This window comes from Brienomyrus brachyistius, chromosome 5 (assembly GCF_023856365.1).
Source record: "Brienomyrus brachyistius isolate T26 chromosome 5, BBRACH_0.4, whole genome shotgun sequence".
NCBI classification, from domain to species: domain Eukaryota; kingdom Metazoa; phylum Chordata; class Actinopteri; order Osteoglossiformes; family Mormyridae; genus Brienomyrus; species Brienomyrus brachyistius.
Window position 1 is genome coordinate 7,654,273 of NC_064537.1, and position 69,804 is coordinate 7,724,076.

The following is a 69,804-nucleotide window of genomic DNA, read 5'->3' on the forward strand; positions in this document are numbered from 1 at the left end:
TTTCCTTTATAACATGGACAGAGTGTGTAACAGTGCACATCTGACATCCTAGTAACTGGTTGTGTGATGATGGCAGAGTCGAATTCTAGGCTGTCCTTTAACTTTAAATGCACTAGTTAACTGTTTCATCCCATGAAACAGAGCAGTATTTAATGTCCCTTGTAGAAAAGAATGTCTCGAGTTATAACTGCTAGAGGAGGCTTCGATGAATCAAAGATATGACATTTTCTTGCTAATAAAGTTACTCAGATGGTGATCATACTGTAAATTTATTTCTGAGCAAAGAATACTGAGTGTATTTTTAGTAAATCATAAGTGAGTAACATGCAAATGTAGAAACTCAGTGAATGCAGAAACATTTGACTGGTGGTGTAGGTGAAAAATAGTTGTCTTATATAGCATAAACCACTGTCGCGTTTCCCAATCGGGTCCTCGGTGACCCCCCAGCCAGTCCGCGTTTTTGCTCCCTCCAACCTCCCTGCCAGATTCGAGGAAAAGGAAATACAAAACAACAAAAAAGCACGTTAAAAAAATCAATCAAACATTCTTTTTCTTAGTGTTTATCAGAAGTGTTACTATCGGGAGGCAGCAGGAATGCACACCACAGCTTGAGTGTATGTTAGAAAACACTGAGAAAGACAAATCTCTGCAGCTTACATCAGTTATATTTGAAACTTTTACCTAAAGGTAAATATTTCCTACATCAATGACTTATGAAGACGGGCGTAAAGATGAAAGGCTCCCTGTGCAAATCCCAGCAGCCTTTGTTTTACATCTTTTTCTGTGTTTGATTACCTTGAGCTGTTTTTTTGTCCATGGAGAGCTGACTAAAGTTTTGAATATTATTCTAGTCATGCGTCGTACTGCAGCCAGGACGCAACTTTTACTTCAGGCACCCTGAAAGAGGAAAATAAGCGTCAGCACTTCGTTATTTTTCGCTCTTTGCTCTCTGCATTTGCTGATTCTCTATGCAAGAATTTCTGCCTGACAAAAAAGAAAAACAGCCCTGATAAATGTGAAGAGGAATACAAAAAATGTTTTTTTTGGGACTAAAGATGGAGTAATGAGGCAGAGAAAGCGATACTTATAATCACATCTCACAGCTTATTTTATTCCTTGATTCCCAGATGTTTATTTTGAATAGAAAAAAAAGATTTAAGAAGGCCTTTACATGCGTTTTTACATACAGTACAAGTAGCAGCTGCATTGTGAACTGAACCCAGATTCATTCAACTGTGGGCTCTTGGCGCCCTCTAGTGTGAGCAAAAGGTAATTCATTCAATCGTATTTGATAAACGCTTATGAGTCACCGTGTTTCCCGATGACACCGTTCGCGAACTTGAAATCACAGCTGGACAGGTTTTGCTTACTGACACACAACAAAAACATGACTAACCCAACATTTAATAATACAACCAATACATGATACAACCAGTACACATACCAAATGGGCTTTCATATTCCTATAAATCCACGCTAAAATACTGCCAAGTTACAGCCACATACAGTATGGAAATCTGATATGTAGGACATGCTAACCCATACTAGCAGCAAGATGTCTTAAGATCAATGCAATGTTGCGCGTAGGTGAATTAAACACACCATCGACAATTTTAGAACACTTCACACCATTTCCCATCTCTGTCCTCAGGGACCCCCCGATAGTCCACATTCATGCAACTTCCAGGGTCTCTACCTCCCAAAGTTTCTTCCTTCTAGGGAGTTTTTCCTTGCCACTGCTGCCTCTGGCTTGCTCAGTGGGGGCTTTGAAACGATGTGGTGTTGTAAAAATTCAGTTTACAAGTAAAATTCATAGAAAAGATTAATATACACAGCAGGGATCGTTATTGTCCCCTACAATGAATATCTACATATCTGTTCTATTCAATAGCACTGTTCTGTCGTATGGATGTCAGTGCGAGTTCCATTCATCCTGAATTATAAAATGGTTTTGGAATCCTGAGAGTACAAAATACACTGTAGTTTATCAGTGTCAGCGAAACATCCGGCAGTCGACTCTGCTTTCAGTAGCTCCTGAGCTGTAGTCTTTTCCATTAATCATGGACACTGAACAAATGTTAAATACTGACTGCTGTGATGGAGAGGACGTCACATACGGACACACAATGGACGAGTTCGGAGACATGCCTGAAGTGTGAGGCCAAGGCATTAACAATCCATTCCTCAAATGGGGACATTCGACTTAATCTTACCGCTAAATGAGACAGAGCTTCAACTTGAGGATAAAGTCAAAAACTATGTATTACAAAAAGCAAGTAATAAGCAAATTACTTGAAAATTTGATAAATTTGACTTCGAGTTTATTATATTGCAGGGTAAAACAAACAAAATACAGTTTGCACAACAGAACAGAGAAAATGTTATTGGACAACTGCATCCGTGTCCCCTTTTCCTGTTCCTGACACCCAACTTCCTTCCTCCTTCCCCAGTCCACCGATCGGGAGGCCGGTAGGTCGTCACTCCATCATGTTCCCTACATGCAAGTCCAGCACATCAGCTTCTGGAGACCCTCTGCGGGTTCGGCCATCAGTTACCATGGAGGCGACATTGGCTGAGGGTTCTGAAGATATGACATCACCACTGCAGAGATAGATAACCTGGGAGGGGGGGCAGTCGAGCATACAGGGGGTTACCGGGACAGGCAGCCACGGGGCATAAGTGCTCATGAAGGGTCATCTTATAGGAGCACAGAGTCGCGTCAAAAACTGAAAGAAAACGGGGGGGGCAGAAGAGATCTAATAATAATCGACACTTTCGACATCCCAACCCGTTATCTAGGTGACCATGGAGAATTTTCTCAGGAATCACTGGGCACAAGGTAGGGGAACACAAAGGACAGGATACCACTACGTCACAAGGCACACATAGTCACAAAAAAAAAGCTTAACTGTAGATCAACACAGTGGAGTAGTGGGTAATGATGTTAAACTTAATCCTAGGGATTGACAATCTGTCAGCAAGAAACAAATGTGTCTGAGGCAAAATGTTGTGATTGAGGAAAACAAAAAAAAACTGACATAATGATGTACACTACATTTTAAATATCATGTGAAGGGCAAAAATCTTATTTTGATCATAATGTCGACACCATAGCAAACGGGCGCCTGCTTAAACAATTATGAGGAGAATCCAACAGATGTGAAAAAGCTAATCTGTCATGCATCTGTCTTTATCAAGTTCTCATAACACTTACTTGTACATTACGGACACTATAGTGGAGCATAAGGAACGCAACGTGCTTAAACGGCAGACAGTGCGTCAGCGGAGTCAGACTCACATGAAACTACTCATCATTTGTTTGGTGTCCTCGGAGCTGCGGGAGTTAGCGAAGCTGATGAAGGAGCAGTAGACCGCGATCCACGCACACCACTTCAGCTGGAGGAAGACAAATACACGTTAGCGGCGGACAGCGCTTACGATCAGAAAACGACATAAGCGGCCGAAGCAGCGTGGAGCCACCTTCAGCATCAGGCCGCACATGCTGAAGATCATGCCGAGCAGGTTCATGTAGTCCGGGGTGGGGTCCTCCATGGCGGGGTTAGAGTCTGAACTCGGAGGCTTGTACCTGAAGTCAGAGGACGGTGGAGATCAAATCAGGCAAAGGGGGGTGGATGGTGGAGAAGCAAAGGCGAGATAGTGAATACACGGAGAAACTCCGCATTGAAGAATTAACAGCCTAACACACTGTCGCTCATTTAGTTAAGATCAGTGAAATATATAAATGCATTTTTAAAAACAACATTAACAATCAAATGAACACTTTTAAATAGGGCGTCTATATCGTATAGGTTTTACACAGCGGCGAGCTACCTAAGGCGTAACGTAATCGTCTTATTTCGCCTTGATCTCCTTATGGTAAACCTCAGCACCTGCCTTGAAAGATTCTGTCAATGTAATATAACTTCACGCTACGCACCGGAGGATTTTGTTTTGTCTCCGTGGGTCCGACATACTGTTCGAAGACATCTTCCAGCCTCCGGTTGAGAACGACTGCGAAGAAAGTCGGACTAGAGTGGCTGTTCCGGTTCGCCACTTCCGGTGACCAGAACGTCGAATCCAACATTTCAAAATAAAAGCTCTGAGAACGTTTGCTAGTAAAATAAAGTATCAAAAAATGAAAAAAGTCTATCATGCATCTTTATAGTAATCCATGTTTTCTCTCATTAGAATTAGTAAAAAAAAATCGTGATCAAATGTCTTAATTGTGTCATTAAAGATGATAGCGATTGTTATTTGGCTTTATTAATTAAAACATTTATTTTGAAAAAGGTTTCGACATCGATCCCGGAATGCACGATTGGCCCTGAATACATTTCCGGTTTGCCTTACGTTTGGTGCTACATGCACCAATGTTTAACCGATTCATATTACTCGTAATTTATATCTCATGTTACTCGTAATAAAGTGTTTCTATTGCAGTTTCGCGGGTACCTTAGACAATAATAAACAGTCTGCTTTCCAATGTATCGTACAAGGTAACTAACTAGCAATGCACAGTTATAGACTTATACAAACAGCCTGCAAGCCAGCTATTAGATGAAGTTGCAGAGGTAACACATTGTAATAGTCGTACAGCTGTCCTCACTCAGTTGATCGGCGTTGTCCGTCATTGCTGGAATTTCGGGATCATGGCGTTCCCTCTACCCCGGCCACAGGCGCCACAGCTTCCCCATCACTTGCTCCGCACGGTGGACTGTCAGCAGGGAGCAATCAGAGCGGTTCGTTTCAACGGTGAGAAGCTTTTGTACCATTGCCTATGTTCATCTGGTGAATATTAATGGCTAGGAACTGGTTTTTGATGCCTTTGTCTCGCTTGCACTCAGCTGATGGCAACTACATTTTGTCTTGTGGCGGCGACAAGACCCTTCGGCTCTGGAGTGTGAACCGAGGAACTTTGCTGAAGACCTACAGCGGGCATGGATACGAGGTGCTGGATGCTGACGGGTGAGTGCTGACTTTCACCACGCACAGATTCCTGATCCAGAGCTCAGTAAACGAAGACTCTCACTGAAATGGGCACATGGTATCTTTACATCACAGTCTGCTTTCTTTCCCTGTTATTCAGTTCTTTCGACAACAGCCACATCTGCTCCTGTAGCTCAGACAAGACGGTGATCCTATGGGACGTGGCATCGGGACAGGTTTCCCGAAAACTGAGAGGGCATGCTGGGGTGAGAGTCTTTGGGTTACACCTGAACCGTAATCCGTTTTGAATGAATCCGGTATCTCTGCCTGTAACACTAAACGCACTGTGTGCTGCTTTTCTTGTGTAGAAAGTGAACTGCGTGCGGTTCAACGAGGAGGCGACGGTCATTGTGTCCGGTAAGTTGACCTCGTCCACATCCTGCCACGCATGCTGACCGTACGCTGGAATCGACCGCCCCATTCTCTACTCTTTCAAGGCTCTATAGATGGCTCATTGAGGTGCTGGGACACGCGATCCAGGAGGCCCGAGCCGATCCAGGTTCTGGATGAGGCCCGAGACGGCGTGAGCAGTGTTACAGTGTCGGAGTATGAGCTGCTGTCTGGGTTGGTACCAAGGCTGTCTGAGCTCCTGCCATTGGAGATACAAAAAGCCACAACTTCATTCACCATCTACATTCATAGTCATCGGCTTATTTCTGTTTCGTAATAATATCTACTATGCTGAGCCTAAACCGTAGTACTTACAAGTGCAAAATTTATAATGATGTCAGAGGGAGTTGAGAACCACAACGTGTGTACATTTAATTCCTGTTTCATTTGGCACTTTTTTACGTAGAAAAATACAGAGCAGTGATAATGTCTTGACCATATTTCAGCTCAGTGGATGGCCGAGTGAGACGCTATGACCTTCGGATGGGGCAGCTGCACGTGGACTTCATCAACAGTCAGTGCATGATTCCCGTGCTCCGTTGTCTATCCTAGCCTGAGTGTCTGTGACCTTCAGTAACCTCGTGACGGGTCGCCCCGGGGCCTTACCTGCAGTGTCTCTCACTCTCCTTCTAACAGGCCCCATCACCTGCGTGTGCTTCAGCCAAGACGGTCAGTGTACCCTCAGCTCCAGCCTGGACTCCACAGTCAGGCTGCTGGACAAGTCCACGGGGGAGATGCTGAGAGAGTGAGTAGCCATTCACAGGATGTTTTGCTGGGTGCATTGCTTACAAACATTACCTTCTCTTCCTCGCTAGACTGGGGCATTACTTATCTTAAATATGGTCCATATTCAGCCTCTTTCAGATCATAAATTTTTATTACCGTATTTCCTCAAATAGCCTTTATTTACCTAAGCCGCAGAAGTAATAGCCCTTAATTTGAGGCAGGTTTGTATTAGAGGCAGGCCTCTATTTGAGGCTGGCTTTTGTTGGAAGCAGGCCTTTATTTCTGATTTACTCTCTTACTGCATTACCTAGCTAATACAAATTGTACATATGAATGAGTCAAATGCCACTACTGTGTCAGTTTGAACCCCGTTAAACACACTGGGTACATATATTGGAAATATTCTCTTTAAACAAACTATATAATAGTAGATTATAGTATTGCAAGGCCATTAAAATTTTAAGAGCTGGTTAACAATACTAGTAATTGGCTTCTGAAATTGTATTCGTAAAAGTTAACTTTTCATCACAGTCATGTAAATCGCTCAGTCAGTTTAACTTTTGTGTAACATGACCAGTCACATGCTGGAATTTACTGTAAATACGCCCAGGTGTCAACATAAAAAGAAAATAATTTTGGAGTTACATTCTTTTTTTAACAGCACAGTCAAGTATCTAATAATGATCAGACTTAGCTGCAAGCAAGATCTGAACTGATAAACAGCTCACCTTGATAAAAACAACTGCTGAATGGTAGTCATCTATCAGATAAAATTATGATGTTTCTGTATTTATTAACGTGCATTTCACCAAGAACCACAACTGATTAGATGAGATGGACATTTCTATCTGAACTGTGGATGTCGTTCACACGACTGCTGTGGACCATTTGTAATGTTTTATTTATGTCGTTTCTTTATACACTCCAAAATCTTCGTATGAATGTGCGTACAGATGTTTCCCATCTATGCCATTCATACAATACCTTTAAATGAGCCCCCAGGAGTTTACCCCACCCTCCTATTTTCCCCCGGCCTGTATTTGGGGATCGGCCTTTAACTTTTCATGTCGACCACACCCCTTGGCCAGTCTCTGAGATCCAGCTTTTAATTGAATTCTGGTTTGTATTTGAGAAAGTACAATATGTACATGTATAAATACACTTGGGTGAGTGTCTTTCTCTGTTTTATATTATATATTAATCTCTTCTTGTAATTGCATGATTTGTCTTTACTTTCACTGTTGGATATTGGATGTTGTTGCTGTTTACACCGTAATTTCCCCTTGGGGATTAAGAAAGATCCATCCATCCATCCATTTGTCCATCGGTGTCTGTGCAGATACACTGGCCATAAGAATACTTCATACAAGCTGGACTGCTGTCTGTCCCACAAGGACACTCATGTGTTAAGCTGCTCCGAGGACGGCTATGTCTACTTCTGGGACTTGGTGGAGGTGAGAGAGGAAACAGTGGAGGCATTGCGGGTGGATGGGGGGTGGGGGGGCACGAGGGACACCGGGGAATAAGAGTTACAGCTCCTTAGAGCATTTGACTAGCAGGTACCATCACAGTTTACAGGAATTTCCATTGCCTCTAACAAAGCATTCACTTTGTATTCTGTATAAAGCAAGAGCGGATTTTTTTTCCCTGCAATATGTGACCAATCACCTCGAAATGAGTCTTAAGTCCCACTGGTAGAAATACACACATAGGACTCATTTCGTGGTGATGGGTCACATATATATTCATTCTCCATTTTTGTTTCAAATATCAAATATCAAACTTTGTTGTCATGTGGATCGTTCAGACTTGTGCCAATTAATACTGCTATTTATTGTGGTTATTATTGTAGCATCTTATTAGACTGACGTGTGCATATGTATGGGGAAAAGATACTTTAAAGGTAGATTGTCGCTGCATTTAGTGAATAATTAGCGTTTGTTGTGGAGATGAATGGTCTCCAGTTCAGAACTGTGCCTGAACCTTCTGATCTGGGCGTTTATTGGAACGTGGCTGCAGGGTGACACTTCTGGTGCCTTTCTACAGCCTTAGTATGTCCTGCTGGACTTTGGCGTGTTTGTATTCTGTCTGCCTGCTCTGACGTTGAGTCTTTTGGTCCCTTTCAGGGCTCTGTGTCGTTGAAGTTGCCCGTAGGGAAAGCGGCTGTGCAGTCACTCTCTTTCCACCCTTCAGAGCCCCGCCTACTCACTGCCATGGAGGGCAGGGTTATGGTGTGGGGGGCGGAGCCTGAGGACACGGCAGAGGATGAGGGGCAACAGTGACGCTCTGAGACTTGGCATAGAATTGACTATCTGTAAGCTGTGAGAAAACATTGTCTATATAGTTTTTGTAATATTTTAGCATTTTCACTCTGAAGAAGAAACATTGTGTTCACAATTTTCACATGGATTGTGGCTATATTTCTATAAGATTCAGTTGAAATAAACTATTTTGTTACACCAGCTGTTCAAATTATTGAGGAATTATGGTAATGACCGTAACAGGGTCAAGGATACATCATTTGCCATTCATTTTGGATCAATTATTATTGTGCTTGTTGAGATTCTGGGGCTTATTCCATCGTTCCAATATTTAGAATTTTAAATGTTTTATTTAAAGTGACCTGTAAGTATTTATAATGTTTCTGAACTTTAAGGCCAAAATGTCTTATCCAGGTAACAAGCTACGTCAGAGATTTCTGACCACAAGACACGTCCCATAATGCCTTGCGACACGTTAATATGGCGATGCCCGTGTGCAGGGGTAGCTTGTAAGCATCGGAATGAAAGATAAGCGCGTGTAATTTAACTGACATATCTAGAGTACTGATAAAACCATTATGTGGCAAATATGAGGGCGCTGTTTACAGTTTGTAAACGACTGAGTGAAAAGGCGTTTGTGGGTCCATCTCCGATCCCGAGTTGGGTGCCTCGGCGCCCGCGGTCCGCCGGGGGAGTCCCCGCCTGCAACCCAGCCGCCAGACGCCTGGTGTTCAGTCCGTTATCCGAGGTGCTGGAGAAGCTGCGAGGGCAAGTGGAGGTGAGGGAGAACTTCATTAGCGAAGAGGAGGAGAGGGCTTTGCTCAGGGAGCTGGAGCCAGGGCTCAAGAAGAAGCGATACGAGTTTGACCACTGGGACGACGTAGGTATCGGCCACTCACTTTAGTAAGCAAGGTCATTTTTGTTGGTTGTCTGAGCAATAACTTTATAATGAATAATAATGTATCTTATTACTTAGTTTTAATAATGTATCTTATTACTTAGTTTTCCGGTTAAATGTAACAACGCTTTTGGGGGGGTTTATGCCACTGGTTGTATTGACCTTGCTTTAGAGTATGCATGGCAGAACTGACATTTTAAGGATTTCATTCTGATCCTTCGTCCCCCCTGTCAAGTAAAGATGACTGGCTTTTCGCCTGAACAATTTAGGCGATCCACGGCTACCGGGAAACCGAGCGACTGCGATGGGGCCCCGAGTGTGAGGCAGTACTGGAGCGTATCAGGAGTGCAGCTTTCCCGCAGGGCAGTCAGCTGCTCGGCCCCGTGCACGTCCTAGATCTTGACCAGAAAGGATATATAAAGGCGCACATTGACAGCGTTAAGGTACGGGCCCTTTCACTGTGGATGGAAGGGGGGAAACCATAATAAATGCATGTCTTATGAATTTTGCCGGTTTAAATTTAAAATGAAACATTCGCACTTTCCTCTCCCCGCTTCAGTTCTGCGGCAGCACTATAGCTGGAGTGAGTTTGCTGTCAGACAGCGTGATGCGACTAGTCAGCGAGGATAAGGTGGAACACTGGGCGGACTTACTTCTGCTAAGGCGATCTCTGTACATCATCAGGTAGTCAGCCGATGGCAGCACATCATAGCCAGTGTGTATCTAGCATGCATGAACACCATCAGGGCTTTTCATTCGAATTGGTGTGAGGTTCTTTTCCTGCAACCCATCGGGTATAAAATTAACGACGTTTTAAAATACCTATTCAAATCTGCAAAGCTCCTCTTTTTTTCTTCTCTCAAGTCATATAAAGACTACTTATCATTCTAGGTATTTCACTGGAACTAGTTTGTCGCTCAACCTGCTAATCTCTGCAATGTTTATGGCCGTTTTAACCTACCGGTAGTGTGAAGCAAAGAGCCGATGCTTTAATTCTGTCAACTCAGTAATGACAAGTACTCCAAGCAAAGTATCAGGGTGTGTAGGAGCATCAAAGAACAACCAAGCAGGTATACTTTAATAGCTCCTAATTATTGAAAGCTCCTAATCATTGCCAGAAGTCGAGAAGAAAGGCATCTGCGAACATGAAGTATCGCAACGAAGCGCGAGAGATTAGTAACGTTCAGTTATTTCGTTGAGTGTTATCTGTTTAAAACTTCCGTGATCATTTTATTTCAGGGACCGGGCAAGATACAAGTTCACACACGAGGTGCTTAAAGACGAGGATTCGTTCTTCTTAGGGGAGAGAATACCCCGCGAACGCCGCATTTCAGTCATTTGCCGGAACCTTCCTACCTGACGCGAGAGAGATGGGGACATATTTCACTGCAGCACAGCTTTTATTGATTCGTAATGGCTATTTAAAGAACAAGAAGAAGTTGGATATGTTTGAATTAGTGATTATTTCTATTTAAATTATATTGTATCTGATGTTTATTTTTTTATTTGAATTAAATAAAAATGGTTTTTGTAGACAATGGAGTGAGACACGGAAGTTCTTTTAAAAGTCAGATGACTCCTTTCTTAAAAAAAAAGAATTATGTTTTACTCATAATAATCACTCAAATGTGAAATGTGCACCAGCTTTACTAAAAAAATACATTACACAGGACCATGTATAACAGAAAAAATACAATAAATTAAGTAGCATTTAACAGAGTTTAAAAATAAATAATTTACTACATAGACATCACCCTCGTTGACAGTGCCGATCCTAGCCTATGTGGCACTTTGGTCAAACTAAATCACTGCTGCCCCCCGCCCCCGCCCACCGGTCTGAGTGAAATTGGCTGGCAAGTCTGTTCCCCTTCAGATGTTGGTGTCCTAGGCGGTCGCCTATATTGCCTAGTGGGTTGACCAGCTCTGCTCATTTGCTCTTGAGAGCCAAGCCAGAGTGCTGTAATCAGAAGGTTGCCGTTGTCACACATGGAGGGCGTTAGCCTTCCTATTCAGGATGCGGAAGGATGCATCACAGATCAGAAAAGGGCAAGATTTCGCAAACATCAATGGGACAACATATAATAGTACGTTGCAATGGGAAATGCCTGACCAATTGAAAACAAGAAAATAATTTATATACATTTATACAGGCTTGTACAATGACCTCCCTACCCCCCAATTGCTCTGTTTTATAGCATCTCACTGTCTAAAGTCACCATTGATGTGTCTTTGGCCCCTCCCTCATTTTTTTCTGTCAGCCATCGGAAAAGCTTTTGCAGTTTCCCCTTCCCACTGTCCCCTGCCCCCCCCCCCCCCCCCCCCCCCATACCCCGTGCCCCGTCTCTAGCTCAACCCACGCAGGTGCAGGCCGCAGCAGATAGCTGTTCCACCTTGTGCCAGCGGTGGGCGTTATCCAGGAAAGCGAGGTCCTCGTGGTGGGTGGGTCGGCAGCAGGGGGTGCTGTGCCAGCTGTCGCCGGGAAGGGGGGGTGGTAGTGCTCCCCGCAGCAGGAGGTTGGTGAGGGTCAGGTCGTGGTTGGACCGCACAAAGGGGCAGGTGCCGCTGCAGTACTTGAAGAGAACCGTCTCGTCCGAGTCGTAGCCAAGGCCCAGCTCTCGCACCCGGAGCAGCAGCGTGCGCAGGCCGCAGGGCGACTCGGCATCTCGACGGGCGCGTGCCGCCCCCTGCCTCCCCGTCTCCTGCTCTTCACCATCGCTGTCCTCGAGCAGAGCCCCCGACTCTGGGGAATCAGGGGGGAATGCCTTCCCCTGCAAGCCTGAAGTGTAGAGGAGAGGGGTCACATGATCAGGAAGTGTGGGTTTGATCCCAGGCATTTCATATGTCTTACGGATGCAGGGAGAAACAGGGAGAACGTGTGAATGTGCAAATGCGAAGTGCACATTGTCCACTATCCGTGTTGCCATTCTATTCAATGCACAGATATTCAAACATCATAATTTACGCATAATTATACTGGCATTGTGTCGTGAAGCAGCACCGTGCCTTTGTGCAATATAAAAACATCTCTTTGTTAATTCCAGAGATAATCATACTAGTGTGTTGCTATATTACTGAATCCTGACCACACTTTCATCATTACATTCTTCAAAACAAGTTCATGGCTGAGCCTGCAGTGCACCGAAATTATTTAATTTGATTAAAGTTTGTACATAATGACTTCCTGATTATTATGTGCAAACACTATATTTAATTGCCTCAAACTATTCAATGCCTTAAACTTTATTTATTTATGTGTTAAACCATTTCAGCTAAAGTAGTCAGTTACGCTTGTCCTTTGATTCTTTTCTGAACGATAACTAGCATCCCTGAGGGACATAAACGTCTGTCTAAGGCTGCCACCCAGGTGCACAGTCTCCAGGTGCACAGTGCAGGTTTGTGTGGTGGTGCGCGACCTGGAGGTACGTTATCTTACCCATCAGTGAATGCAGCAGGTGTCCATCATCCCTGTGGATGCAGCAGAGCAGCGCGGCTACGTTCAGCAGGAGCTTCATCTCTTCGGCTTTCTCTTCGTGGACAGGATGAGCACGTTGGACAGGGGTAGGTGCGTGAGTGATGCTGAGAGATGCCGGAGTCACTCCTGCTCAATTTATATCCTTCTGAGTTGGAGTGAAAGTGAATTGGGGGGGGGGGAGTGATAACCCTTCGTGTGCTGGAGTGTTCCCCTCACCTGTGAGGAAGATGCCTGCTTGTTCATTATGTTATTGGAGTCAATCAACCCAGAATTTCTTTCATTATTACAATCTAATAGTTAATTATGATGAGCCTCAATATTCAAAGGGCATTTAGCACGAGGCCAGAGAAAGAAAATCCTCTTGGCCATGATATTATTGAAGGTGCTCCGATGTAAATCGAATGAGGGAGGAGTTCAAAGACCTGAGGTTAATTCTAGAAGGTACAAGGGATGTAGAGTGGCCAGTGGGTGAACGACTTATAAGAATAAGAATAAGATTAAGACCCCAAGTTTAAATGCAGGGGGAGTGGGACTGATCAGGGAGAGATGTATTGACTCAGAAAGAGATGGATGCAAGCAGAATAGTCAAAGAAAGGGTTAACCGAATGAGGGATGAAAGTGTCATAATTAAAAAAGAGAAAAAAAGATGACAGAAGGTATTTTAATGGAAATTCCTAGACGGAACGCCATCTTTAGTAGCCTGTACATAAATTGTGGGATTTTATCAGAAATGCATGTTTTTTTTTTTTTTCCTCTTCTGCCCTTATGTAACATCGAAGAAGGACAACAAGCAGAAGCGGGTAAGAAAGGAAGAAGGAGAGGGGAGCAGGTGATGCTTCACGCTCGGATATGGATGACGCACTTTTTTTTCCAGTTTGTGCACATGTTTGGTTATAACTCTGTGTGTTGAGGTGTGTAAATTCTGTTATTGATATTAATTAACTGTGTGACCGTCCATCCAGTTTCTGAAACCGCTAATCCTGTTCCGGATCGCAGGAGGGTCCAAAGCCTACCCCGGAGGCTACGGGCGCAATGCAGGGAACAGCCCAGGATTTTAACGGTGCAGGAAAATATCTAGGATGTCGCAAAATGGAGCCATGTGACACTAGGAACTGGGGATCTTATTTAAGTATGGGTGTAGAGGTTTAACAAAAGTGGGGGAGCAAAGGGCCGCTGAATCTGTGCGAGCAGAAAGCTAAACATACACAAGGAAAAATAATGGGTCTTAAGTCGTAAAAAGGCTACAAACTGTGGGGCTGATTATTAGATTCCGAGCGTGTTTCCTGGGGTGACTCAATCTTACATGATCTTATCTTACAGGGCTGATGACCTACTTTAGTGAGCTCCTCACCTGACTTAGCCCTCCTCTGGGACGTCCAAATTACCCCTTTCCTATAATCATGGACTTTCTCATCGATTAATTTAATTATGACTGTCACAATATTACTCAGCGGCATCAAGTCTTAGCCTGGCTTTCAGAAGGACCCACCCAACCTGATCAGGGTTTGCTAATCTGTGCTCTTATTGGCTATTCCCATGGCAGTGTGTGACCATCACGCATGGCATAGGCTGGTCTACTGAGCATGGGGTCCCTTCAGGCTGGAGATGCCACGGCAGCCGCTCTCTTTCGGCAATATGACCCTCAAAGCCTGGCTTTTCTCTCGTTGTCATGCATCCATACCGTCCTCTGCCAGAGCCCTCATCGCGATTCACACCCTTTCCCGAAGCATGGCTCTTCAACGTTCTCCAGAGTAGACAATAACTGAAAGCCAGTAGCTAAAGTAAAAACAACAGAAGGCCATCAAACTGCCATGGAAGAACTGAAAAACGACCAGGCACACTAGCCTCCAAGCACTCCCTCGTAGCAATTATTCAAATCATGAGGAATTTGAAACAAATGTGTATCTTTCACTGATCCTGTTGGCCTGCACTTGTTTTCTGAAGCTTACAGGAACTGGGAGCTGCCATACGATGTTTGTCAATGAGCATTTCATACGATTGTAGCAATGCCGGCTGGAGTGGATTTACTTCCCCATAGATTGGGCGTGTGATTCCACGATGGCCCTTATGTCTCCACCTTTGCATCACCCAATATCCAGTCCTGTGATTGGATGGCTGGGGGGGGGGGTGATTTTAAATGGCAGAGCCTTGGTTACATTCCTTCTGATGTTCAGGGCCGGAGAGAGCAGCTGGGAAGGAGAAGGTTTAAAAGTACCATCAAGGTGAAGCAATCCCTTCGGAATTTCCTATTGCTGACACACGTTAACATGGAACTCCTACTGTCAGAGAGAAACGGAAAGAATTTGGCATCATTCTTAATCAGACAGTTATACACTGACATGGGGAAAATTGTACATCAAATCATACACTTTTCCCGCTACTGTAGTACCAGCAGTTTTCCTCAGAAGAGAACAGTTTGAGCAACAGGTTATGGAGTCTAAAGTCTCTGCCAATGGTCTCTGTAAGAGACGCATAGAGCAGCAAGATGAGAAATTCCACTCAATGTTGATCAGGTTGTATGTGTCTAGTAGCTTTTATTGCAGTTGGATGTGCTTACGTTTAGATTCAGTACAGTATGCCTTTAAATAAAGAGTGACACAGGGTTTGTTGTGGCTAAATTGGCTACCTCTGATTGGCTGTTTGCTGTCTGATGGCCAGAGTGAATGAATCCTTTGCAGCCATTGGGTAACACTGCAATAGACTCAAGGTCAAGACGCAGCTCCATAATAAGGCTATGAGAATTCCCCTTGACTCTTGACTGTCCTTATAAATGAGGTGCACCTAGATCAGAGGTAGGGAACCTGATCCATGGAGAGCCGGTATGGGTGTGGGTTTTTGGGATGACCTCTCAGTCAGCCAATAATAAAGCAGTGATTTTCAACTCCAGTCCTTGGAATCCACTGTTATTGGCTGATTGAGAGGCCATCCCAAAAACCCACACCGGCTCTCCATGGATCAGGTTCCCTACCCCTGACCTAGATCTTTATTCTCCTTAATATTTGCCAGAAAAGAACAATGTTTCATATTCAATAGTTTATGTCTGTACTAAAGTCTAGTGCATATTGATGTAAAGTCTCTTAGTAGTAAATGGTGAAATTAACCATCCTTCCGTTTTCCATAAAATGGCAGTGTCACAGAGATCCTGGAGCCTCAGCAAGGGAATTAAAGGACAGGAGACACCCGGAATGCCACTGCAGAGGTTGAGATGGGCCTGAAGCCTATCCCAGAATGCTGAGGGCATGTGGCAGGGGACACAGTAGATGGGATAGTTTAATAACATAATGTCAGTAATTCGTTTTACTTATGTTCCCTACTGGTTTAAATTATTTATTTTTGGTTGCAATGGTAAGAAAACATTTTATTTTAACAAACATAACTGTGCAAAATAAAACTATACAGACACCAAACCCATGTTTATAACTGGCAAGGCAGAAATGTTCTCAATGGAAAGTAAGTATGAATAGAAACACATTCTTCACTCAGGAAGGTTTGGGGGGGTCATGATCGATATGCTCCGTGACCATTCTGCTTGCATCCATCTTTTTCTGAGTCAATACATCTTTCCCTGTTCAGTCCCACTCCCCCTGCATTTACCCTTGGGGTCTTAATCTTATTCTTGTGGCCTGTCCCTGTCTGGATGTTCATGCTGAAAGGTGCATTCCAGTAGAAATCGCCCCCATGACATGTTAACATCTTTCACGGGGAAAAGAGAATATTTTTAGTGCATACTTATGACAGGAGTTATTCTTAAACCATCCATGGGCTGTTTTTGTCTCTCTTCAAAGCCCAGTGTTTGGAAGCTTTCCAGCAAGAGGAAGATCCTGTCTGTCTGCCAAGACTAAATACCTCACCTTGCTGCCAGGAGACAGTGGAAGCCCATGTGGTCAGTACATGCAACATACAAACCCCCAAGTGTACATGGGCATAGCACATGTGGCACTCAGTGAATTGTAGCAGCATTAAGCGCCCATTGGAATCAGTCAGTGCAGACAAACACACATGCAAAATATTCCTCATTCAACTGACAGGCTTTCATCGTATTAAGTTCACAAATAAACACACACACACACAGAACATTTTAGCTCAGAAAATATGATATACCTAGCACACACACACAGAACATTTTAGCTCAGAAAATATGATATACCTAGCACACACACGGAACACTTTAGTTTAGAAAATATGATATACCTAGCACACACACAGAACATTTTAGCTCAGAAAATATGATATACCTAGCACACACACAGAACATTTTAGCTCAGAAAATATGATATAGCTAGCACACACACAGGCAACACTTTAGCTCAGAAAATATGATATACCTAGCACACACACAGAATATTTTAGCTCAGAAAATATGATATACCTAGCACACACACAGGCAACACTTTAGCTCAGAAAATATGATATACCTAGCACACACACAGAACATTTTAGCTCAGAAAATATGATATACCTAGCACACACACAGACAACACTTTAGCTCAGAAAATATGATATACCTAGCACACACACAGACAACACTTTAGCTCAGAAAATATGATATACCTAGCACAACCACAGACATTTGGAACAATGAACACATACACTTAAGAATGGGAATAAAAACATGCAAATCTATACAGTAAATGATGTTTCCTACCCCGGTCCTCAGGGACCCCCAGACTGTCCACGTTTTGCTCCCTCCCAGTTCCTTGCCAGACATTTTACATATAGATAGATGAGAGGGAGCAAAACATAGACTGTCTATGGGTCCCCAATGACACTGCTATAAAAGATGCACCAGCAGACATCTTTTCTGTATTTATGCAATGGAATGAGCTTCATCTGGGTGAATAATCCTTCAGGAAGGGGCTGGTACAAACAGTAAGTGGAAATGATGGCATGTCTTGTTGGACTTTCGACAGGGAATCAGCTTCTGAGATGTCTGACTGTTCTGCTCCCTGACCGCAGTGTGCGTGTCACCAGGCTGGACCGCAAAGTATTTATATCTTCAGTGGCAGAGTTCAGTCAGTCAGTGATAAGAGTGCCCACAAAGATGTGGATTTTTTTTTTTTTATTTCAAGGAGACGCTCTCACCCGTAGGTTGCAGTTTACAAATTCCACTGTAAACCAGAAGTGTGCTTTTTACAGTGAATGATTTTTTTGGTGAAAAATTTCTGATTATTCTGATTAAGCACCCATTAATTTTTTATGTATTCATCTCTAACTCACGTGTGTCTCTGACTGATGAAGGTATTTAATATTTAGAAGGTTCATAGATGTGTATGCACGTTGCTTCCTGATGAGGTATCAGGGGATGTGTACAATAGTGACAATGGGAGGCAATGTGTGGCTTAGTGTGTTAGGCCTCTGAGCCTGTGATTGGAAGATTGGAAGAATGGTCACATGTCATTTGGGTCCACGAGCAAGGCCCTTAACCCCCCAAAATGCTCCAGGTACAGTGAAGGAAATAATTATTTGACGCCCTGCTGAATTCTTAAGTTAGTCCATTAATAAACAAATGAGAAGTCTGTAATTTCACTGGAATGTTTATTTAAACAGCAAAAGATAGATTATTAACAAAACAAGCAAGAAAAAAATCATTATGTAACAGTTACAAACCAATTTGTCATTTATCTAGGGAAATAACTATTTGATCCCCTACAAGCCAGCAAGAAATTAAGTCAAGTACAGGTGCACTAACACAACACAAGTAGTACTTAATTAAGTATTAACAGATACCAAGCCATCATTGTCATTTAATGGCATTACTTTGTTAAACAGTATTCTTGGGTCACTAACCTGTCTACATCTTCAACCTTATCACCACTGGAAATACCATAGAAACGTCTAAGGACACCGGAGAAAAGGTTGTTGACCTTCATAAAGGTGGAATCGGCTACATGACCATCAGCAAGCAGCCTGGTGAGAAAGTGACAACTGTTGGTGGAAATATTCGCAAGTGGAAGACAGATAACATAACTGTCAATCTCCCTCGGTCTGGGGCCCCAAGGAAGATTTTATCATGCAGCATCACTGATCTTAAGAGTGGTGAGGGCTAACCCCAGATATACATAGGAGGAGCTCGCTAATGATCCCAAACAGCAGGGACCACAGTCACCAAGAACACCATCGGTAACACATCCTGCCGTTACGGTTTGAAATCCTGCAGTGCTCGCAAAGTACCCCTGCTCAAGAGGGTTCATGTTCAGGCCCGTCTGAAGCATGCCAGTGGACACCTGAAAAATTCCACGAGGCTTGTAAGAATGTGATGTGGTCAGATGAGACCAAAATCGAGCTGTTTGGCATCAACTCTACTCGCCGTGTTTGGAGGGAAAAGGATGCAGATTATAACCCCAGGAACAGCATCCCTACTGTCAAACACGAAGGTGGGAGTATTATGCTTTGGGGGTGTTTTTCTGCCAGGGGTACAGGACAGCTGCACTGCATCGAAGGAAAGATGGACGGGGCCATGTACCATAAAATCTTGGATGAGAACCTCCTTCCTTTAGCCAGGGCATGGAAAATGGATTGCGGGTGGGTCTTCCAGCAAGACTACGACCCTAAGCATACGGCCAAGGCAACAAAGGAGTGATTGAAGAAGAATCACATTTAGGTCCTGGGGGGCCCTAGCTAGTCTATGGACCTTAATCCCATAGAAAACCTATGGAGGGAACTCAAGCTTCTTCTACCCAAGTGACAGCCTAAAAACCTTAAAGATTTGGAGGAGGTCTGCAAAGAGGGGTGGATGAAAATTCCTGATCATCTGCATGCAAACCTGGTGACCAACTACAAGACACGTCAGACAGCTGTCCTTGCAAACAATGGTTATTCCACCAAGTACTAAAGCATGTGTTTTAAGGGATCAAATACTTATTTCCCTAGATAAATGACAAATTGGTTTGTAACCTTTATATAATGATATTACCATTAAAATTGGGTCAAATTATTTCCCTCACTGTATATGTTCTGGATATAAGATTCACCCTATGCTTGGACCCAAAAGTTTGTTCTCTCTCCTCTATGTATGTGTGGGTGTGTATGTGTCAAAGGAGAGAAAGATAAGTAGTGAGAGGCCTATGAACTTATGCAAATTGACAATTAAGCACCATTTATTTTTTTTCTCCATTTTTAATGCCACGAGAACAATAATATACTGCATCATACCATTCAAACGTCAAAGCGAAACCCCAAAGATTACGGAAATCATGATGGGGAACCCATTGTTATCAGAGAAACATGTCAGAGGCCTGCATAGACACTGATCTCAGGCCAAGAGAATGTCTTTGGGAGAAGCTAGGATGTAGAATTTGGATAGGCTGAGATGGTCCACTTCGGAATTGGAGCTTTGGAGACCATTTAACCAGGAGACGAGGACAATACCATCAGCTCTGTACAAGAAACCATCAAAGATGTGTCTCACGGTAAGCTGACATTTATATTCATAACCAGATGCCATGTGACTTAGAGTAGTGGGACACGGGTCATCCCTGTTTCACGCAGCGACCAACGAAGACTTCAGCCCATCTAGGCTGCATCCTGTCTATATCTTCGTGTCGTTATAGGTTAGCATAAGCCCAAGAATGGTTTCCCGGTTCTGGATGGGGTCCGCCGGAGGCTGGCTGCACATTCCTGCAGGAGCTGGTCTCGGGACCGGCCCATATAGGGCTCGTCTGCTCGGGGCAGGAATGCGGGGAGCAGCAGGTCTGTAATGGGAAGCATTTTGTGGGAATTAGCTGTGGAATTCCAAGCGTGTGTTTGCTGATCCCTGCTTCCCCCTTTTTTGCATGTTCAGTTTGACCCAGCCACCTGTCAGCACGTCCCGCCGCAAAGATCACACCACATTGCTCCGCGCCGATCCCCATCATTTTCCGTATCGGTACGGTCTACAGCCGCCCTCCAATCACGCACATGCCCTCTCTCATTCAGCTTGGTTGCCTTGCTATTGCTCTTGCCCACACCGATTGGTGACTTTCGTGGCAATCCCAGCACCAGCCTTGCTCTCAGCCCTCCTCTTGTCACCGGATGCTTTCCCAATTATGTCTTTTGCGATTCCATGAAGTAAGATCCTTTCCGGCGTGTTGTTCGCCTTGCTTTCACTGTTTACTACGATAAGCCGTTGTGCAGGTCGTGCGAAATCATGGTGCCGACTGTCACCTACCCACCACTTTAGCTGGGTTTTGGCGGCCAACGGTAAGCCATGAAAATTCCGAGTTCTGTTCTAATCCAGGGAATTCTGTGCGTGGCAAACAGTACTCCTCTCCACAGGACTATGTGCTGGTTTAGCAGGAAATTTCTGAAAAATCCATATGCACTATAAATCTCATCAAATTCATCAAATCCTCTGTCAAGAATACAACTCCCAGCTTATCCCACATTCTCCTCCCTGTCTTGTTCTCCACATAGTCTGTCTTCTGCAGACTTACTTTTTGGAACATCACAGAGGGTCCTGGCAGTCTTGTCTGTGGGCCAAGTGTAAATTCTTCCATTACAAGAGATTAATGAGGGTTGGAGTATACCTTGTGTTGCAAACGCCAATAGTTATGTCATCCGACACTTACTCGTTTGCATTAATCGCTTTATTGATTAATATATATGTGTTCAATGCTGGCTTTTTTTTTTTTTAGATATTTAGTCATCATGCAAATCCTTATGTAGCTCAGTTGATCTTTCTTCACTAATGAGTGGTTCAGTGGGCAGCACTCGGTCCTCACACCTCCGCAGTTGTAGACAAGACTCCTGCCCTGGCTCTCTCCCCGTCTGTAGAGTGTTCTCCCGGTGTTTGAAGTTTTTCTCCAGGTATTCTGATGTCCTCCTGTAGTCCTCCAGTTTGATAATGTCTCCCAGCCTCAGGCTTACCACAGTCCAATACTGGACACTGGTTATAGAAAATGCATGGATGCATTTCCTAGATGTGTTTAGGCAACACAAGAATTCATATGATATTTGATCTGCTTAGTGTGTGGAAGTGAGGGACACTGGGTCCAGTTCTGGTAGCACCAGGATGAACATGTTTTGCTTTGCAAAAAAGGTGGACACCAGGGGCAAAGAGAGACGTCAAAGCAACACAAATATGCATACAGAAAATATTCTGACTATAAAAAGCAGATGGCAACATGAAACAAAGTGAAATCCCAGACATTTCAGACATTTTTAGGTCCCAAAAATACAGTCCAGGAAAAATCTGAGGAAAGGTTACCTTAGGCAGCTTCAGTCCTATTTGCCATTATGGAGTACAAGAAGGCTTAGTGTGATACCATGAGGTAATATTATGTTTTCAGTATGATAACTTGTCCGTTACTTACAATTTAATCAGAGAAGACTGACCCCAAAATCTTTGGCACCATACAGAACAGGATGTGTAGTAAGTACAGTAACTAAAGCCCAGAGTTTGTTAAACAAATGTTATAGCTACAAAAACAATTACATATTGTGTCTGTATTGAAGCTGACTTCGATCTGACATCAACTTGAACTAATCATTTTTGGTAGAGAATGATCTGGGAATGCTATAAAAAAAGTGTGCTGCACTTAAGGTAAACTCAAGCGCCCCATTCTAGACTGATTCAGCGTGGAACGCTCTCGTAGTGAATAAACATGTCATGTGATGGAGGTTAATTTCCTTGTCGGATTCACGGGGAAGTGACGTACGGAAAAAGGAAGTGACGAAATCGATCAACAACCCAAGAGGTGGTAGAAAATGTATGTGTGTTACTTTACCTTTCAAAGATACGTTTGCGGTGTAATTTTAGTTTAATGTTCATATTTATAAGGTCCGTTAAAACCGTGTCGTATCTGGAAACAAATACGCGATACAAATACAATGGACACGCTGACATTTGGACGTTATGTAATGCCCGAAATAACTGATCTGTCTAATTATAAGTAGGAGTTACGGAATACATAATGCGATACATCTCGCCACGGTCAACATATAACTGAGGCGGTCAGTAATTTAAAAGCAAAACTTAGATACCGACAGCGGTTTCGCTGTTAAATTATTTTACCTGTATTTTTTGTTTACTATGGTGAATATATATAAGAATTTCATTATACTGAACGCATTTTTATTATATTTGCAATATGGGCTCTTCTGATGGGTTTCATATGATGTCTATCATCATATTTAAAGAAACACATCACCTGTGTGCCTTTCTGATTCATGGAGTTATTCTCTAGTGCTATTTGTGTTCAAATATGACGTCACGTTTGGCATTCTCCTCACTTTTGTTTTCCAGTTGAACGGAGCTTTTGTCTGTGAGGAACCAAAGCAGACAGGATGGTCAGTATCCACGTTTGATCTTTTTATCCTAGAAAGAAATCTACTGCCATTTGAAGCAAATTTAAATGGGTTTTTAATTCTGATTCTGAAATTAGTCAGTAATGCTTTTCCTGATGTCTGGATGCATATTTTCACCACCCTCTCAACATTTTCCCTCTCCAGGGTGAGCGGAAAGGAGTAAACAAGTATTACCCTCCGGACTTCAATCCGGCGAAGGTGAGTCTCGTTCCCACACGTGGGAAAAAGGGGATCCATGTGGCAGACATTCTGGCTAAGATTCAGGGACAGTCAGTGACTGAGACAGATTCAGGCAAAAAAGACCTAAAAAAACATTAAAGATGTATTGGCTGAATTCAACAAATGCATTTGATTGCTCACCTGTTCAGTCACACCCAGTGCAAGGAGCAACTAACAGTATGTAAGTAATTATCAGACGAAGGTGCTGTGAAGCAAATATATAGCAAAGGTGCTGTGAAGCAGATATAAGACAAATCACGTAAAATGCGGGTGTAAAGAGCAGTAATGGGGCCCAGATTTAACTCATGATGATGCAGATGACTGAACCTGGTCTTGAATCTGGTAAAGATGTACTGAACTACAGATAGTGGCTGGGGGGGTGGGGGTTTGGGACAGGGCAGCGTTACATAGTTGTGTTCCTAATTACTTCACCCCCATACCCACTTGAGTTTTCCAGTTTACAAAGTGCTTGTGTCAGGGTTGCTGGTGACGTGTCTGACACCCCTCACTCCACATCCTCTCTTTTGCTGCAGCATGGCTCTCTCAACGGCTACTGGAAGACTCACCCCCTGCGGGAGAGGGCCAGAAAGCTGTCACAGGGCATCCTCATCATCCGGTGAGACCCGCTGGGTGTCAACGTGGCACCTGGTTTTGTTACTGCTCTGCCAAAGGCTGTGTTGTATTACTGCAAAGGTGTTCTGTGGACAAGGTCTAGGGCTTCACGGTCATGGTCCTGACTCCTGTTTGGCACGCAGCAGTTGTAATTTCTAATTTAACCTCTTGAGAAAATTTTTCGTTCCATCAGAATGTAGAATGTGGAGCTAGATTGGTACGACTAACATTGTTTAGCGCTTTGGGATAACCAGTGGTGGGCGCAGCGAACCAAAAAGTTAGCTTTGAACACTAATCCGCTAAGTTTAATTTGATAATGCTATACTGATATACTGTTGCAGACATGCTCAGAACAGACATACATATATATGATTTTAGGGTTTACTAACATTTTTTACCGTTAAACTTTTCTTTCCACAGGCGAAGTGAATAATGTTAGTGGAGTCACAGTTAGCGAACCTAAATTTAGCGGAAGCTAATTGGTCTGGTAACGTCAGCGGAAACGCTAATGCGCTAACGAAAAAGTCAGCTTTGCTAATTAGCTGTTAGAGGATTAGCGGAACCCTGTCCATCACTGGGGGAAAACTGTGCCGGAAAAGAGCTGTATAAAAATAAATGGAACTGAAATTGAATTATAGACGTGGATATTATGACGTGACCTTACCGTGTATGTAAATGCACAGTGATCCCTGCTGGCCTTTCACAGCAAAGCTGCCACACACTCAGTGTCTCACCAAGTGCTCTTTCTGTATCTCACCTTGGTTGGTTGCAGGTTTGAAATGCCCTACAACATCTGGTGTGATGGCTGTAAGAAGCACATAGGCATGGGTGAGAGGCTCCGCCTTTTTTTGTCTCCTGTCCTTTTACTGGTCCTGCTTAGAATTTCTTTGAGTTTAATTTACTTCTTTTGTTGTCAGCTGCTCTGCATAGTTTGCAGTCCTATCGGCTCCCTTAAAACTGAGCAAATAAAGCAGTTTGCATAATTAAACCAGGGGAGGGGTCTCTGTGTATCAGGCTTATTTACTGTGCTGTTCTTCTGGATTCGCCCAGTTACTTCCTGCTTACCTGTTGTGTGTCACAGGGGTGCGATACAATGCAGAGAAGAAGAAAGTTGGGAATTACTACACCACACCCATCTATCGGTAGGTGGGCTCCTGCATCCTGTTTTCTGTGTAGTTAATTATATTTAATTGTGGCTCATGGTTTCCTGAGACGATCCCCACCCTTGCGATGCCCCCATCCGGTCGCCGCAGGTTCAGGATGAAGTGCCACCTGTGTGTGAATTACATCGAGATGCAGACGGACCCCGCCACCTGCGACTACGTTATTGTGAGCGGGGCACAGCGCAAGGAGGAGCGCTGGGACATGGCGGAGAATGAGCAGATCCTCACCACCGGTGCGTGACTCGTGGCCGGTTTGGGACACTGGTTCCAGGCGGCCGGTTTGGGACACTGGTTCCAGGAAGCTGTGTTGCAGTGACACTTTTCACTCCCTGTCTAACAGAGCATAGTGAGAAGGAAAAGCTGGAGACGGACGCCATGTACAAGCTGGACCACGGAGGGCGGGACAAGGAGAAGCTGCGCGCCTCTCTGCCCACGCTCAATGAGTTGCAAGAACAGCAGGCTGCCTGGAAGGATGACTTTCAGATCAACAGCGCCCTCCGCAGGAAGTTCAGAGTATGAGCGTGTGAATGTACTGTATGTGTGTTTGTACGTATGTATAGAAAGGGGAAAGTTGGTTCCCGCTTGATTCCTGTCTGCCTGGGATTCCCCACATTCCAGACAAAAATGAAAGCATCTTAAGTGTTAGATGCTTATAGCCCCAGTACCAAATATGTGTGGGGTTATCATCACGTGCCTGTGTTCCCCCCAACCATCCTGAAAGGATGAGAAGAAGGTTATAGCCGAAGAGGAGCAGAAGGACGACGAGGTGAGGAAGAGGATGGGTCTGTCCATCCCACTGCTCCCAGAGAAGGAAGAGGACAAGAAGCTGGCCTCCCTGCTGACCTTTCAGAGCCCGGAATGTGAGCGTCTGTGAATTCCCCCCCCCCTCCCCCCCCCCCCACACACACACACACACACACACACACACACACACACACACAGGCGGTTAGGCTGCTGGGCATCTGACCCACCTTAGACCAAAAACATCAAGCACCTTCATATTTTTACAGTTGGATAGAATTTGTCAAAATTTATATTCTATTTAGCAGAGAAATTAGAGGCTGTCTGCTATGTTTTCTGACGTCTGTGTTTAAATAGACTACAAGACATAACAGTACTCTCCACAAATGTCTTTTGACTGGTTAATTTACAGAATCACCACATTAATATTCAGCTCAGTTCGGTTGTATTTACAAAGTGCATTTTCAGAACATTACATTGTCTCAAAGTGCTTTACATTATCCTTGCTCAGTGTCCCCAGTGAGCAAGCTAGACGCGGCAGTGACAGTAGACCTAGTTCCTCAGGACCCTGGTACTAGCCTCTTGTCATTTTCATTCATCTCCAGCCTATGATGACCGGCAGCAGAGCAAGCGCAAGGAAATCTCGTCCCGCTCGTGGTTCAGCTGCCCCACCGGCCAGCAGGCGAGTCCGGCTGGGAGCCTCCTTCACAGACTGACTCTGGGGGCCCGGGGGGCCGCGGGGGCCTCTGCGGCAAAGATGTCCTCAGCATCGTCCTCAGCCAGCCCGCTCGGACTCATCCGGAAGAAGGGGGTCGGCGGGAAATCGCCGTGCGCTGCCGTGTCAGCCCGCAGGAAATCCAGCACCGAGGACACGCTTTCTGACACCACGGAGGAGAGGGTGGCTTCTGGACTTTCGGAGGGAGGTGTGGTGGGGGGCGGGTGGGCGGAGCCTCAAAGCAAAGTGACCAATCAGGAGTCAGAAATGATGGGAAAGTGCAACGAGGCTGATGACCCCCCTGCTGGTACTTCAAGGACAGATGGAGCTTCAGCATCATGTGGGAATCGTCAGGGAGAGGACAGCAGGGAGGGGGCCTCTTCTGCTTTGAGGTCTCTGGTGGCAGACTACAGTGACTCAGACTGAGTCAGGACTCTGAGTACCACCGGGGGCTGCTTTGCGAGGCAGCGGGAGGAGTCGCAGTACCTTGGGACCGATGGAGCCAGAGAAATGAGTCTCAAACTACATCACAGAGCTTTCGGTAGTCAGGATAACTGTAGTGTAGCTCTCACTCATGCTCAATGTAAGGATGCAGAAAACAGACTGATCCCGACTGGGTTCAGTCTGCTAGCTTTTTTTCTTTTAAGTTTACTGCACGATCTTCAACCTTTTAAATGCACCATCGTTTCTGGGTCTGCAGACTCAGATCTCATGGTTATGATGTGTGATGCATGCAGGTCTGATAGTGTGGAACATGAGTAAAATCCACAGTGGTGACCAAGTTGGCACTGTGTTAAAAGCTGAGTCTTTGTTGATCTTCCGTGGTCAGTCTGTATAACAGGGAAGTGCTGGGGGGGGGTGTATTTTTCTCTGGATTGGATCATAATGAAGACTGCAAATATTTGTGGCAGAAAATAGAGGAAGTTGTTACCCCACCCGTGCCTTTGGCTGCTTAGATATTTAAGAGTTAAGATAAAATTCTGCCGGCTCATCTGACAACTGTGCCAGCCCCCCCCCTCCCCCCCAGCCCCCCGCTTAGATGTTTACATTAAACTCTGTCTGTAAATAAATGTTTTCCTGTGTGTGTTCTGCTTATTGTCTTCTATTCTTGTGTGGTTTTCTAGACGACACAAGTCTTGCTCTAGACGGGACAGCAAACATAACCGAACAGGAATGACACTTTCAGATTTAGTGCTCAGTTATTTTCCTTTGCTGTGCTTTCAGCTTGTGTGTTTCAGCTTTATTCAGCATGTGGGGCGGCTCAGTGGCTGGGCGGCTGTGCTGTTACCTGACAGTTCTGGCAGTTTCACACCCGCCTTGTGCTTGTAGAGTTTGCGTGTTTTTCCATGTCCATTTTTTCCAGGTGCTTCTGTTTCCTTCTGCAGTCCACATGCCTACATTTCGGTTAACAGGCGTTTGTAAATTGCCAGTGGCGAGTATGTGCCCTGCGATGGGCTGGCATCTTGTCCAGGCTGCACCCTGGGAATCTGCTCTTTGCCAGCGAAGATAACTGCGTTAGGCTCCAGGCCGCCAACATGAGCCAATAAATCCACGAGGTGACGCAGGTGGCCGCCTCGGGTAGTGTATCCCAAACCAGTACTCGGGGAACCCCGAACGGTCCACATTTTGCTCCCTCCCAGCTCCCAGCCAATCAAGAACACCCGAATGCCTGGTAGAGGTGCGCTGGGAGCTGAGAGGAAGCAAAAACGTGGACCGTTCGAGGTTCCCCAAGGACTGAGTTGGGAAATACTGCCCTAGGGTGCCATCTGGGCTTCGACCAGGACCAGAGGTTTGAAGGTGGTTGGAAATCAGTTTGGTTTCCCTCTAGTGGATCTTTCGAGGAACGTTTATAACTCAAAGAGCAGCAGCTGAAGCTTGCCCGTATGCCTTGAGGAGCTCATTACACACCTCACCTGGGCCTCAGGCCCCCACCTCCGAGCTGGATTTTGTTTAATCCCTTAAATAGTCCTTAAGCTCTTAATCGAATTAACTGAACAACCAAGAAAGCTGACTTTGAAGTCAGTCTACATACAGCTGATATTTGGACATCTAATCAGACTTGTGTGGCCAGCGTTCCTGGGACAGCTAGGCAGCCAGCTCACCTTGGACTTCCTCGGATTTTCCCCTAATAGTCCTACCTAAGTGTGCTGTGTTTGTATATGTACATATGTAGTGCTCGGGGTCATTTTGGGAAGGAATCAATAAAATATAATGCGAAATGATTAGATTAATAATTAGTTAATCTTTTTAATGTTTGTTCTGTGGGTTTAGGATGTATCTTTTTTCCTGGAGCTGAAATGACAGTATCTCGATAACTCTCACCAGGCTAAGCGGGAAGCAGACGGATGGATGGATGGATGGATGGATGGATGGATGAAATGACATTGCTGTAGATAGGACCTTACGGCTGGCTTGTCTAACTCACAGGGCTTATCTTCCACCTTTGTTCATTCTGAGTCTCATTCCTGAGCCTCCTGTGCTATTAGTGAGGAGCCTAAACTCCTTATACCGCAATCGAGGAAGCCGGTCCCTGGGGGGAGGGGGGTGGCCTTGTTTGGACAAAGAGAGGAATGCCCTCCTGACTGAACCTCTCATACAGAGAAGGCCTCATGAAGCCAGATATAGCCAGATCAAACTCCAGTCAGGCATTGCTTACCCAGAGAGCTGACCCTGAGGGAGGAGTGTAAAATCAGACTGCATTCTGGGAAGCCCGTATTGTAGCTACACATGCAAACCATGAGCACTGATCATATATAAGATAAAACACAAGGTTTTCAGAAGATAGGGCAAGGAGACATGACTACAGCCCGCAAACCTGTGAAGTTATTGATACGCTCCATGGAATTTGGAATTGGATGTTTTTTTACAAGTTACTCTACCCTTGTGGAGTTTTAGTATTGTTCATGTTCGAGCTTTGTGGCGTACCAATAGCGTGCCTCTACATTACATTACCAGCCTTATAAGTCTCCTAAAATGTCTTGTGCTTCCTACAGTTAACATTGTTAAAAGTGCCTAACATGGCTGACATTTGCCAACTTGAAAAGGGTTTCACATCATAACTCCATACTGGGTTAGCAGTGGGAAGATGGATGGATGGTGAGTGTGAACAGCTTCCCGTTTGCGAGTACGCTCGTGTGAGATGATGCGCGTCTCATATTGACGGCCACCCCCTTTCGAGAGTCACTATTAATGCCGACTGATCAAATCCAAGCTAAGGATCCTCCACCGTTTATTGACTCATGAGCCAAGGACCCATGACTCTGGTCAATAAAGCCTCTACACACAGCAGTCGGAAGAGATAAAAGCAAAATCCAGGCCAGCTGAAACTTCTCTTTGTAACAGTGAAATTTTGACATCATCTGGTAAAACCAAGACTGGTACTATGTAAGGGTCATCCTGGGCTGTGGCTTGGGCCATGAATCTTTTAGGGGGGCCCAATACCCCTCCCCCACCCCCCATAAAATCAGTCCTGGATGGAACTCATTGTTTTAGCTCAGCTGGTATAGCCTGTAGTGTGGATCAGTGAGGACAGGCTGCCAGAGAGAATTCTGGGAAATCCATAGTCAGCTCAGAGCCTCTGTGTGTTTGTGTAAAGCTCACAGCGGTTATCTATTAACCTGGGCCTCGCTGACACCTCACTGCCCAAGGCTTGCTGGTCTCAGTTTGCCTTGTCATGGCTTCGGTCTACCTCCAGACCCTCTGCCTCATCTCCTCATTTTGCGTCCTCCAATCCCAGTTTGTTTCTCAAGAGAGGTAAGATGGTTGCCTTCCACAGTCATTTGTATGGTATGATATTCTCCTGGTATGAGGTTTCTGCTTATGAGCTGTAATTTAAATTTTAATAATACAGAGCAAACAATTTGTGAACGTGGTTGTTCTAACTCAGGAGAAACGTAGTTTGGTGTTTTCAGGAGGATACAATGTGATAGGTGAATCTTGTTTTCGTTTCAGCACGCGATTTCTTCCAAATCAACGGTACGGGTCTCTTCACCACCACAAATGCTGCTGACATTCACGTTCTTCAATGTCTTGCTCAATCGTTTTTTTGATTTCTGCAAAAAAATGTTCGATCTGGAGCAGTGAAAACGGGATTTTTGATTATAAATCTGATGCATGTCATACCTGACACTGAGTTTAAGGGCACCGTCTTTCTGAATAGATGCACTCATGTACATTGGTCAGGTCTAGGTCTGGGGATTCCATGCTGCTGTGACATGTGACTGTCTTTCTGCTTTTCAGACGTCTGTTCCGCAAACTGTTGTTAGGGCGACAGAGAACATGGTTAGTATATTCGCATAGCTTTCCTCCAGGAAACCTGTTTCAAGTACAGTGTTGTGCTAAAATACAAAGATCATGGGTTCAAATCCTGCGGTGTGTGTGTAAATTATAACCCCTCCCTCTACCGTAAGTTGCTTTGCATAAAAGGATCGGATAAGCGTAACTCATAACAGAAGTTGAATCATTTAGTATTATTTTTAATATTTTGTATGATTCTGCAAATATTAACAAAATGACAATGAAATTGATTTGACCAGAAGTAACATTATCTCACTATCTCTAAAGATCAAGGAGCTATTAGAGTCACTCATGTTAAGACGTAACAAACCCAAAAGCTCCCTGGTGCTTTGAGCCGTAAGGTCATACCTGCACTTTATCCAGCAGCAAATGGCTTGTGTTGTCTTACAGGGAGCATTCTCTTCCAGTGTTGGACCAGAACCCCCCACCCAGGTAGAGATGTGTTTCATTGTTACTTTTACAAACCATCAATATGGAGCGCTAGAATATGTCTGTCAGAAAGGGGGAGACCCAGGCAAGAGAAGACAGCTGGCTGGGCATAGTTACGCAGCTGAGCAAAGGCTTCATGTGGAAGCTCCTGTAAAGGAACTGGATGTGTGCTGAGGTGTTTAAGCAAATGCTCACCTTAGTAAGAAATATGAAAGTCACTGTGGATTTCAGCATCTGCCAAGAAAGAGATGATGCCGTGAAACACGCATTGCTCTTCTTGTCTGTATTTCGGACTTATTTCCTCCTTAACCTCACCTCTGCTGTTTAGGTTTGTGCTGCTGGCTCCCAACCTCCTCAGGACGGACAGCGACGAGAACATCTACCTGGAGGTGAATGGCGCGTCAGACTCCTTGACGGTGACCATAACAGTTGAAGACTTCCCAGAACGGATAATCCAACTACTGCATGACACAGTGCACCTGGGGAAGGACAATGATTACAAAGCACTCAAGACTATACAGGTCTGACCAGCATTCGTTTGTCTTTAGTTAAGCACAGTGTTTCCCAATCTAGTTCTCCAGGGATCCAAAGAGTCCACAGAAGCTGGGAGGGAGCAAAAATGAGTTAGTGTGCTTAACCAGTGTTCCCCAATCCAGTTCCACAGCCGTGGAACTGGATTGGGGAACACTGGTTAAGCACACTAACTCATCTCTCCAAAGCTACATTGTGATCAAATAACATATAACCGTGGAAATATCACGACATCTGTAACACCAGACTGTACTGACACCTATCATAACTGCCAGCTTCCATCCAAAAGCTTCTCAAGCGAGGCCAAATCCAACAGCTATGTGTACCTGACGGTGAACTTTGGCTCCCATGTGGCTGAGAAGGTCCTCATGGTCTCCTTCCATTCTGGATACATCTTCATCCAGACAGACAAGCCTGTCTTCAATCCTGGAGACATTCGTAAGTTGCTTAGAGATTTTCATCTACATTTAAACACCTAGGAAAAAAAAAACAAATATTACATTTATTATTGTGACGCCCGCTCCGTCCGCTCCTCGTGTGTGCCACGCCCCCTAATTACTCACGTGTGATTTCCTGATCGTGCCCAGTCGTGTCTTGTTTCCTGCTGCCTTGTTTAATGTATTTAAGTTCCTGATTTGTACTAACCCGTGTCTGTCATTGATGTTTCCTGATGTCTGTTGCCGTCCAGTGTTCCCTGATCCGCTTATCCTGATTAAAACCCCGTTTTCCCCGTATCCCGCTTGCCTGCCTGCTCCTTCCGCACGATCGCCGCTCTGCTCGCGATCGCTGCCTTGTCTCCCGTGACAATTATGACATTTTAAATGAAATCCTTATAGCTGGTAACAGGGAAATATATTTTTTTATTATGTAAATATATTTTGTCACTGAGGGCTTAAAAACAACTTGACATTATTTGAAGTATTTTAAGATTTTGTTTATTATACTACAGTAGAATGAGTTGAGTATCTTAGCTCAAGAATCATCTCGGCTTGGGATCCTGGCTTAAAAGTTCCTCCTTATTGTGTTACGTACATCATACTTGTGACTTCTTTAAAAGGGGACTTTCAGTTAGAGTGTTGTTTTTTTTTTGTCCGGTTTGCAAAGTGAATTACAGGGCTTATGTGGCGAATCCCGACTTTAAAGCCGTCAACAGCTCGGTAACCATTGAGATCCAGGTAGGACACACCTTTTACAGACTATCATAGTGAGAGATCTACACCGATTGCAAATAATTTACTACAGTGTGACTTGCAGAAATATTAAATTTAAATGCATGTATGAAGCTAGATTAATTATTAGTGCCTTACAGGTGATGGTTTCCTTTCGTGTCTTAGAATCCACATGGGTTAGTGATCCACGGAGTGTCACGGTCAATAGCCATAAACGGAATCTTTTCTGAGAATTATCGATTACCAGACATTGTCAGGTAAGTCGAATAGGCAATTATCTCCTTTACTATGTGTGATTGCAGATGTAAGGCTGGAAAAAAAAGTGTTTTTAGTTAAATATATTTTGGTAATGGGGCAGTGTGGTGGTGCAGTGGATAGCCCTGTTGCATCATACCTCCAGGACCAGGGTGCAAATCTCCAGCTTGGGTTGGCATGTTCTCCCCATATTGTCATGGAGTTTTCTCTGAATACTCTGGATATCTCTGGTTTTTCCCGACAATCTCAAAACACGCTAAAGTGAACTGGAGTTATCAAACTGACCATAGGTGTAAATGGTGTGTGTGTGTGTGTGTGTGTGTGTGTGTGTGTGTGTGTGTATGTGTGTGCGCCCTGTAGTTGGCACTCCAAACGGGGGCTGCTTTGGGTCTGTAGTTTCAGGATAGGTTCTGCTCTCCCAAAACCCTGCACAGGACAAGGGGGTACAGAAAGTGGATGGATGACTTTTTTTGAATAACTTTCTTTGCTTGTTTTTGCGTAGTGAGGGGGTTTGGAAGATTCTTGCAAAGTTCGACAGCAGACCTCAAAACCAGTTCAGCTCAGAATTTGAAGTGAAAAAATATGGTGAGTGTTCTTTTTAGGTGGCGTTAACCATGCTGGGTAATCAAGGCTGGGAATAATAGCTAGTCAGTGGTACTTCATTAGAATAGTTCTGAATGTTCTGGACAGGGCTGAGGGTGAAAATATGTCTGGCATTCTCATTTTTTTGCCCTGACACACTGATCTATATTGTCATAAAATTGGATTATTGGCCCTGTTCACACCTGGTAATAACATATCAGACAAAACAATGAACCACTTCATTGGAATTTTCACAAATTTTGAGCTTCATTGGTTATGATTGAAAGCCGAGTTACTGTCATGCGGCAACTAACATGATACTTTACAGACTGAACCCGTTTGCTCTTGAATAGAAAAGTTACAACCTAAGTACCGTAAGACCTTTTTAATATGCACATTTGTATCGTGTTGACGCGGAAGAAAGCATAGAAATTCATGCCTGCAATATGAAACGTAGTATGAAATATAATTTGAATCATTTAAGAAATACAGTTTAAAGATTATACGTGAAATATAAACGTTATGAAATATAATACCTGTTGTGGAATTATTAAAAAATAATGCATTAAGGATTGAAATATAAATTTAGTAACTTATAAATATATTTATTCCATTTTAAGTATTATGGCATTTGTTACAAATTTCCTTGACGGTTTGTTTATTCTGGAACGTGCCAATGCCCTTTATGTCTTCTTCTTCTTTTAATGCTCGGCAGATTGTGAAGTGATTTACGTGTTTATTTAAATAAACTGCAGGAAAGTGAGATCTGATTAACAGTCGGTCGAGATGCATGTTGACGTATTTAGCGCTGTCCGCTAGTGATCGGATTACCCAGGATGCACGTCAATACCAGGTGTGAGCAACTCCTTTGGTTATTACACTCTCACTTCTACAAGTAATCTGTTTTGTTTTTTTTTTTCAGTGCTTCCTGCATTCAATGTCACCTTGACACCGAATAAGCCTTATTTCCGTGTGGATGACAGTGAGCTGGAAGTGGAGGTCACGGCAAGGTAATTTGTGGGATGTTGAGCCATGAAAAAGTCAAGATTCCCTGAAATCCATTGGTCTTGTGTTTCGCTTCAGCTATCTCTACGGCGAGCCAGTCAAAGGGACCGCTTATGTGGTCTTTGGTGTTGAGGTAAACAAGGAAAAGAGAAGGTTCCCTCATTCGTTGAAGCTCATTGAGAACGTGAGTAGAATGGATGAGATCCGGGAGTCCTGGGTGGTGAAGAGTTAATTAAAATTGATTCATGCTGTTTGAGGAAAACTTTTGTCTTCATTTCACCTGGTAAACCATTGTGTTCAGCCTGCATTTGAATTACATGTGGCTTTCATACCCGCTGAGCTTTTCGCAGCTGGAAAAGGGCACAGCCATTTTGAAGATGTCCGACATACAGAAAACGTTTCCGAACATCAAAGAGCTGGTGGGCTGCCCAATTTACGTCAAGGCCTCTGTCCTGACATCTACCGGTGAGGTCCCCCACCTGCCCCTGAGATTGAACCGAGGAAGGGGAGACCTAAACATGACCCTCATGCTCGCTTTGCCTGTCCGTACCAGGAAGTGACCTTGTGGAAGCAGAGAGGTCAGGCATCAAGATTGTGGAGTCTCCTTATCAGATTTCCTTCAAAGATACTTCTAAGTACTTTAAGCCTGGTTTGCCGTTTGATCTCATGGTAATGCTACACTATTCACAACAACCTGTCTGCTTCTGTTCATCATCATCATCATTGTCACCAGCACTCATTATACAGATAAATATCAAATTAAATTACCTTGCTTGAAGCCTGCTTTATTATAAGTCCTGGCCAATAATAATGTTTTTCTTTAATTTGAAGTTTATTGTAGGGTAATATTTAAACACCATCAATCAATTACTTCCACATCTGTTTCCTGGACCAAGTTGCTATAAAGAAAAGCTTGGTTATCTATGGTTCCTTAGCCGTGCCTCACCACCCCTCCACCAAATCTGTCCAGGTTCAAGTGACCCATCACGATGGCTCGCCGGCTCCAAATGTCCCATTCAAGCTGACCTTGAATTCCGACACCGTGACCATCACCTCTCACCGAGGGGTCAGCGAGGTGTCTCTCAACATGCCCCCTGACCCTCAGCCTCAGACCATAACTGTGAGCTTTGCTTTGCCCTTGAACAAAGAAATGATGTTAGCATTGCCTTAAGCAGCTGTGTCACCATTAGCTAAAGCCTTTGCCGCTTGGTCGTCCTTTGAAAAGACACATGGATTTTGTCATTTTCTTCATCAATTTATTCTTATCTCTTCTACTGCCCGCTTTGGCCTGTCCTGTAGGTTAAGACGACGGAGAGTTATCTGAAGGCAGAACACCAAGCCAAGCACCAGCTGGTGGTATGGCCTTACACCCCATTTAACACCATGAACCAAAACTACCTGTACATCTCCGGTGGAGCTCGACAAGTGTCTGTGGGAGCCTTCCTCAATATAGGGGTCCACTTGAAGAATTCCATTGAATCACACAAAGACCTCATCAAACACTTCACTTACCTGGTGAGTTGCGATCCTGGCAGTGGCTTTAACATTACCACTTCTGGGAGAACACTAACATTAATTTCCTGCCACTTTGTTGAACAGTTATTTCTTGTTAGAGGCATGTCACTGCAGCCAGGAGCTGAATGTTGAGTGGGAGGGGCAATGTCGAGTAGGAGGGGCAATGTGAGAGGGGTTTATAATGAGGGGCCTGTTATCTGATACCCTAAACCTCGTTATAAACCCTCTCGCCCCTCATGATAAACCCATCCTACTTAACATTGCCCCTCCTGCTCGATATTGCCCCGCCTACTCGATATCGCCCCGCCTACTCTACTCTACTCATCCCACTCGACACTCGGCTCCCGGCTCCAGCGATACATATACTTGACTTCTTGTGTCATTAAACTCTCTTGGTTCTTATTCTATATGAAAAAAACTGAAGCTGTCATGTATGATTCAGTTTAGGAGTTTTCCAGATGTAGAAACGTTCATTCAACTATCTGCCATAACCACTTATCCAGTATAGGATCATAGTGAAGCGAAGGGCACCAGGTGGGGTGTGTAATGGCTGGGATACCAGTCTAGTGCAGGGCCCATGCACACACACACAGGCAGCAAAGGGCAATTCAGAGGGAATAAATCAGTTGGCTATATGTTTTTGGACAGTGGGAAAAATTGTGAAAAACTGCTGTAGATGATTCAGTTATCCTCTCCTCATCTGTGCTTGATCTGCTCTTAGGTGTTAAACAAGGGCAAGATCATTGTCGCGGACCGCATGCCCATGGGAGGCCAGCATCTCACCATGGTCCCTCTGGTTGTCACCCCAGAGATGATGCCGTCCTTCCGCTTCGTGGCCTTCTACATCCTCCCGTGGGTGGGCATGTCAGAGGTGGTGGCAGACTCAGTGTGGGTGGACGTCGCGGACAGATGCGTGGGCACGGTGAGCTCTGTGTCTGCACAGGTGCCGATTTGCAGTGGTGGATCGGATGATGAGCAAAAGGAACCTCTAAGAGTACCGATGATAATATATATCACTGCTGGATTTAGGATTTGCTGGTTGACCAGAGGTTTGATGAAGAATGAAAGAATAGATGCTCAGGGTATGAACATCTACATCCTAATATGCCTTTACTTTTTATTATCGGCCTCAGCTAAAAATCAGTGAGGCAGAGGGAGGCAACGAACCTATTTACCAACCTGGGAAGTCCTTTAAATTCGAGATCAGAGGTGACCCCGGAACCAGCGTGAGCCTGCTGGCAGTGGACAACGCAGTGTTTTTGCTCAACAACCAGAACAGGCTGAGCCAGAGCAAGGTGAGGGTGCTACCCTTGGAGTCCAGTGGAAGCCTGTGGGCAAGAAACCGTTTTTATGTGAATAGAAGTGTTCATGACTTTCCATTACTGACCGTGACTGACCATGACTGTCCGTGATTGACCATGACTTTCCATGACTGACTGTGACTGACCATGACTGTTTGTGACTGACCATGACTGTCCATGACTGACTGTGACTGACCATAACTGTTTGTGACTGACCATGACTGTCCGTGACTGATCAAGATTGACCATAACTGTTCTTTTCACACCTGACTTTAAACCACATGTTATGATTATGATTAAGGAGCAATAACAACTGCATCTATAAAACAAGAAAGTGATTTATGCCTTAATCTCTTGAAAGACATTATTCTCTTGCAGGCTGGGTTTGGGCAAAATGCAATGGGCAACATCTAAACATCGATAGTCATGATGGTGTAGGATATAGATGGATACAGTGGCTTAGTTGTGATGTCTGTCTATCTCAGTAGTGTTTTTCTTCTGGAATCTCTGCAGCCCACACTTCTCCTTGCTCACAGTACTCTTCCCTCAAAGCTAATCCTGCTAGCAGATCCACAGCTTCGGTCTTGTCTTGCGCCACATGTTGTCCCCCTATGTTCCCCCAGATCTGGAACGTGGTGGAGCGAGGTGATATCGGCTGCACCCAGGGCGGAGGTCAGGATAGCCAGGGGGTGTTCAGCGATGCTGGTCTGATGTTCCACTCCAACAACGTGAGGGTCACAGACACAAGACAAGGTATCATCCTCATCATAATCACCTTCGTCTTCATCTCCTTCTTGTTTTTTTTTACCCTTAGTCTGTCTAAACTTTATTCTCTACATGTTGTAATGGTTCAGAGGTTGTGTTTGTGGGAATTTGGATCAATTCCCTCGCTGTTTGCTTTCCATAAGATAAACGATTGAGGGTACATTTCCTGTGTCGAAAAACATGCTATTTACTGTAGGGCTGGTGCGTCTGGAACAGGAATGGATTTTCCAGAGTTGGGTATTTCTGTAGTTTGGAGGCACTGTGGGTAATAGTCAGATAGAAGTCAGCAGATGACACACGCATTAACATCATGTGACATCACATCAACATCATGTGACATCAATGTCTGTGTGTTCTGTTCTAAAGGTATGAATCTCTCATGTCCTTGGGTGCTGGGTAGAGATCTTAGCTGGCCATGAAATGACTGGCAGTGAAACTATGGGCCAGGCATCTAGGGAGGACCTGTGATGAGGAAGTGGCTTGACTCTGAGTTCACTTATGCCCTTGAAGAAGCTTGTGTTCTGAATCTGAATGCGATCACCTAACCAAGACATGGAGGAACATTATCCATTAAATATACGGAAGGTGCATGAGATGTTGATGTATATACAGCCATGGAAAAAATGAAGAGACCACAGAACGATTTTTGTTTTTGTTTCACTCATTTCTCAATTTATGGCTGTGTGTCTGTGAATAATATATATTTTTCTGCAAACTGCAGCTTGGCTCTTCCCTGTTTCTCATTAATGAAGGGCTTCTTCCTTGCTGTATGGGACTTCAGTCCTGCTTCTATGAGCCTGATATGAACTGTCTTCACTGCACTTCACACCTGCACTTAATGTTTCCCATTCATTTTGAAGTTTACTTGATGTCGTCCTTCGATTCATGAGAAACTGTCAGATGAGTTAATGGTCATCTCTGGCATTAGAATGTTTCTTCCTCACTTTACCTGGCTGGTTTCTGGTCATTCCCAGTGTCTCCTACTTTAATTTATGCTTGTGTGCTACTGTTTTGGAAATTTTCAACCTGAAAACATCCTGCCACTAAGTGTAGCCTTCTGCCAGCAGAACCACAATTAAACAACGATTTAAAAATGCAGATTTGTTTAAGAATATAGAGTGGTCACTTAATTTTTTCCACGGCTGTATTTGACGGTCAATTATATTTGCTATGCTGATCTGTATTCTATAGTTGCTAAGTATATATCAATGATTTTATGGTGTGGTGCAGTGTTTCCCAGCTCATTCCTCTGGGACCCCCAGAAGGTTAGCATTTTTGCTCCCTTCCAGACAGTTCATATTTTTGCTCCCAGGATATGGGAGGGAGCAAAAACATGGACTGTCTGGGGGCTCCCCAAGGACTGAATTGGGAAACCCTGGTTTAATGGGTAGCACGGTTGCCTGACACCTCCAAGGCTGCTTGTTCACATCCTGTCACTGCTCTGCTTGTGTGAAGATCCACTGACACTCTGGTATCATCCTGCAGCCCAAAGACATGCAGTGAGACTAATCAGCGTCTGTAAATTGCCCATTGTGTGTCAGTGCATGCCCTGCGATGGCCTGGCTTCCTGTTCTGAGTGTCTCCTGCTTTGGGTTCTGCATTTCCTGAGCTTCCAAGTTAACCTCGTACTGAAGGTTATGGAAATGGTGGAGGGTCTGAAAAGGACCCTCCCACATCTTCAGGTTAACAGGGCCCCCAAGGACGGACCGGGATAATGTGATCCGGGGCTCATGGGTTATCCTGCAGGCTTCTGCAGAAGTTCAGAGCTGTCTAGCCTTAGGTGTTTTAGCTCCCGTCTCCATATTTTACCAGTATTTGATCATGTACCACAGGGCTGACATACTGTTCAGTCAAGCTGTCTCCTTGACCCATTTCTCAGAACTGGCTGCTGACAAAATCAGAACTGTAGACTTCTCTATGCCCAATGCTGCCTGTGGTGTTTCTAAAAGAATCTCCACTCTCTACCCTGTGTAATGAAAACACAATACCTTGTTACAACAGAATCTTATGAATTTATATTACATATAACTCATTATTTGTCTCAGGCTAACCACCACCTTGTACTGGATAAACAGTCAGGCAAGATGGAAGGTTGGACACAGGCTTGGACAGTATTATGGTATACCGCGGTATTTCACAATCAACGATAAAAGTTGCTCTGCAGATTTTATCATTTAAAATACCATGAGTGTTGCTTTTGAAAATGTAAAAATACGAAAAACTGCAGTATATATGGACTGTATGGTGATATAAAGAATTAGATACTGCCCAAACTTAACTGGACATAAGCTTTAATTCTTTTGTCCCACCGTTCACCTGTAGGCATTAAATGTGCCAGATCTTCCAGAAGGAGGCGTTCTGTGCGGATGCTACAGAACAAGTCTTCTCTTGGTGAGTGATTGACGATACCTCCGTGATAGGACCAGTGCAAAGACAATAACTGCCTCTGTTCAGTGTCATAGCCCAATACTCTTATTTGTGTAACCTTTCGAACAAGTGAACTTCACATTCTATAAAAGAAAATTTAGTCATTGGTCCAGTTTCATAGAAGGTAGCGTGAAATTTTATAAGGAACTACACAGAAAACAGCGGAAAATATTTGGTGTTAGAAAATCATGCCACACTAAATGGCGAGAGGGTTACGGATATTGTAATAACCTCATGCACGTAGGTCACCAGTGCCGTCTGTGTAAAGTATCTGCACAATGAAGAGGAGGCAGAAAATGTTTTGGTGTTAAAAAATTATGCAGCATTAATAAAAGGGAGACAGAGAGGAAGTGCATACAGCTCTCAGGATTAGGGTCTGTTCCAGAGCAACATATTGCTCCTTTGATGAAGTGTAGTCAAACGGTTGTACGCACAGTAAAGAGTGCGGGACAGGGATACTTTTCACTATTTTGATACATTGCCAAAGGAGGGCAAGCTCATCATTCCCAAGAGCGAAACTGATGAGCACTTTCCTCATATTTGAGAAACACTTTTGCACAACTACTACGGTGTTTACCTTTAGACACTGTTTCCCAAAACCCACATTTTTGCATCCCTGAGGATCGGATTGGGAAACCCTACCTTTAGCGGTAAATAGGTGTCAGCTATTAGCGCTACGGTGCATTTTCCCATGCTGGTACACTGCAGCACGTGCCCTAGCACTCACTTTCCCAATGTTTACATTCTATTGTGCCAGAGGACCTGTATAAAGACCACACTCTGCGGAGGTGCTGTCAGGATGGCATGCGCGAGATCCCCATGGACTACTCCTGTGCCCGGCGATCTCGTTACGTGACAGAGGGGGTCGAGTGCATCAAGGCCTTCCTGCACTGCTGCTCGCAGTACCGGGGAGAGGAACTGGTCAGCCACACCAGCAGGCCCACCACGGCTGAAGCTGCCACTGCTTTTGATATGAGCCACCATGTTCCCTTTTTGCAGAGTCGGGTCAGAACAATGGCTAGAAAATTTATGCTGCAATCCACGCCTTCAGGTGATTAGACCAACAAAATAAATATCTATTTTCAATGATTGGGGTCATTTGATGTCTTCGGCTGTGTCTGCTTTCAGGGGCTGCAGTCTTCTAAGGGTGAATTCGAAAACCGAATGCGTCACAATGTAGACAAGATTGTCCCATTTAGCAGTGCTTCCTGTTCGATCTTCGAAGAATGCAGCATACAAAGGCTACTCCTTCACAGATTGCGTCCTTCAATAATGCAGCCCCTGATTTAGGACACAGCCAATATATTGTATAAGCGGTACGAACAAATGAACTGTTGTCTTAATGGTGCCTCGTCCCATTTGATTATCTATGGGGGTTTTGTCATGACAGTACAATCTAGGCCCGATGATGTTACTAAACAAAATGAAGAAGACGAGGAAGAGGAAGAAGCTGATGTGATTGAAGAGCGCAATGTTTATGTCCGCTCAAAGTTCTTTGAGACCTGGCTGTGGAATGAAATCACTCTGCCTAATAGTCCGACAAGGGGCCGTGGAGATGGGTATGAAGCCGCTTAGCATCCCAGTAACCACGAGTTTCTGAGGCCAAGGGAAGAACTTTGTTATTGTTATTATTATTATGTTATTATTCCAAGGGAATAATCCTGTGATGCTGAAATTGCTGCTCTTGGCTATAATGGCCGGATATGACCAGTATTAATTGTTCCACTTCTTTTTTCTATATTGAATAGCATCACGAGACCAAGAAATGACCGTTAGAAACCCTAACATAAATTGTATGATTGAATTTGAGACTGGTCTCCTTGGGAGCTGCACATATGTCAAGGCTCATGGTTTTAACCTATTATTGCTTCTGGTTCATGTCCCAAGAGCCTTATTTTTGTAAGCTTTATGCTTTTCCTGAATGTGTACAGTTAGATGCTCTCAATCTAAGCCGACTACTTCAAATTGGATAAGCAGTAAAGACGTTGCAAGCAATAAGTGGCTTAGCCAGATGCTTGCTGCAGAGAGGGGTTTCCCCTGCTCACATGTATTTCCTGTCCTCAGACTAGCGTCGCATACTGTGATGTCAGCGCTTCCTGACTCCATCACGAAGTGGGGCATTCTTGCCATTGGGGCTTCTCCCACCAAAGGTAGCCATTCCCCTATTTGGCAAGGAAGAGACTCCATGGATTAACGTCACGTGTACAATTGCATTACTACAGATGCTACAGATCAATCTTTAAACAAATCTGCGCGGAGGCTTGATACTGATGTATTTTCTGTTATATTCAAGGCGTAGGCTTACAGAACATCAGTGTTCAGTGTATATTGACTTTGTCTCCAGGGTTTTGTGTAGCAGAACCCTATAATGTCGTGGCCAGGAAGGACTTCTTTGTGGACCTGCGGCTGCCGTATTCTGTAGCCAGAAATGAACAAGTGGAGGTCAAAGCGGTCATCCACAATTACAACAACCAAGACATGGAGGCAAGCTTACGGCCCAATGCATGCACCTGTGACCTTCTCCATGTCTCCTACAGTCTACTGGAATTTGTTCCCATTGCATAAAATCTCTTAATTCTATGTGGAATGCACTGCTCCTAATCATTATAAATTTCAATTTCAAATAGGAAAAGCACCTAGTGCGGAATATTTTCGATTGCTACCAATGTGCTGCCCGTGTTCTTGAGAATTTCTTTAGTAAAAGTACTGTAGACATCAATCCATCTGTCGATCCTCTAAGCCCCTATCTTGGTCAGGATCAAAAGGGGGCCTGTAATGTAGCCCAGGTGTGGCGTATAATGCTTTACACGATGAGAGTCAGACAGATAACTGACTAATCACAATCATATTTTGACATAATTTTATTTCAGGGGAACATACAGGGGTGGGGCCTTATGGCTCCATCTAAAAGCTGATTGGTCCCTTGAGTACCTCCTTCCCCTTTGGCACCTCTGTATGAAAAATGACCCCTCTTATGCCCCCCACCTTAAAAAATGTTAGAATCACCCCTGATTTAATTTCCTTTCCTTTATGTAATTTCATCACATATTTTTTAGAGATTTTACCATAAACGAGCCCTTGCCTCATAACTCAGATGACCATTCTTTAAACGTCAGCCTCGCAGAGATCTTGTGCCGGGCCTCACCGTCTGCCTTTCTGCTTCAGGTTATCGTGATCCTGTACAAGACGACAGATATCTGCAGCGTGGCCTTCACTGAGGATCACCGGCAGGAGGTGAGTCTCCGTGCCCAGTCCTCGAGGGCCATCCCTTACACCATCATACCGCTGAAGGCCGGACAGCTGGAGCTCGAGGTCAAGGTCCTCGGTCGCAGTTTCACCGGACACGACGGCGTGAGGAAGCGACTGCGTGTTGTGGTGAGTCGCCCAGTTCAGCCGGGCCGATCATCTCATTTGATCTCTCGACTTTTTATCCTACTGAATCCTTCATTCTTAGCTTGTCAATAAAGTCATGGCTTGTTCTTTACATTCCATGCAACCAGTTGGGTTCATTGTCCGCATATCACCTCCAAGGCACATGTCTGTTTTTATCTCTTAGTTGGAGGGAGTGCAGAGGACCAAAGTTCAAAGTTTTGTCTTAAACCCATCACTCAAAGGCGACAAGGGTGAGTATTCAATGGTTATTTTAAGAATATTTGACTTTATACATTTTTAATGAATGAAGAGAGTGGTAGGTAAGAATTTACTCGGCAGTATGATCGGTGCAAGTATTTTAGGAAACATTTTGAAGATTCAGTGATGATAAGAGATGATCACAGATCTGTGTAGTGTTGTGGTTCTCCACCCTTAACTATTTCGCTATGCATCTGGACACCGTGGAAATATTTGCAGATGGGAAACAACTGGTAAAGATTTCCAACATGAAGTTGGATTCTGTGGTGCCCAGATCAATCCCAGAGACATACATCAATGTCCGAGGTGAGCATTTCATCAAGATTCATGGAATGATTTGACTTTTTTTGCACCTTAATTTTTCAAAAATTGTTTAGAACACTGAGTTACTGGTGTAGAAAGTTTCTCAAGTCACATGGAAATTAAATAGAGCCTATTGTGGTGGCCTTGTGCCTGGCCTCACATCTCCAGGATTGGGGGTTTGAATCCCACATCTACAGAGGTATTTCTCCAGGTCCTCTAGTTTCTTTCTGCTGTCCAAATACATGCAGCCAGGTGGATGCATAACTCTGAATATCCCATATTGTCTGACTGCGGAAGTGAGTATATGTCCAGCTTTAGACCGGCATCCTATCCAATGTGCTCCCTGCCTTGTGATCTGTGATTGCTGGTATAGGACGTAGGCTTACCATGGCTATAAATAAGGGATGGATGAGCATATTCTGGGTACTAGAATAAAAGAACGTGCGGTAATACTTTACATTAAGTACACCTTCATAATGCAGTCATTACGCATTCATAGAATATTCAGTGCACCTTCATAATGCATTCATTACGCATTCATAGAATATTCAGTGCACCTTCATAATGCAGTCATTACGCATTCATAGAATATTCAGTGCACCTTCATAATGCATTCATTACGCATTCATAGAATATTCAGTGCACCTTCATAATGCAGTCATTATGCATTCATAGAATATTCAGTGCACCTTCATAATGCATTCATTACGCATTCATAGACTATTCAGTGCACCTTCATAATGCATTAATTACGCATACATAGAAAATTTAGTGCACCTTCATAATGCATTCATAGAACATTCAAAGGTAGCATGCAAGTACACCTTCACATCATAACATCCCTTAACAGCTCTAATATACATTAATAATAAACATTACATGATTATATACTGAACAAAAATATAAACGCAACACTCTTGTTTCTGCTCCCATTTTTCATGAGATGGACTTAAAGATCTACAATTCATTCCAGATACACAATATTACCATTTCTCTCAAACATTTCTCACAAATCAGTCTAAATGTGTGATAGTGAGCACTTCTGCTTTGCTGAGATAATCCATCCCACCTCACAGGTGTGCCACATCAAGATGCTGATCTGACATCATGGGTAGTGCACAGGTGTACCTTATACTGCCCACAATAAAAGGCCACCCTGGAATGTGCAGTTTTTTGCTTTATTGGGGGTCTGGGGACTCAGAACCGGTCAGTATCTGGTGTGACCACCATTTGCCTCATGCAATGCAACACATCTTCTTCGCATAGAGTTTATCAGATTGTCAATTGTGGCCTGTGGAATGTTGGTCCACTCCTCTTCAATGGCTGTGCGAAGTTGTTGGATATTAGTGGGAACTGGTACACGCTGTCGTATACGCCGGTCAAGCACATCCCAAACATGCTCAACGGGTGACATGTCCGGTGAGTATGCTGGCCATGCAAGAACTGGGACATTTTCAGCTTCCAAGAACTGTGTACAGATCCTTGCAACATGGGGCCGTGCATTATCTGTCTGAGTGGCTGGTCTCAGACGATCTTGGAGGTGAACCTGCTGGATGTGGAGGTCCTGGGCTGGTGTGGTTACACGTGGTCTGCGGTTGTGAGGCCGGTTGGATGTACTGCCATATTCTCTGAAACGCCTTTGGAGACGGCTTATGGTTGAGAAATGAACATTCAATGCACGAGCAACAGATCTGGTTGACATTCCTGCTGTCCGCATGCCAATTGCACGCTCCCTCAATGCTTGTGGCATCTGTGGCATTTTGCTGTGAGACAAAACTGCACATTCCAGGGTGGCCTTTTATTGTGGGCAGTATAAGGTACACCTGTGCACTACCCATGATGTCAGATCAGCATCTTGATGTGGCACACCTGTGAGGTGGGATGGATTATCTCAGCAAAGCAGAAGTGCTCACTATCACACATTTAGACTGATTTGTGAGAAATGTTTGAGAGAAATGGTAATATTGTGTATCTGGAATGAATTGTAGATCTTTAAGTCCATCTCATAAAAAATGGGAGCAAAAACAAAAGTGTTGCGTTTATATTTTTGTTCAGTGTACAATTATAATGTTTGTTATTATTATATAATGTTTGTTATTAATGTATATTACAGCTGTTAAGGTATACATATATGATGCTTATGAATGTTTTATGAATGCTTAATGAATACATTATGAAGGTGCACTGAACGTTTTATGAATGCAATATAAAAGCATTATGAAGGTGCCGTTAATGTAAAGTGTTACCGAATGTGCTTCCCTGGGTCTGCACTACAGCTGTATGAGATCTCATGTGTGTTTCCACGTCATCCTGGCTAACATGCCACCCTCTGGCCTGTGGTAGGTAGCGTGATCGCCGACACCATCGAGAACTCTATCAGCGACGACTCCCTGGCCTCGCTGTTGCGCATGCCGGGCGGCTGCGTGGAGCAGAACCTGGCCAGCATCACGCTGCCCCTCATCGCCACGCACTATCTGGACCGGGCACAGCAGTGGGAGAGCGTGGGGGTGCAGCGGCGTCTCGAAGCCGTCACATACATCAAGAAAGGTGAGGGTGTGGGTGAAGGGGGCAAGGCACCGAAATGAACAGAAATAGCAACAGCCGCGTGCTATTTCTCCTCAATTTGTTCTTGAATGTGAGGGGATTCATGAGCCCACATCTGACAAAGGTGCTAGGAAACAGTGGCAGGGTGTGGATACCTTTAAATTACAAGACTTCCGCTCCTCGTCTTTATGGTTTGAAAAATGTCTAAAGTTAGCATTTAGCTCTGCCTATAGAGGATAAAGACCTTCATAGATCCCTCCAAACGACTGCATAATGGCACCAATTAACTCTCTTCCCTCAAGGTTATGAGAAACAGCTGGCATACGCCAAGAAAGACAACTCATACCCACCATATCGGAATGAAGGAACGAGCACATGGTAACACCAGTTTGTTGCAAATGGTGCTCCTGGTCCTGACTAAGAGCAGATTATGGTCACCGTCTCCAATACCAGTCACCAAATTAGTACTTTATGATGTTCTATACTGAACAGTAAAAGTAATAAAGTCATACAAACTGCTGACCCCTTCCTTCACCGTCTAGGATAACAGCGTACGTGGTCAAGGTCTTTTCCATGACCTACCCCATTGTAAGCATCAGTCAGGAGCACCTGTGCGGCCCACTGCTGTACCTGCTGAAGCATAAGCAGCAGTCGGATGGATCCTTCAAAGAAGACAATCCGGTCTATGCAGCCGCCATGACTGTAAGCCACGTCTCTCTAACACTGTCTCTGATTGGCTTCCTGGCCTTGTTGGCATATTGCTCATTTGCTATCTTTCGTTCCTCTGGATATCCTTTTCTAAAGAACAACTGTTTAATTCAATTGTCAATATCGACCCAGTAGAGAGGATCAATTGAATTGAGAGGGCCCCATTATCCAGGTGCATCCCAGGTGTAAATTCCAACTTTGTACATTTATATTTGCTTACCAGTGAGTGGTAATATGTACTCACCCAGACTTTGTTTAGCCCTGGATGCGTGTCAGGGGTAAATCACCCTCCCTCACTCTGTTTCACCCTCTCGCATTGACCCCAGGGAGGTATACAAGGGGCGGAGTCCACAGCCACCCTGACAGCCTTTGTACTGATAGCCATGTCAGAAGCCAAGGCTGTGGTGGACTGCCATGAAGCTGGCTTATCGACAGAGGTGACTGCCCCTGCGAGAGGGAAAGGGCTACCGTCATTCACATATGGGGGAAGTGTCATGTTTGAACTGAGCAATCGGCACAGATGACTTATCGATCCGGGAATTTGCTGGCCTTTGATCTAATGGCTCACTCTTTGTTGGTGGCAGATACGGTGTTGTGCTTTTTCTCAGACTTTATCCTTGTCAGTTGTTCATTTGGGACGTACATATTAGTACTCGTGTGTCCTAATGGATCGTAAATCGCTGACTGTTGGTTTGTTTGTTGTGGTTTTGTGCATCTTCCTGCCACTGACCTTCTAGAACCAAATGAGGAAATCCGTGAGCTACCTGAGGAATCAGTTGCCGCGGCTGAGCAGGCCTTATTCCGTGGCCATTGCAGCGTATGCCCTGGCCATGATGGGCGAGGACCGAAACTTCCTCAGAGCCCAGATGCAGAGGGTTGCTTCTACAGGTAATGCGATGGCAGGTTTGCCTCTTCAACGAACGGAACACTTTTGTTAATTCCTTTGATGTTGGCTTTAACGACCTTTTAACAAAGTTTTGGTTATTAGGGATGCAAATCAAATCCAATCAAATCGAGTCAAACCCAGTGCACAGCAGTTTTGAGAGTAAGGTAGAAGACCGTACCAAAGAGGATCAAGAACATTTTCGTCTTCATTTAGTATCATGAAAATAATATCCCACCAAGTTCCCGATCCTACAACTTCTTGTCCATAGATCTGACTCACTGGCCAGACTCAGACAACTCCCTGTTCACCCTGGAGGCCACTGGCTACGCATTACTCACCCACGTGAAAACGGGGGAGATGGAGCGGGCGGCTCCCATCTTCCATTGGCTCAACGAAAGACGAAAACAAGGAGGAGGCTATGGCTCCACACAGGTTGTCAGGAATGGAGCGGATCATGTAGCTAAATGTTTTCTATGAAATCTCAATAACATGAACAGCCTAGGGGAGGGATTTGAGGCCTGGTCAGAGTAATATGGCACAGAGCCGGGTGGGGGGTGACCCTCACATTCTCTATCTGCATCGCCAGCCCACCATGGTAGTCCTGCAGAGTCTGTCAAACTACCTGATCCAGAAGCCCCCTCCTCAGGACCTGAGCCTCAACGTGGCCCTCAGAATCCATGGGCGCAGAGACACAACCTGGTCCTTCACCCCCAAGACGGCCTACCAGGCTCGCTCCACCAAGGTACCGTAACCAGCTACGAGAAAAAGCCGTGTTCTCTTAGGGCGACCCAACCAGTCTCAGTCTGTACAATTTTTCCAACACTAATCGGAGTTTTAACTATTGGATATAGTTTCTATCCTTGGTACTGATTTTTTTTGCCGACGTTGGTTGTTTTGTTGATATTTATATCAAAAGCAACTGATAATACATTGTGCATTTTAAAGGTATGTTTACTCCATTGAAAATATTTCATTTGCTTTCATATTTTGATATACCTGTGGGCAGCTCTCATTATTTCTGTGTGCAGAGCTCATTCTTTCCTATGTAATAAAATGAAACAAGGCAGTTTTGTGATTCTGCGTGCAGACAGATATATTCATCTGTGGGCGCCGATGAGAGTGACAGCCCGTCCTTTATCTCCATATGTTTTTTACCTAAATTTCCTTCTGGATAAATAAAGTATCTCTCTCTCTCTCTCTATCTATCTATCTATGCTTATTTTCTGTTGTCATATAGACAACTATAAACCAGGACTTTACAGTGGAAGCTTCTGGAAAAGGTCAAGGTATCCTTGAGGTACGTTTCCAGTTCAGAGCCTGTGGGCTCCTCCTTCTGCCGACATATTTCTCAATTGTGATTGTAGACAACTGATGACCTTCGTCTCTATGTCCCCTTTTACCAGATTGTGACCATCTACAACGAGCTGCCTGACGACCAGGACAAGAAAAGCTGCAAGAACTTTGAATTGCAGGTCTCGATAGAAGAGATGCGTGATGGTAGGCTTTGCTTCACACACTATTAGTGTGCATCTCTTGGAGAAGTGTAAAGCTATATGGATGTAATGTTACTCCTTCATTATTTCTGTGTGTGCAGAGCTCATCCTTTCCTATGTAATGAAATGAAACAAGGCAGTTTTGTGATTCTGTGTGTTTCCTTCAAGGAAAGCCTTCCCCGGATAATGAGCGGTCGTACAGACTGGACATCAGTGTGAGGTGAGGAATACAGAGTACAGTCATTCTATAGGGCAACGGAAAAACACCATTAAGCATTTAATGAGCATTGAGCTATTCAAAGATATAGCTGATAATATTGCATGGGGGGGGGTTCCTCCAGTTCCCCCCCACAGTCCAAAAATATGTTAAAGTGAATTGGTGCTGACAGATTGTCCATAGGTGTGAATGTGTGTGTGTGTGTGTGTGTGTGTGTGTGTGTGTGTGTGTGCCCTGCAATTGCCCCATGTTGGGTTGGCATCAGATACCCACAACCCTGCATAGGACAATGGAAGGATGGATGATGTTATTGTTATTGTGATTTACACTATTTAATACACAAGTTCTTCTCTGCTGTGTTACCTTCTTGCTTTGGTGCTAATATGAAAATAGTCCTCACGCTTCAGCGCGTCGGGCAACAAGTTCGTTTCCCTTCTCCTTTGCTGTTTCTCGGCATCATAGCGACCACTGGTAAATCTTCGTGGCTCAGTGTCTCTTCTCAGAATTAACTTCTCTGACCCTTTCTGCAGCGAAGTGAGTTGTCCTCCTCACTCTTGTCTTCTCCCGTCTCTGATGTTAGAGCACTGGCTCAGGACGAGGTCAGAATGACTGTACTGGATATTACCATTCCCACTGGGTTCGTCCCAGAAACCAGAGATCTTGAAACGGTGAGATCGCACCAATAATAAGAGCAACAGTGACCCATTTAGATTCTAAAGAATCAGTGACAAAACATATCTAACTGCGGCTTGTTATTTTTGACTAGTTCTCACAGTAGATCCACGAATTTCCTAAAAATTGTGATTACTTTTTAAAATGCTATTCACTTTATTAGCTTGTTCAGCAGACATTTGTGTCCATAATGATTTACCATGCAGGCAACCTTAATATGTTTTTACGGTAACACCAAACAAATATTTAGTAATAACTCAGTTACCGCTGAAGTGCAGATCATGAACAAATAGTCGCTACTTGAGATAAAAGATGCATCACGATTCATTAATGATGAACAAACATGAGATCAGTATTTCATTTGTTCCTTCAATAGTTTCTTCAGTAGCTGACAATTGTCTACAGAATTAAGATATAATAACGCATCTAGTAACTGCTTGAGATAAAACATATATCATGATTCATTAATGATGAATTAACATGAGATTAGTATTGTACCCTTGTACCCTTGAATAAGGCTAATGACTTACTCTCACCTTTGCTCTCCTGTGCTCCTGCAGTTGACCAACTCCGTGGACCGCTACATTAACAATTACGAGATTGTGGACAGTCTGAGTGACAGGGGATCCCTCATCATTCACCTCTTCAAGGTAACTATGACAACCATAGTTGTCACGCGTCTTTGCTTCCAGATGGTGACGGACAGCAGCTGGCTCATGCTCTTCAGTTCTCTGTTTGCTCACAATCCGCATCTGTTTACAGGTGTCAAACACGCAAAGTGAGACCATCTCCTTCAGGTTGCTCCAGAAGTTCAATGTGGGACTGATCCAGCCATCTTCGGTCACAGTCTACGAATATTACAACCCAGGTGAAAACAGTGTTAAGCCACACGCCCGTTTGCGGTGCGGGGGGGGGGGGGGGGACGTTGTTCCCTGGAGTAGGACACACAGACTGTACTTCTACCTCCACCAGCCACATTTACTTCATTATTTATATACTGTAGCAGACGCTATGGTCCAAAGTAACATGCAACTGAGGATCAGAGAGCCGGCTCCCTGGAGAAATTGGAGCCATGGGCCCAACAGTGATGCAAATACTCTGCTGGCCACCATTTTGTAGTTTGAGTTGTGAGCATCCATGATATCCGGATTTGCTTTTCACAGTGTAAGTATCTGTATTAAATGTTTCTCAGGGTCTTCACTTCCACTGAGTGCTCCATGTGACATTTACTCTGTCCAGTCACCTCTTCAGGTTGTCTAAAAGGGCTCTTTCCACAACAATGACAATCCTTAAAATCAACCCACTCATCCATCCATCCATCTTCCAAACCGCTTACCCTACTGGGTCTCGGGGGGTCCGGAGCCTATCCCGGAAGCTATGGGCACGAGGAAGGGAACAACCCAGGATGGGGGGCCAGCCCTTCACAGGGCACATTCACACACCATTCACTCACACATGCACTCCTATGGGCAATTTAGCAACTCCAATTAGCCTCAGCATGTTTTTGGGCTGTGGGGGGGAAACCGGAGTACCTGGAGGAAACCCCACGACGACATGGGGAGAACATGCAAACTCCACACACATGTGACCCAGGTGGAGACTCGAACCTGGGTCCAAGACGTGTGAGGCAACAGTGCTAACCACTGCACCATCATGCCGCCCCCATCCATCCATCCATCCATCCATCCATCTTCTCTAATTACTTATCCTGTTCTGGGTCGCAAGGGGTTCCAGAGTCTATCCCAGGGGCTACTGGCACAAGGCAGATCCTTTGAATCTTCTCTTTATTTACTACTTTTATTATTAGTGGCCAAAATGATTTTGAGTTGTAACATATGTAGGGCTATGATTTAAAAAAATAATTTAACAGAGTGACACGAAGCAGAAACACCTAAGTTCCTGGGACTGTTTCTGAGTGCTTTTGCTCTTGTTGGATGTCTGTCTCCCAGAACACAAATGCATGAAGTTCTACAGTCCACTGGGAGAAAAGGCTGAACTGCAGCAGATCTGCGGCAAGGAGACGTGCCGCTGTGCTGAAGGTGTGTGTGTGTCATGTATCTATTACTGAAGGTGTGTGTGTGTCATGTATCTATTACTGAAGGTGTGTGTGTGTCATGTATCTATTACTGAAGGTGTGTGTGTGTCATGTATAAATACCTGTTATTTTAATGTTGTGGGGACCCGTCCCCATGTACAAGGAGAAACGCAATGTTCTAAAGGTCTGTGACTGCAATCAAAAACCTAAAAACACCCAAAGTCTTATATTTTGTTGAGTTACTTATGGTTAAGGTTAGGGCTGGGTGGGGCTTAAGGTTGTCATTGTTGGGATTAGAGTTTTACCCATGGAAATGAGGGGAGAGTCCATGTAATGGGTAGAATGGGTGGGCTGTGAGTCTATGTGTACCATGGTGTCTGTGTATAGCTATGAGTCTGGTTAGGAATGTGTATGACTTTCTATTATCACATATAATTCTGTGTGATTTTTCAGTGCATCAATATTCATACAACCGTGCAGTTTCACACTGAAATATGACACATTTCTCAGAGCCAGTGAAGCACATCTCTTGTCATCCGCTTTTTCAGGTGACTGCTGCGTCTCAAAGAAGCGAGATAAGTCCCTCACCAGCTTCGTGCGCCATGATGTAGCCTGCGATGGCCTCAAGTACGGTAGGCATCGTCACACGGTTGGAGGTCAAAGGTTAAAGGTGAAGTGGCCCAATGAATTGTGTTTCGGTATTAAGATTTCTGCCATGAAACTCACAGACACTTTCTCTACAGTGTATAAAGTGGGGGTCTCCAAAATCAGCAGGAGCCAATATGACAGATATGAGGTTGAAATAAAAAAGGTTATAAAAGAAGGTGAGATTCTTCTTCTTTTACTGAACCCCATTGTAACAAATTTCATTAGACAAAGTCTGCATGAATTACGATTATGTGATTATGTGTGAATACGTAACTCAAAATCTTTGCAGCCTAGAACCGCCATATATTAATAATAGTGGTAATTATAATTATCGCACTAATAATAATCATTATGCATTGTGAAACTTTGCAAATTTATACTCTTATAATATTAGTATTCATAGAGTATCTTGCTGAGAAGCTCAACACCAGATCTTTTAGGCCACGTTCACATTGCCAGGCTGAATAAAATCTGATAATTTTTTTTTGCCATATTGTGACACAGATCTGATGTTTTCAGGGCTGTGAGGAGACACACAGCAATCATATATTTTCAGATTGGATTTGAGTCACTTTCATATGTGGTCTTAGATCAGATACGAATCCGATTCATGGCCATGCGAGATGAATGAGGACGGTCAGATATAAATTTCTTTATTTGTCTCGCCTACATGCAGACGCTTTATTAGCGTTATTTTTTTAACGGAGATGTAGGGGACTTGTGCGAAAACGTATCGATGTGCGGATGCATGCCATTTTCGAGGACAGATGCGTTCACATTACAGTTAGATACAAGTCGCTTGTAATTATGGATCTGAACCATGAAGACGGACAAATCTGATCTGAGCAAAGAATTTAACAATAAGGCTTGTAATGCGAATGTAGCCTTCGTCGGATTTGAATGTGAGACCATTTGATCTCTGGTTCTTCAGCTATCACTCCATCTGTCATGTTACATTTTATCACATTTAATCTCTCGTAGAATTAACGCAAATGGATGTCATACTTATAGGAACACATACTGGAATTCAGGCAAGAGGACAAATCGTCTTCTTATCACATGCCGGTTGCCGCAACGGTCTGGACCTCCAGGAAGGCAGAGACTATTTGATCATGGGACCTCCTGAGGATGTTTGGCATGAGGATGGGGACACCAGCAGGTGAAGTGGAGAAGAAATAGTTTGGTCTCCTAAACTGGTCTCCTCCTAGGATAGGGAATGCGGTTCAGGTGAAGTACAGCCTGATTGTGTGTGCAAATGCCCTGCAGAGGACTGACATCCTTTCTTGCCTGTATCGCATTTCATGCCCTATGCTTCCACAGATAGGACGAGTATTATTGTAACTCCAGAAGGGAAAAGTCATCGTGGCTAGATGGAACACTGGAGGCAGTAATAGAGGGACCCCCTCATGTCTTGAAGAATTCTTATTCTAATCCTCGTTTCCTCTCAGATTCACCTACGTCTTGGGAAAGAGAACTTGGGTAGAGCACTGGCCAACGGAGGCCGAGTGCCAGAGCGACGCATCGCTCCAGGAGACAAGCACCCAGCTGGAGGAGTTTGCAACCAGCGTTCTAGAGAGCGGCTGCCAGTACTGAGAATTCCCACGGCTGCCGAGCGTCACTATGACCAAAAGCTGCATGTGGAGGGACGTGGGGAGGGGCTAATGGAAAACTGGATCCCAGACAATCCAGTGGATCATCACTATCGCTTTTTCACTGTTCTGGATAAAAAGGAATTTGTTTTGTCACTGAATGTCCATAATGTATGTTAGTAAAACACTACAATTAAACTTTGTGTTGGTTCAAACTTTGTGTTGTGTTGATTCCACATAAGTACAAATGACACCACTGGCAAAAAGCCTATTGACTCCTGCTATGGTGTCAAGTAAAAAAATGTATTTTATCTATAAATTATTTTTTAAAATGTCAGCTGAAAGACTTCTGCATGAGAGTAGGAGCTTATATAAAAGAAACAGAGATGGAATAAAACTCAGTCGCTCCAATGACCCAGACCTCCCTGTGGCATGCAGTTTATTGTACAGTAATGCTGAATGTGAACTCTGGTCCTGTTAACTGAAACCATCATTTTGAATATACATGCGCCGAATAGTCTAGGAACAACTGAGCAGATGCGAAGATGTGGCCAATAATGACTCTTTGGCCTTGATAAATAATTAATCAACATGTGGAAGACTTAAGTTCCAACAGAAAGGACGAGAAAGCCCACTCAAAGTGAACTGCAGCCTTTTCTGTAGTGCAATGCCATGTTAGGTCACTCTAATCCAAGCAGGGCACTCTGGAGTAATGGATTTGCAGAAGCCTGATCCCTTTTAGCTTTCAGTGCAGGTCAGCTTCAGTTAAGTTTTATAGCGTCATTCCGCGGATTTCGCATTTGGAGGAATGTGGAACGTCACACTCATAAACTATTTGCAGACAGATATTTGAGACTCGCTCCCGACCAGACAGCAAATGTAATCATGTGACATGGGGATCGGAAAAAGAGGAAGGAAGGTTATTGGATGGGAAGGACTGGAGATGGATTCAAAAAAATAGTAGAATTAATGACAAACAAAAACACACACAATAATATAGGAGGTATCAGGTTACTATGGCGCTACAAGAGTCTCCAGGGTTAGACCCAGAACCTAGATGGGATTGACGGGACAGCAGGCAACAATCCTGCACCAAATAGGAATAAGGAAAATTATATTTGTAAGTTACATTTTGCTTATTCCCAGAAAAAAACAAAATATATCAAATAACATGCTACATCTGAGAAACTGCTAAAGATACATATTGGGACAAAATTTCATAATAAAAATTGATTATAACAATTGATAAAAACTTTGTTAATGAAATGACAATTTTTCCAGGAAATTCGGCACTATACATGCATAATTTCAATTTATTTATATGCATAAGTTCATTTACGGGGGCGGCGTGGTGGTGCAGTGGTTAGCACTGTTGCCTCACACCTCTGGGACCCGGGTTCGAGTCTCCGCCTGGGTCACATGTGTGCGGAGTTTGCATGTTCTCCCCATGTCGTCGTGGGGTTTCCTCCGGGTACTCTGGTTTCCCCCCACAGTCCAAAACCATGCTGAGGCTAATTGGACTTGCTAAATTGCCCGTAGGAATGCATGTGAGTGTGCCCTGCGATGGGCTAGCCCCCCATCCTGGGTTGTTCCCTGCCTCGTGCCTATTGCTTCCGGGATAGGCTCCGGACCCCCCGCGACCCAGTAGGATAAGCAATTTGGAAAATGGATGGATGGAAGTTCATTTATAAATGGAAGACTGGCTCCCCCTATTGGTAGCTTTTTCATGATACACAGTATACATTTATCTGTATCTTCTGTCTACATACTCTTTTACCTTAGAATCAATACATCTCTTGCTCTGGGGAATGTCACGGTGTGCTGGATCACCTCTACAAACTTAAACTGATTTTTTTCCACGCCCGTTCAAACTGTCTTAATGCATACATTTTTTTTTTTTTATCTCAAAGCCAACTTTTAAAGGAAGTCTATTGACCATTTCACCATGATAAAATTAGAGAAAAATTAAATTTATTACCATAAATGCATATCAGGAACAGTGTTTTAGACACTATTAAGGCTTTTTCACACAATAAATCTACTGTCACTGTCTTCTCGGTATGTAATCATGGTATTTTTCCACGCACGTCACTTTCCACATATTACTGCGCTGAAACAAATTTTTTTTTCCCCCCGAATTACTTAATTAGACCAACAGAAAGGTCACACGTACACGAGTAGGCCTACCATTTCAAAAAGTTAAAGCCCAAATATGCAGGCCGGGATGATAATTGACGCCGGGATGCTGAATGACAGATTGTGGTTCAGTGCAGAATTCAGTGTTATTTGCTGGATCTGTCGTTTGTCATTTGCAAGGAATGTGTACGAATAATTCAGATAAGTAATCACAATGACTGCTGAACGAGATTACATTTAAACCAACAAATTGACCGTCCAAGACACGCAAAATTTTTACTTAATCTGGCCTTCACCGGCATTTCATTTTATTGAATAATTAGTAGTGTTTAAAGGTATTAATTTAATTGTATTATACGTAAGAGCTGCTCCGATTGAAATCTGCCATCCTATGATTCGAAAGGAAACTATCAACCTTTTATTACAAGCTAGAAGTTGGTTAATATTCATGAAACTAAAAAGTTGTGGTACTTGTGCAATTTATACTCTGGATGTCGCTTTAATTGTTGAAAGATCAAAGAGGCGGGCTTGGCCGTAAGATGTGCTGTTGGGACTATTCCTGCATTACTGCCGGTCACAACATGCATCACGGGGGAAAAAAACACATTACATAATTGATTAATATCACGAAATGTGAATCGTTATATATACACAACATATGTCCATGTATACGATTTTACTGTTCAGAAACATCGCAGAAAATCTTATTTTATTTATTTAAAAATGGAACAGCACAATAACATATTTCGCTTTTAGTTTGGAAATGATTTTGGAAATAAATTTTGCAGCTTACCTGTAAATATTTAGGGCATTAAAACATACTGTGCTAGATTGAATTTCTTTGTTTTGTTTTTTTTTTTTTTTTAGAATTAAGGAGCATTTTAGGGTGTTGGAAAAGCTCCAGGTGACAGGCAGCTGACTCGCGGCGCGCCGGCTGCATGTGTGCAATATGGCCGCCCCCTATGGAGGAGCCGGCGATCGGCGCAGATCGCTCAAGATGGCGACAAAGCCGGGAGCTCCTTGCATGCCAAAGGGGAAGAGCGAATGTTTTGTTCTGAGTCAGTTCCAGCTCCAAATACATTAACGTAAATAATATTTGCCAAAAGTATAACAGACCTATTGCCATTTCATATCGTTTGAGGACTACTTGTATTTTAAAACCTCCTTGTTTTCTATTACTTCTATCAATAAATCGAAATCCTACATACATCTTGGTCAGTGAGTTTCTTGTTATGTGTCACAATGTGATTTTGACCTTTCAATATTTCTGTTAAGCTGTTTCTGAGGTTTGTTTCTGAACTCAAACTGTCTTACTTCTCTTTAAAACCTCTTACTACAAGAAAGCCAGGATTTAACCTCCAACGAAGAAGTACGTTACTAATGGTTTAAAATGTCATTTCCTGTAATTAAACATGCATATGAAAGATGACCTAAAAGGAAGGAAATTATAAAGCATTTTGAGATTAAGGTCAACATTTTTTTAATTAAAGTTTTATGGTTTAAGTCAAAATAATCTTTATAGATTAAAGTTGAACGAAACTGTGAAGTCTGGCAGTGTTATGTTGGGGTCGTGGCCTGACAAGCTACACCCTAGTAGACCTGAGCCTTCGTTTTATGTGGAATGAATCCAGAAAGCTGTCAAATGTGAGGCATCTGGTTGGTGTCGTCATGAAAAGCGAGTCACCTCCTACTCACAGCTCACAGTCACTGACAGGTTCCTGCCATTTAGCTTTTGCCATTTTTCCTTCAAAGTTCCTTTCAACTTTAATATGGAAAGTCTATTTTGACTTAAATCTCAATTTTTTTGTCATTTCTTTTTGTTTTAACTAGCCCTAATATTCCATATATATCTCATGTAATACAAGTTCCAAAAACTCATCAGGCCTAACCAAAGTGCTTTTGTAAACAGATTCAATACTAAACAAAACCGACACAGCCTTTGTTGCCAGTACACCCTGCTTAATGACATCAAATCCCGATTCTGTGTGCTAAATGACGCTCTCGCTCTGTGTTGAAGATACCCAGGGCTTCACACGTTTTGAAGGATCCATGCCAAATGATTGATGTGATCTGACCAAAGTAATGATGTCTGTCCTCCACTGTCGCATATAGACATCTTATGCTAATGCTCACTTTCAGTGTATATTAGGCTGTTACACTCTTGCACATACTGTATAAAGACTTTGATCACAGAAGACACGTCTAGTCCGTTATTTCTCAAAAACTATTTTCAGGACAAAAACTGTTGCATTTCTGAGACTCCTTCAATGCAATCCAAGACTGATTGTAAAACATCCAGGGCTGGGGATGGGGGCCAACGGAGGTGTAGGTGCCGCTGTCTCTGGGCATTTCAACTTGTGAGATTACACACATCAGATGATTCTTACACAGATGCAGGGTGACGTACTCCTTGGATGCTGAGGGAGCTGACATCACCATCAGTTTATGGACTGATGGCTGTAAATGATGCATCTCAGCAGGTGTGTGGATTCCTGCAACATCTTTTGGTGATATAAAAGACTGAAAAGTATTAAGTAGTTGTGGACACCCAGAATAACTTACGCGAGATGGATTTTAGCAGCAACAAACTAATCCTCTGTTGTTCTGTAGCGCCGGCATGGTCGAAACCTATGCATATATATATATTTGTCAGGTGAAGTTACCAAAAATGCAACAATTTTGGTAAAATGTTTAAGATGAACCTAAAACACATATAATAAGGCTGTTGAATAAAAGTGTATAGGTCGCTGTTGTCCTTAACCACTGCGTTTAGAGCCGATACAGTTTTAATAAAAAGATTCAGACATTCAAACAAGATGAATACAGTTTTCTTTACCAAGAGGCTGTTTCAAATAAATAGTAAATACGTTTATTATTAATGAACATTTATTTAGTAATGTTTATTATTATTTCCTCAGAACATAAACCACAAATCTTAAATATAAGAAGCAGGAACAGATTATGGGTTGTGTGGCCCCTGGGCAAAACGTTCGCGAGGGCCCCCCCCCCTCCACCACCACCACCACCACCACCAGCACCACCACCACAACCACCACAATTCAAGGGCCCTTGGCAGCCAAACGCTCTCCCTATAGGGTCAGGGGCCCTTGTAGGCAGAGGATCAAAGAATGTAGGCCCTCTAAAATAGACAAACAAAAATACATTGTTGATAAGCGTTGCAAATTGTTTTGGGCTAGTGGCCCCACGGGCCCCCTGCACCCCAAGGGCCCCTGGGCAGCGGCCCCGCTGGCCCGGTCCGTAATCCGTCCCTGATAAGAAGGAAATTTTAAAGTGTATGTGTGTGTGTGTGTGTGTCTGCGTGTGTGAAAATGTTCCTTTATATCGCTGTCAGTCTGTATTGGTGTCACACCATTATTACTACCAAACCCCCAGCAGCTTCCTCACATGCTTCTTCAGATCCTCTCAGATAAACGTTCTACACCCACAAAATTCAAAGTTGACCAATCACATGCTGATATGTAAATATAATACCATTGTAGTAAAATTCCAAGACAACATGTTTTTCATGTTGGATTTCATTACTCAAAGAGCAGCACATGCAGAACCTGATTTGTCCAATTTTAACTGATGTCCCACTTTTGTTGATGTTACCCTATATACAGTACAGGCCAAAAGTTTGGACACATCTTCTCATTCAATGTGGTGTTTTTATTTTCATGACCATTGGTAGATTGGTAGATTCTAACTGAAGGCATCAAAACTATGAATGAACACATGTGGAGTTATGTACTTAACAAAAAAAGGTGACATAACTGAAAACATGTTTTATATTCTTAATATACTTAATTGTCATGAAAATAAAGACAACACATTGAATGAGAAGGTGTGTCCAAACTTTTGGCCTGTACTGTATCTGGGGGGGGGGGGGGGGGGGGGCAAATCCTGTCCTTTTCTGAGTGCCTGGAATTTGCGTGTTCTTGCTGTCTCTCTAGGGTCCCACGATCCTCCCACAAGCCAAACACTCAGAGAGGGGAATTGGCATCTCTAAATTACCCATCGTGTGTAACTGTGTAATAATTCACTAGTGATGTTAGTTTGCCCTGCAAAGGACTGACATCCCTGCTTTGTCCCCTGTCCCACGTCCAGGCTGAACAGGGGTAAGGGTGCACATTAAGAGCAGTTAATTAGTACTACAAGCGGTATATTTCTTTAAATTAAAGCAATGGAAAATGCTACGGTCAGTTCAAAGTAAAGTCAGATAAAAGCGTAAAAGTGATCTGGAGAAGATCTACCAGCATACACTCTAGCATTAAGGGTGGAAATTTCAGTTTATCACCTTTTTTTTTGGTAACCACATCTGTGCGGCTTCAAAGATCTTCTGAGTAGCAGAATGTGCCAGAATAGAAACTGTCTCATGGTCCATAGTTGCAGCGGTGAAAGCAGAACTGCAGCTCGAAATTCGGTGTTTACCCCAAACGGCCGCAGCCATTCTACCCAGGACCAGAACCCCCCCCCCCCCACCCCCAGTGGCTGACCTACACCCACAACACAATGCAGGCTCCTTACCTAGCTTGTCTGACTGGCATGAAAGCTAACAGCTCCCCCCACACTGATCATAGGTATTACTGCTGAGCGTGCAGAAATGAGGGGGGGGCAGACTGGACTGCTTATACAGACACATTTCCCACCCGTTGAGATAAACTAACATGAATATATGCTGAACCATTTAATATGACTATTTGGAAATGTCAGGGGGCGGCATGGTGGTGCAGTGGTTAGCACTGTTGCCTCACACCTCCGGGACCCGGGTTCGAGTCTCCGCCTGGGTCACATGTGTGTGGAGTTTACATGTTCTCCCCATGACGTCGTGGGGTTTTTTCCAGGTACTCCAGTTCCCCCCCACAGTCCAAAAACATGCTGAGGCTAATTGGAGTTGCTAAACTGCCCATAGGAGTGCGTGTGTGAGTGCATGGTGTGTGCGTGTTCCCTGAGATGGGCTGGCCCCCCATCCAGGGTTGTTCCCTGCCTCGTGTTCCGGGATAGGCTCCGGACCCCCTGCGACCCAGTAGGATAAGCGGTTTGGAAAATGGATGTTGCCTTAATGGTCTTTTCCAGGATGCTCTGTTTGTGTATGGTGTACTTTTAAAAACTGTGTGCACTATGTACCTTTCTGCAGTTTGCACTGCCTACTGTTGCACTTTGTCTCGTTTCACACTATATGTTGGTCTGCACTTTTGCATACAAATTCCCCCGTTGAAGTGATAAAACTTGTATTTTATTTATGTATTTTATTCATGCTATATCTGAAACGTGGTCAAGATTAAGCAGAGGTGAAAAGTTCAGGTCCAGCAAATAAAAATCCAGACGAAGATTTTGTTTCAACCAACCAGCTGAGTCCTCTGTGACTGTCACTTTATACTCAACTGGTTGGTTGAAACAATATCTTGGTCTGGATTTGTACTTTCTGGTCCTGAACTTTCCACCTCTGAGATTAACCACAGAACCTCAGTTCCTGGCTACTCAATTTGAATTTTCCTTTTTTTTCTTCTTATAGTTCAGGCACAATCTTCGATTTCTGATTGTGCTTCAAGTACAGCGTTACCTCTTTAAATCTCCATAGATTAAACTGTCTCATTTCCTGCCCTTTTCATCAAAAACACAGAAATCCGTTGGCTTTGTGAGTATGATGTCTCACATTACTGGCAAGAATCCATATAATTAACTTCATGCAAACCTCTCCTGGAATAGTTTAGTGCAGATATTGAGCAGGAACTGTAGACTAGCACAACAAAAGGGAGTGTTCCGAATTTTATTTTGCACCTCCAAAGCTAGGCTGAAAAACAGAGTAATCCCTGTCTTATTGAAGTCAGGTGACCCTGAAATGATCCTGGTTTTCATGAGTAAAACTGATTATATCAGTTTGAAACAGCAACAAGACCCCAATAGCTGCACAGCAGAAATCCACGGTGAGTATGTTGCAGGACTTTAGATTCGGTGTGTCTGAGAAAGTCATCGAAGTCCATCGAAACGGATCAGAACAGGCTGCAGCCTGCAGCTGGCTGGCTGCACATAATCACAAGTGCCAATCACCTCCCTTCCTGGCCCGCTGGCCTCGCCCCCACAGTAAAGCTTGATGAGATCGCCTTTCTCTTTGGGACTTGTGATTTTAGACATACGTGGTGGAGATCAGTAGATCCGGTGGGAGGATTGTACCCGCCAGTCATTTGCCTGCTCTAATTTATGAACCAAATGAGAGGTGACGCGGATGTTCGGCATTTACACCTCTGTCATCGTGCTGTGCGACACACAGCCTGGCTCACTCAGGCTTTTCCTTATGGTGCATATGCTGGCGTACACAGTCTGAGTTTAAACAGACAAAATATAAAGTTGGGCTTTCATTCTTTAATATGAGTGACACAGTGGTGAGTCTGCAATCTATCCTGAAGTACCGGGCAGAGAAAACTCCGGAAGGGGTGCCAGGACACACACTCAAAACCTAACGCCAATTTAACGATAGCAGTCTACCAAACTGTATGTTTTTAGATGCCTGGAGGAAGCCAGGACATGCAAAGGAAATCTATAAAAATTCCACAAACTCACACACACAGGTTTGTGGGGACTCTCCATTAATTTCTATTGGCAAAACCCCAATCCCAATTATGGCACCCTTAACCCCTACCCAGCCTTAACATTATCCATAACTAAACAAAGAAAACACACGACTTTTGGCATATTTTTTTTTTTTTTTTTTTTATTGCAGTCAAGGATTTTTATATAACTGAAATTATCCTTGCGGGGACCGAAAAAGTGTCTCCGCAACTAAAACAGGTTTTTATCACATAGTGTGGAAATCCACAATGTAATAATTACAAACACACACACGAACTACATTGCCATTCCTCCCTCTCCCATGACATATTTCGGGTTTTCTGGCTTCCTCCTCTTCTATGAGACAATGACAGCTGCGGCCATTTACCTTTCATTTGACTTTCACTTACCTCACTCCAGCATCCACGACCGATCCGCGCCCCAAAATTTCCCACATGCTGCTCCTCAGCTTTAAATTCTACCTCGGGCAGGGGGGGGGGGCGTTATCACGGAGATTGATAGCCCAGCTGGCCAAACAGACCAGAGACGGGAGGCTACAGCCAAGTTTTATTTTCAGTCAGGAGCCAATCACTTGTAAGGGCCCGTAGACAAAGGGGCAAAGGCAGGGGAGAGTGGGATTAGGGTAAGGAAACCAAAGGACGAGCCAGAGATCACTTTGGACTTGAAGGTCTTAGTATTTCTTATAGTAATGTGGTATGCAGATGTATTATTTAGTTACTAACGAGGATAAATAAAATAATTTTCTATAATTCTCTCTTGGCAGCTGTACTGACCATGTGTTGGAAGGCATATTAATTGTATATGTAGGTGTTTTTTTCTTCGTAAATAGAACATATGGCTAAAGAGAAAAAATCTATAGACTATTATCAGATTTGGTAGTATTATTTGAATTAGCACTATATGTTTAATATTGATGTTAGAATCCTACCTAGAAAACAAACAGGAATGAATGCATCTTAAGTTTGTAATTAATGGAATACACTGTAAAATCGCCATATCGATTTTTTTTTGTTTCCTCTTGACTCCCCCCCCCCCGCATGAAATCACCGTAGTGCACTGCTGAATGATTTCTTGACCAAATAAAAACTTTAACGTCAAAGTCTATTGCATTACAGACGATGCATTAATTTCTTGTACGTAATGTGTCATTTCTGCGAAATTTTCCGATGTTTTCAATATTTTCTGGTGGCTGCATAATATATATACACATCGCATATATTATATAGCAAACACTATACGCCACACCTGTAATGGTTTAGGTGGACAGAGGTTTAGGTCTTAGCAGCGCAGATAAGGATCCGTGACAGCGGTTCATAACGTGGTCTGTTTATGGCTCAGTATCATGCTGCTTTCTGAGAGGCAAACGTACATATTGGTGTAAACCATCATTCCATATAAGTAATATCAAAACTTTCCGGAGTTAAGCATATGCTGTATATAGTCATGTCAGTATGATACGTTTTGAAAGATTTTTTGTAAGGAAACCCGTTTAAATGAACTCGCAAAACTAGCAGAAAATTGATCATATAGAATCACCAACACATTTTCATATTAGTATATACACTACTGCCTGTTTTAATGAAAATATATTATTCTATACTATTAAGAATAAAGTACTGATCCACTTTATTTTTAGTCTTTAAATGTAATGTTATATACGTGTGTGTGTGTTTGCGCGCGTTTCCTGTTTTAAATAACACCGCACATGGCGCTGTGCAAAAATATCATTCGCCTTCGAGCTCTACAATATAGTAATGCCCCGTATTGCAACTCAACCCCCCCCCTCCCCTATTTATAGGCAAACAACAGGGAGGAGCTGTGGGCTTGAGCACCCCCCCCCCCCCCGCAAGGGAAAAGCCGAAAAAATATATATGTAAAGAGGGTTATGCTTTTCATATGAGCGGAAAGGCGTCACTGACCGAGCAGAACACAGTGGGGCGAGTCTTAGAAAAGGGAGTGGGGCTGGTCCGCAGATAACAGGCAAACGGAGAATGAGGGGAGGGGGCGGCTCACTGTGAAAACGTCAAAGTCCTATCAAGGGCTGAGAGTAATTTCGCCTTTTCCTCTTACCACCGAGATTACTATGTATATCCAACACCTTTGCCGTCGTTAAATCAACTGTCCGGACGTCATACGCAAGGAGCGCACCAGCGATTTAGCTCCTTTTCTAAAACCTCTGCTTTCTCGATTGTTATTATGCAGTAAACAAGAAAATCATATTTTATCGCCAGTTTTAAAGGGACAGAGCGGTCGACGGACACAGGGAGGCTGACTGATCTGCTTTCTGGTCTCTTTTTTTGTTTTAATCTGGAGGAATTGCACAGCGGCTCCCACATGCACAGCCCCGGCGCGCAGCCCCAGCTATGCAGCAGCGGCGTTAAAGCAACGCCGATCTACCGGGAATTAAAGCGACGCTGGTGCCCCGCCGCCTAACCCGGCGTGAAAGGCGAAAAATTACCAAATAAATAATTAAAATTGAGAAGATCGCCGGATTTTTTTTGTCTCCACGGCGACGGTGAGACCTGCTCCTTATCCGCAATGAAGCTCTAATAGCCTGCATCACCGTAGGCGATGGGTAAGCTGTTTTCTTGCGGCAAAAGATGTGCGGTTGCACAACTGCAAATCGACCCCCCCTGTCTGCTCGCACTTGCGTGAATTTATATGTGTATTGGGTGCTATGTTGAGCATTTGGGCAAATTCACCAGTAAATGTACGAGCTGTTAAATTATACTAAGCTTGCAAGCAGCTGGATAGGAAAGGAAAACGCCAATGCTATAAATAATTGCACTGTGTTGCGTTGGTATATTAAAACATTTCTTTCCTGACAACGTCACATTAAAGGAGTCCAATACACCTGTTTTTCTGATCATCTGCATTATTCAGAAATAACCTCTGTTTTGCTGTCTCAGTTTCGCGCCGCTAATTATATTTTGGTGGTATTGCCGATGCGTTATCTGGAGACGTTCAATATGATGTCGGCTTTCTGATACCATATTTCATGAATTGCTGCAAAAAAGCAAGCTTTCATCAATAAAACACACCCTTCTACGGCCCGGATTTATCAATCTTGCGCACGACACACATTGTAAATGAAAACGAGATGAGATCATTTGCAACAGACTGGTCCATTACACTCCCCACCACCCTTTAACGTTTTGTCTTTTCAGGCACCTATTTTGATCATTATTTAACATGACATGACAAAAACACGACATGACAAAAAAACGTTTACTACTTTTAACAACGCCTTGCCAAGATATGGGTTCGATTAAACGTGACAAAGTTACTGTTATGATTCAGATTGCATCAGATTATATTAGAAGGTCTTGCCTTTGTATGATTAATCCATAATTATTTTTAGTTTCGGTTTTTGTTTCGGATACTTGTTTCCACATCAGTACCATGTTATATATTGTTAATTTAAATAGTAGCTACGGAATGCAGTTCTGATACATTGTCAACCTGTCAGAGAAATTAAGTCGTAATGCCATCATACCTTAGTTGTGCACAAATTATGTGACTCTGACAACTGGTGAGCTGCAGAAACAAAATATGTTTAAACGCTCCACCCGTAATCGTTGCCCCTTGGGGTCCTTGGAGGAGATCCAGTAGGGAGAAAGGACACGGATGTCTGTCTGGTTCTGGTTCTGACTAGACCTTAATTGGATAGGATGGGTCTTTCAGCAGTGCAGGCTGTGTTGATGTTGCAGAGATGCTGTCACCCTGAAAAAGGCTGAAAAGGGAGATAATGTAAGGTAATGAAGTCGTACTCTTGAGATCTTCTTCACCAAGGTTATTTCTGAATAGCATGTATGTAGGGGATGTAGAATCATGTGCGTGGTTTATGCAGCAGCGGTAATGTCTTGGGAATGAGTGGCTACCCCCTGGCGTCTGGCCAGAGCGGGGGGGGGGGGGGTTAAGTTCTTGCTCTCGGCGGTGGGTTTCCGTTGGGTGAAGGTGACTTCCTGGGCTGTGGGGGTTTGCCCTCAGAAATGAGGCCCCGTCAGCAGGCCAAACGGCCTTCACTAGCATGGCGAAAATGGAAACCGTTTGTGTGTAGCCACACTGGCGGGTCCTTGACGGCTTTTGTGTCCACCCCCTTTTGTCATTCCGGTGTCAGCTGTCAGACTCACCCCCCCCCCTTGCCCTCATGTCACCTGCTTCGGAGAGCTTCTCTCTGACCTGTGTTTGAACTGCTGTCTGCATGTTAGTGCTGGACATAGCAGATGGTCCGATTTGCATGTCAAGTAGGGGGAAGAAATGGAGGACAATATGATTTTATTTAATATATATATATATATATATATATATATATATATAAAATCATTCCAGTAAATCATTCAGCAAATCACTTTCTGTGCTTTATATTATTATTATTATTATTATTATTATTATTATTCTTTAAGCATAGATCTATGGTTGCTGGGGCTGAACCGTAGCTGTGATTTCATTGGTCACTAACAACATTAGCCAGTCATTATTTGGGCTGTTTTTTTTCCTTCTATTTTTGAAGGAGCACCGAACTGTCAGGCATATGAGTGAGCAGCTGCTTGGCTCCCTGTACCAGCTGACTGTCAGTCTTGTGCCGTATGTGGAGAGAAGCGTGCGAGACACAACCCCCCCCCTCCCAGATACACGGGCACCTTGCCTTATGGTCCAGGCCAGCCAGCATTTCCCATATTAAATTAATTCTGAGAAAACATCAACTTTAGTCACCCCAGGGGGGAATTTCTTGTTCATACAGCAGTATGTAAAGTGCAGATAAACAAGCATATATACAGACAGTCCCCAGGTTATGAATGAGATCCATGCCCTAAATCTGTCTTTAAGTTGAATTTGTAGGAGAGTCAGAAAAGTAATAATACAGAAGTGTGTGATGTTTCCAAGGCGGCACAAAGTACTACGTATGTGCGTATTACGGACCATTGCATTTAACCTGAATTTGTAATATTTCAGGCTTTATAGCAGTCTGTTCATAAATCCATAAGTCTGGCTTTCTTAATCCCGGGGACTGTAGCAGACACAGACTGTAGTAAAACAAGACAGACAAGTAAACATAGTAAAAAGTGCTCAGGACACAGACAGAGTATACCGAAAACAGAATATTACATAAATAAATATTGTAATGTGGTGGAATGGTTACTTCTGCCTCACACCTCTAGGTAAAGCGTTCAAGTCTCCGCCTCGGTTGCTGAATTTCTCGGGTGTTGTGGGGTTTCCTCTGGGTTCTCCGCATTTCCCCCACGTTCATGTTTAATTCATATTCCAACCACTTACTCTGCTGAGGGTCATGCAGTGCGGCCTGTAGGCTATCTGTAGTAGCTAATGCGACACCGATGTGTAAATTTTAGCTGGTGCCGATGACGATTCACTTTTGTCTTATTACCAGTTCCGATAACCGGCTAACTTCCATGCACCACTGATGTCGGTAACGTGACTTATTAAGATCCTGTGAATGTGTGTAGCGACAGCATCGTATAATGCAGGCAATGAAACGTCAGCAAAGTATCTCCACCTTGGAAGACTGTAGCGAGGTTCTATGTGGCGAATGAGCTTCCTCTTCCTGCACAATGGAAAATGGCTGATCATCATCTCTGTTATTTTAGTAGTTATGTGTTTAGCTCTGATGCA

At 43.8% G+C, this 69,804-nt stretch overlaps 6 protein-coding genes across 7 annotated transcripts; 4 read left to right on the forward strand and 2 right to left on the reverse strand.

The window, feature by feature from the left end:
• Positions 1-2,299: 2,299 nt before the first annotated feature.
• wdr83os (WD repeat domain 83 opposite strand) lies at positions 2,300-4,035 on the reverse strand. The gene is made up of 4 exons (XM_049015783.1): positions 3,938-4,035; positions 3,481-3,586; positions 3,299-3,396; positions 2,300-2,618 (listed from the first exon to the last, which is right to left on the reverse strand). Exons 1-4 carry the CDS (start codon positions 3,985-3,987, stop codon positions 2,552-2,554), a joined length of 321 nt encoding a protein of 106 aa, XP_048871740.1. The 5' UTR covers positions 3,988-4,035; the 3' UTR covers positions 2,300-2,551.
• Positions 4,036-4,330: 295 nt separating this feature from the next.
• On the forward strand, positions 4,331-8,564 carry wdr83 (WD repeat domain containing 83). The gene is made up of 9 exons (XM_049015779.1): positions 4,331-4,752; positions 4,845-4,965; positions 5,087-5,192; positions 5,295-5,343; positions 5,424-5,550; positions 5,823-5,890; positions 6,013-6,121; positions 7,442-7,556; positions 8,229-8,564. The coding sequence occupies exons 1-9, from the start codon at positions 4,650-4,652 to the stop codon at positions 8,382-8,384; spliced, it is 954 nt and encodes a 317-aa protein (XP_048871736.1). The 5' UTR covers positions 4,331-4,649; the 3' UTR covers positions 8,385-8,564.
• Positions 8,565-8,664: 100 nt separating this feature from the next.
• Positions 8,665-10,799, forward strand: alkbh7 (alkB homolog 7). The gene is made up of 4 exons (XM_049015782.1): positions 8,665-9,243; positions 9,531-9,704; positions 9,821-9,945; positions 10,501-10,799. Exons 1-4 carry the CDS (start codon positions 8,953-8,955, stop codon positions 10,619-10,621), a joined length of 711 nt encoding a protein of 236 aa, XP_048871739.1. The 5' UTR covers positions 8,665-8,952; the 3' UTR covers positions 10,622-10,799.
• An 810-nt stretch (positions 10,800-11,609) lies between these two features.
• On the reverse strand, positions 11,610-12,773 carry LOC125743108 (persephin). Its single transcript, XM_049015784.1, has 2 exons — positions 12,695-12,773; positions 11,610-12,037 (listed from the first exon to the last, which is right to left on the reverse strand). The coding sequence occupies exons 1-2, from the start codon at positions 12,771-12,773 to the stop codon at positions 11,610-11,612; spliced, it is 507 nt and encodes a 168-aa protein (XP_048871741.1).
• Positions 12,774-22,425: 9,652 nt separating this feature from the next.
• Positions 22,426-26,893, forward strand: yju2b (YJU2 splicing factor homolog B). The gene is made up of 10 exons (XM_049014228.1): positions 22,426-22,663; positions 22,956-22,999; positions 23,162-23,215; positions 23,770-23,852; positions 24,621-24,676; positions 24,930-24,990; positions 25,102-25,244; positions 25,352-25,524; positions 25,733-25,871; positions 26,358-26,893. Exons 2-10 carry the CDS (start codon positions 22,997-22,999, stop codon positions 26,891-26,893), a joined length of 1,248 nt encoding a protein of 415 aa, XP_048870185.1. The 5' UTR covers positions 22,426-22,663; positions 22,956-22,996.
• Positions 26,894-30,084: 3,191 nt separating this feature from the next.
• On the forward strand, positions 30,085-55,682 carry LOC125743100 (complement C3-like). 2 transcript variants are annotated; one of them, XM_049015774.1, is made up of 44 exons: positions 30,086-30,220; positions 30,419-30,442; positions 30,707-30,748; positions 31,154-31,195; positions 31,521-31,713; positions 31,999-32,161; positions 32,828-32,898; positions 33,058-33,149; positions 33,650-33,732; positions 34,652-34,739; positions 34,813-34,918; positions 35,085-35,199; positions 35,288-35,403; positions 35,705-35,854; positions 36,034-36,249; positions 36,971-37,171; positions 37,383-37,544; positions 38,174-38,303; positions 40,638-40,706; positions 41,500-41,793; positions 42,133-42,301; positions 42,807-42,892; positions 43,087-43,226; positions 43,908-44,117; positions 44,299-44,365; positions 44,592-44,678; positions 47,019-47,222; positions 47,522-47,597; positions 47,762-47,921; positions 48,254-48,364; positions 48,665-48,815; positions 49,082-49,245; positions 49,400-49,555; positions 50,051-50,110; positions 50,217-50,310; positions 50,475-50,526; positions 51,104-51,191; positions 51,756-51,845; positions 51,958-52,063; positions 53,145-53,234; positions 53,779-53,862; positions 53,974-54,054; positions 54,890-55,037; positions 55,327-55,682. In XM_049015774.1, exons 1-44 carry the CDS (start codon positions 30,141-30,143, stop codon positions 55,469-55,471), a joined length of 5,256 nt encoding a protein of 1,751 aa, XP_048871731.1. In that variant the 5' UTR covers positions 30,086-30,140; the 3' UTR covers positions 55,472-55,682. The 2 variants fall into 2 exon arrangements, with proteins under 2 accessions (XP_048871730.1, XP_048871731.1); XM_049015773.1 differs by having other exon boundaries at positions 30,085-30,220; positions 53,779-54,054.
• Positions 55,683-69,804: the final 14,122 nt, after the last annotated feature.

Excerpts from the sequence above, each read along its gene's own strand:
- alkbh7 (XM_049015782.1), top strand. The coding sequence starts at position 8,953 with ATGAGGGCGCTGTTTACAGTTTGTAAACGACTGAGTGAAAAGGCGTTT. Across the intron at positions 9,244-9,530 it reads AGTTTGACCACTGGGACGAC|GCGATCCACGGCTACCGGGA; the intron begins GTAGGTATCGGC and ends TGAACAATTTAG. Across the intron at positions 9,946-10,500 it reads CGATCTCTGTACATCATCAG|GGACCGGGCAAGATACAAGT; the intron begins GTAGTCAGCCGA and ends ATTTTATTTCAG.
- LOC125743108 (XM_049015784.1), bottom strand. The coding sequence starts at position 12,773 with ATGAAGCTCCTGCTGAACGTAGCCGCGCTGCTCTGCTGCATCCACAGG. Across the intron at positions 12,038-12,694 it reads CCTGCTGCATTCACTGATGG|GCTTGCAGGGGAAGGCATTC; the intron begins GTAAGATAACGT and ends TCTACACTTCAG.
- yju2b (XM_049014228.1), top strand. Across the intron at positions 25,525-25,732 it reads CCCTCCGCAGGAAGTTCAGA|GATGAGAAGAAGGTTATAGC; the intron begins GTATGAGCGTGT and ends CCATCCTGAAAG. Across the intron at positions 25,872-26,357 it reads GACCTTTCAGAGCCCGGAAT|CCTATGATGACCGGCAGCAG; the intron begins GTGAGCGTCTGT and ends ATTCATCTCCAG.
- LOC125743100 (XM_049015773.1), top strand. The coding sequence starts at position 30,141 with ATGGCTTCGGTCTACCTCCAGACCCTCTGCCTCATCTCCTCATTTTGC. Across the intron at positions 40,707-41,499 it reads ACAGAACAAGTCTTCTCTTG|AGGACCTGTATAAAGACCAC; the intron begins GTGAGTGATTGA and ends CTATTGTGCCAG. Across the intron at positions 41,794-42,132 it reads GCTGCAATCCACGCCTTCAG|TACAATCTAGGCCCGATGAT; the intron begins GTGATTAGACCA and ends TTGTCATGACAG.
- wdr83 (XM_049015779.1), top strand. The coding sequence starts at position 4,650 with ATGGCGTTCCCTCTACCCCGGCCACAGGCGCCACAGCTTCCCCATCAC. Across the intron at positions 5,551-5,822 it reads GAGTATGAGCTGCTGTCTGG|CTCAGTGGATGGCCGAGTGA; the intron begins GTTGGTACCAAG and ends ACCATATTTCAG. Across the intron at positions 7,557-8,228 it reads ACTTCTGGGACTTGGTGGAG|GGCTCTGTGTCGTTGAAGTT; the intron begins GTGAGAGAGGAA and ends GGTCCCTTTCAG.
- wdr83os (XM_049015783.1), bottom strand. The coding sequence starts at position 3,987 with ATGTCTTCGAACAGTATGTCGGACCCACGGAGACAAAACAAAATCCTC. Across the intron at positions 3,587-3,937 it reads AGACAAAACAAAATCCTCCG|GTACAAGCCTCCGAGTTCAG; the intron begins GTGCGTAGCGTG and ends CTCTGACTTCAG. Across the intron at positions 2,619-3,298 it reads CAAATGATGAGTAGTTTCAT|GTTATCTATCTCTGCAGTGG; the intron begins GTGAGTCTGACT and ends CCCCCCTCCCAG.